This window comes from Euprymna scolopes, chromosome 6 (genome assembly GCF_053919585.1).
Source record: "Euprymna scolopes isolate OS-2025 chromosome 6, ASM5391958v1, whole genome shotgun sequence".
In the NCBI taxonomy this organism is placed as follows: Eukaryota; Metazoa; Mollusca; class Cephalopoda; order Sepiida; family Sepiolidae; genus Euprymna; species Euprymna scolopes.
In genome coordinates this window covers 31,247,957-31,317,754 of record NC_136487.1, presented here as the reverse complement: position 1 = coordinate 31,317,754, position 69,798 = coordinate 31,247,957, and the positions used below count along the sequence as shown (strand labels likewise).

At 35.9% G+C, this 69,798-nt stretch overlaps 3 protein-coding genes across 3 annotated transcripts; 1 reads left to right on the top strand and 2 right to left on the bottom strand.

Annotated features, from left to right (window-relative positions):
* The first annotated feature begins 15,484 nt into the window (after nt 1-15,484).
* On the top strand, nt 15,485-16,024 carry LOC145278141 (uncharacterized). The gene has a single exon (XM_080130421.1). The coding sequence runs from the start codon at nt 15,485-15,487 to the stop codon at nt 16,022-16,024; it is 540 nt and encodes a 179-aa protein (XP_079986547.1).
* A 3,309-nt stretch (nt 16,025-19,333) lies between these two features.
* LOC145278311 (uncharacterized) lies at nt 19,334-23,552 on the bottom strand. Its single transcript, XM_080130603.1, has 5 exons — nt 22,859-23,552; nt 21,149-21,179; nt 20,550-20,797; nt 20,258-20,288; nt 19,334-19,812 (listed from the first exon to the last, which is right to left on the bottom strand). Exons 1-3 carry the CDS (start codon nt 23,519-23,521, stop codon nt 20,616-20,618), a joined length of 876 nt encoding a protein of 291 aa, XP_079986729.1. The 5' UTR covers nt 23,522-23,552; the 3' UTR covers nt 19,334-19,812; nt 20,258-20,288; nt 20,550-20,615.
* A 258-nt stretch (nt 23,553-23,810) lies between these two features.
* LOC145278139 (uncharacterized) lies at nt 23,811-42,698 on the bottom strand. The gene is made up of 10 exons (XM_080130420.1): nt 42,438-42,698; nt 38,795-38,914; nt 38,534-38,578; nt 36,405-36,552; nt 35,900-35,961; nt 31,172-31,297; nt 29,760-29,807; nt 28,523-28,636; nt 25,203-27,247; nt 23,811-23,814 (listed from the first exon to the last, which is right to left on the bottom strand). The coding sequence occupies exons 1-10, from the start codon at nt 42,504-42,506 to the stop codon at nt 23,811-23,813; spliced, it is 2,781 nt and encodes a 926-aa protein (XP_079986546.1). The 5' UTR covers nt 42,507-42,698.
* Between the last annotated feature and the right edge of the window lie 27,100 nt (nt 42,699-69,798).

Below are 69,798 nucleotides of genomic sequence, written 5' to 3'. Positions count from 1 at the left end.
CTGCCGCTTGAGGTTGTCACTGCACCAACAACGGATCAGTTCAGGACGAAATTGGACAGTTGCTGGGCAATTGTATTTCCGACTGTCTAAATTCACAGTCTCCCTTCCTCCCTATTTATTCGCTTTCTTTTTTCTCTCGCTTACTTCCCGCGCATTTTTAATGGCCATGAAACATCAAATGTATTAACCCAAGGCAAACAAATATAAACAAAACTAAAATAAACCACGACACCTACATTCTGATAATTTATAGAACCACGACACCTACATTCTGATAATTTATAGAACTAACGATATTATCATTGAATTAAGCATTGCTTATTCAATATTTTCACACAAAAAAATTATAATTGCAAAACATATTTCCTGTTTTTTTAGGGTTACACTTTTAGCATAATTTTAATGAGTAAGATTTTAATATTTTCCTTGCATGAATGAAGGTGCAATCTTCAACGTAACATAATTTTTATATAATTTTGAAAAATCTCCCCTCCCCCAAATTTAAAAGTAGGAAACACACAAAAATAATTAAATTAAAAAATGGTAAAAATTATACATAAGTTCACGATAGGAATGTATGGATGCAGGGATGGGAAAAGAAAGAAAATCAGTCGGTTTTGCACCTCTTCCCTTCCTCTCTTCAACCACCTGACATCATATTCAGACAGCCTTTTGACTTTCTGACATTTTGGGCTTCCGTAGAACTTATGCTAAACGATTTTTCGTTTGTTCTATTTGTGCGAAGGCAGAATCTACTGCTTCTAAGGGACTAATTAAGTTCTTTTTTTGTACAAACAAGCTTATTTTTAAAAAATGTAATTCAATATCTTAGAACTTTACTAATTATCTTTGCGGGGCCGGTCGTCCGGGGACAATCGATCCAACAACTAACAAGGTAGATACAGGCAAAAAGTAAACAGCAAAAAGGCAAAGAAGAATGACAGACACAGGTTATTTGGTTAAAGAATAGGGTTTTATTTGCAAATGAAAGCGAAAAATCGTATGATCTGGATGCTGGTCGCCTGGAAGGTCGCACGTCACTGGAGGCTAAGGTCTGGAGGTCTGGAACAGGTATTCTGGACATAGCATTGTTCAGGATTGCTCGCTGGGTCTGGAATGATCGGCTGGACGTCAAGGCGATCCAGAATGGACGGTGGACACTGAGAACTGAGGTGGTCAGTGTTAAGGAATGGATGACCCTGTTAATGTAGGAGTCAGTGTTAAAGAATGGACGACACTGAGAACGGAGGATCAGTGTTAAGAAACGGACGACACTGAGAACAAAGGATCAGTGTTAAGGAACGGACAGTCGGTAGGGAGCCAGGTGCGAGCGAGGTTGCAGACCGGAGGAACTAGGTGCAAGTGAGGTAGCAGACCAGAGGTGCAAGGTGCATGAAAGGTTGTAGGCCGGAGAAGCGAGAAGCGAGGAGCAAGCAAGGTTGCAGACCGGAGGAGTGAGGTGCAAGTGAGGTTGCAGGCCGGAGGAGCGAGGTGCAAGCAAGGTTGCAGGCTGGAGGAGCGAGGTGCAGGAAAGCTGCACGAGGAAGCTGGAGGTGCTGGAACGAGCTGGAGGCACCAAGGGCTGGAAGGCTGTGGGAATGAGCAGGAACCCGCTGGAGTGAGCTGGAAGCGCTGGAGACTGGGAGTGAAGTTCACTGCTGGTGGGTCTCAGGAAGCAAGCAGTAGTGAATCACATTTGTTAAAAAACTTATTAGCCCTTATAAGGACTGGTTGTTTAGCCCTGATAAGGGCTGATTGAACTGCTGCTGAGACGGTTGCTGTCGCTGCTGCTGCTGCTGTTGGAATCCTTCGGCGCTGGTGGATTCGGTCGACATGACTGGTAACGTCAGTTATCACTTCAGGACCCTCCTGTTACTCCCCAGCGGAGTTAGCTTTATTTATCATGAAAATTATAATACATATTATTGGGTAAATAACCCTTGCCAGGCAGGTATTATACAATACAAATGTTACAATTTTATGATTAGGCATGAAACACAGAGGGAATCTGGGGGGAAGGGGTGTCGGGGGTCGTCCACTTGGTCTATTCCCTAAAACTAGTTGCAATCACCACAATAGCGCATTCATGCTATGAACTTAAGCTATTTAAAATTTACCCAGATGAGATGAAAATGACATATTTACTATATTTACAATGCTAATATATATATATATATATATATATATATATATATATATATATATATATATATATATATATATATATATATATATATATATCTTAGGGTTTTTTTTTTTTGAACATGAATTTTAATGAGATAATAAACGGGTGATTTGTATGAAATATGAAATAATGTAATTGTGATGTGTATGATATATGAGGATGATGGGGGAGGGAATGAAAGCCTTAAATACACGCCAAAATAAAGAAAAATAACAGTAATAAAAAACAAAGAAACCAAATAAAATGCTAATGGTGATGTGTTAGCGGGAACCCTCCTTTCCTAATCTAATTCTGAAAGTCTTCCTGTTTTCCGATTCTCGACCGAAAACAAGGGAGTCATTTCCTAAGTGGGAGTGGGCAGTCTACAGACAAAACAAATGGGTGGGGTTTTCGGGGCTGTTCGGTGACTTCCAAGATGTGTACCGTGGGAATGGATAGGGTCAAAAAATAAATTGTTGGGTGCGGCCTTCTTGGAGGTATTCTAACACCTTGAAAATAAATGGTGGGGACGTGAGATTTATTCATACCAACTAGCTAAGGGACTGATCCACCATGATCGGATTTTCTTGTTCTTGTAGTCAGCGTGTGCCATGTCTAGGCAGGAAACACGTACCTGAGCCTGTTTTGTGTGAACGCACACAAACTAGTAGTGTATATCCACCTACGACTAAACTCCGAGTGGGATAGCCTCCTTCTATCACATCTGATTTTGATTTTAAGTTGATGTTTAAAATGCGAAATCAGATAGTAATGAGCGATTAGATCCCCCCCTCGCCCTATCTCTAAGCGTGATGCCCACACAACTAGTCTAGCTACACCTAAGATCACTAGGAACACCATTCGTTCCTCCCTAAGCCACGGTGGATCTGCGTTGTAGACAACGGATGCTAAATCCAGGCACATCATCTGGTCAGGATGATGCGAGCTGTGACATCGCTGACATAAGTCCAGTATTCGCGGAGCTTGGAGCACTAAAAAAAAGCGTGTTCCACAGTTTCCTTGTGATCCTCCTCGCACCGAGGACAAGTAGGGTTGATTTCATTGTTGATACTGTGACGCCTGCCATTAAGGACAAGCACATTCCTAACCAGTCGCCAGGTCAGGGAAAAAGTAATTCCACAGAGAGGGCACCTCCCCATCCGACAGCCACAGCCACTCCCCTAGTGGGTCCGACGTGGTCCCTCCACTAGCTCCCTGTAAAATGCCCTTCTAGGCCGGGCGAGGTCACTGGACCCCGGCAACACTCTGAGCACCTCTTGAGATTCGTCATAGAACTGCGGTTGTTTTCTCGGTCTACGTCTGCCTTTGATTGTGAGATCGGGGATGAGGTCAGGAAATGCTCTACTGATCACAGAGCCCCATGCAGATTCTTCTACCAGAGTTCTGCTCAGGAACGCCAGTCTCTCGGCACGTTTGTGACTCATCAAATCTGACATCCCCAAGCCCCCATCAATCGGATGTTGAGTACAGACCTGTCTACAGATGAGCGGCTGCCTCCCGTTCCACAAAAGGGATAAGAGCAACTGGGTCAAAGCTGCAAGACGACCCGCAGGCAGGGAAGTACAGCCAGCTTGTAAGCTTGTAAAGGACGAGCGGAAAGACATATGAAGCACACGCCTCCGCTCTACCTTTAAGGGACAATCCCCTCCGAAGCCAAGTCCTCACAGATGCTCCAACCTTTGCCTGTACCTCTTTCCAGTTTTTGTTGAGCTGGAGGCCTGGTCCGAACCAAACTCTGAGTATGCGAACCGGTCCGTCTATCCAGACAAAAAAGCTCGGCAGTGTTAACGAGCCCTGCCTGGCGGCCAACCTCAGGCCAACGAACTTGCTGAGATTGACAACTGCCCCTGTGACTTGTTTGTACTGCTTGAGTGCCTTAATCACTGCATAAATGTCATAATGGCTCGAAACGCACACAGTGACATCATCGGCAAACGCAGAGACCATAGCTCGCGCACCACCAGGCAATTCGATTCCGTGTAGTCTCCCCAGTCCTCAACTTGCACAGGACAGGTTCTAACGCGAGGATGTATGACAGGGGAGACAGCGGGCACCCCTGGCTGACTGACCGGGAAACAGCGAATTAATTGGTGCGGCTTTGGTGTCGTCTTCTAAATTTTCTATGATCGTGCACATCAAGTGCAGATTGCAGATCACGAGTTAACTGTATATATTTGCTTCCCCACGAGAGCAAATTAGGCATGAAGCCGTTTTTTTATGTGGAGAGGGGGGGGAGGAGAAGAGGAATGGGGACCAGCTTCCGAGAGGTGGGAAATGGGAGCTGGATAGGGTTTCCCCTACATGGACCAGAAACTCATTGCTACAAGGGCAATGGTCTTTGCTTGCAGTATCTGCTAGAACGAAATTTATGCAATCAAAAGTAGGTTGTGAGTTTGTTGATTCCATTTAAATTAATTTTGTCTATCGCCTGTTTTATTGTTTTTTTGTTGATATATTTAAATTCCCACGTGCATAGCGACGTTGATGATGAAAAGAGAAAGGGTGGGTGTGGGGTATATGGTTAGAAAAGAAAAAAAAAAAAAGAAATGTACCGGGTGTATCTGCATCGCTCTTTGGGAAAGAAGAAGGAAAGGATGGGACAGCAGAGAGATAAGAGCCGTGAACTCTTGAAAAGAATTTCGTATTGCTGACGTTCGGATTGTGTGGTGTGACATTGGTGGCGAGAGGCCAGGTGTGGTCGATTGGAAAAGAAGAGGACAGAAACGTGCTGTTGTCGAGAGAGTGACTCACTCCTTCCCGACCCCCAGAACCGAATCTTGATTATAACGCTAGAAGCTATTTCGGCAAGTCAAGCAGGTTAACATGGCTGACTGGAGACTCTCAACTCAGATGTTGAGACCCTTCACTGGGGAGGGTGACCTAATTAAATGGCTGGAAAAATTAAAGATGGTGGCAAGGTTGCAAAAAATTGAAGACGTGGTCATCCTGCTGCCGCTCTACTTAGAGGGGAAGCACTCACTATTTACCAGCAGATGCACGATGAAGATAAGGGAGACCTTGCCTCAGTGGAGCAAAGACTGAAATTAGCTTTCACCGAGAGTTCATTTGAAGCACTCGGCAAGCTTGCAAGTTTGAGGTGGACCGGCGAGTCTGTTGACGTCTTTGCTGCGGAGATCAGAAGACTGGCAGGATTGGCTGGTTACATGGGGAGGAGTCTGGAGATGTCGGTTAGTGAATGGCTTCCCAGAAGAAATCTTTGCAAACATGTAGAGAATCACTAAGATCAATACGATGGAAGTGGACAATCTCTTGGTCAACGCCAGAGTCCTAGTCAAGAATGTCAAGGACCCAATCGTGGCTGCAGCTGTGAGTTGAAATAAGTTCATGAGGCCCCACTTGAATGATCAGAGACAGGCAGCGACGCGACAGGAGGGGAGGCCTGCCATCAAGTGCTTCCGGTGTCAGGGTCCTCATCTGCTCAAGGACTGCAAAGAGCCGAGAACGGGGGACATCTGCTACCGATGCGGACGAGTGGGGCACATTAGCCACTATTGCGTTGCTGCATGGGACCAGGGAAACGAGTGAAGGGAAGCTATTGCGCCAGTGGTTCCCCCTTCTATGTGGAAATGGCACACAATGAAACGTTGCGTCAGTTACCGGTAGTAGTCAATGGGAAAAGAGCCATGGCCCTTGTTGACTCAGGTTGCACCACAACGTTGGTAACAAAGAATGTCGCTAGATCATGGAGCAGAGCCAGGAGTATTAAGATCGTGGATGGCAGGGAGGTGAAATGCCTGGGAGAGACAACAGCGGAAGTACTGGTGCAAGGTGTTGGATCGTCTGGTTGGTGATGTTGATGTGGTTTTAGGTGTAAGTGCGATCAACCAACTGGGGGGTGCTATGTTGAGAGCGGGGGCCAAGTAACTTTTGGACACCTCGACACAGTAGGAATGGCAGGAGTGAAAGGAGATAGAAATATCAGAACACAAAAACCATAGGCATACTACATCGAGGACGAGGATTTCCTGGCGAAGTTCGATGGTGAGAGGTGGACAGTGGAATCGAAATGGATCTCCGGGCCTCAGGAACTACGAAACAAAGTAAGCTGCTACGAGAAAACACTACGAGGAGAAATAAGAAAAGGATTCGAGGAAGAAGTGGAGAGGTGGATAGAGGAGGGAATTCTGAAACCGTGGACAGGGGAAGAAAAAGGAGTGCTACAATTACTGGTGGTTGTTCAACCGACAAAAAATAAAGTTAGACCGGTACTGGATTTCAGAGAATTAAACAGATACGTAGCCTGCCAAACTGGAAAGGGGATTGATGTATACGAAGAGATGATGAGGAAATGGAGGAGGATGAAGCAGGCCACTAAGATTGTCGATCTGAAGTCGGCTTATCTCCAGATCTGTGTAGATGAAAAACTCTGGAAACATCAATTGGTCCGGTACAAGGGGAAGTTGTATTACCTGACGAGGTTAGACTTTGGGCTGACCTCAGCCCCCAAAATTATGAGTGCCATGCTGAAGACGGTGCTGAGTAAAGACTGTACAGTGGACAAGGCCACTAGTTCGTACATTGACGACATTCTTGTGGAGGAAGTAGAAGTGACAGCAGAGAAAGTGAGAGGCCATGTCGCGAGGTATGGGTTGACTGCAAAACCGGCGGAGTCCTTGGATGGAGGAGCAGCGTTGGGGTTGAAACTATGCCGAGATGGTGAAGGAAGCCTTGTCTTTAGACGAGAGAATGCAATACCCGAAATCGGAACCGACCTGAAAAAAATGAGAACTCTTCTCAGCTGGCTCAGGATAGTGTGCAGCTTTATTAAATGATAAATGGGCACTGATGGCTGGGAGGGTTGTGTGACGAAGGAGGTCACGAACATGCTACAAGAAATCATCGCGAGAGTGATGAAAGAAGACCCAGTAAAGGGGGAATGGTACGTCAGTGGTGGAGATGCAAGGGTGATTTGGTGTGATGCCAGCAGTCTGGCATTGGGCGTTGTATTAGAGATGGGAGGCGTAACTGTGGAAGATGCGGTGTGGTTAAGGAAGAAAAACGACTATTCCCATATCAACATAGCCGAACTGGAGGCCACTATGAAAGGAATCAATCTGGCCCTGAAGTGGGGATTGAAAACGATTGAAATCAAATCCGATTCGGCAACAGTAGTTTCATGGATCAGGTCAACAGTGACTTGCGATAAGAGAGTTAGGACCAGAGGTGCTGCAGAAATGCTGATCAAGTGTAGGCTTGGAGCACTTGCAGATTTGATAGCGGAATTCCAGTTGAAGGAATCTGTAGTGCTGACTCCATCAGAAAAGAACAAGGCGGATTCGATGACATGGGTAAAGAAGGCCTGGTTGCAAGAGAGAAAGGAGGTTTCTTCAGTATGCTGTGCAGGGGAGGAAGTTAAAAAGTTACATGAAATGCACCACTTTGGTCAAGAACGGATGTTATTCCTGGCAAGAGAGGTCTACCCGGAAACCACCGAGAAGGAGGTCAGGGAGGTAGTGGAGCACTGTCAGGAGTGCCAATCGATAGACCCCGAACCATCCAGACATGAAGCAGGAGAGTTACACATTGCAGAGGATTGGAAGCGATTGGCCATTGATGTGACCCATTATCGCCATAAGCTGTATCTGTCGATGGTTGACTGTGGACCGGGGAAGTTTGCCATATGGAGAGAGATAAGAGCAGAAGCTGCATGGGCGATCGGAGGGGTCATCGAAGAAATATTTTTGGAAAGAGGGCCGGTTGAGGAACTGTTAATGGACAATGGCCCCGCTTTCTGATCAGAAGCTTTTAAAGAGGTGTGTGATAGATGGGGAGTAAGGCAATTTTTTAGAGCAGTATATTGGCCGAGTGGCAATGGGATAGTGGAGAGGAATCATCTCACCATCAAGGCTGCTGCGGAAAAAAGCAACATTTCACCCATGGAGGCGGTGTTTTGGTACAACATCTCACCGAAAACCAGACAAAATGAGACAACTGTGCCTCATAGAGCCATCTTTGCATATGAGTGGCGGCATCCGTGCAACAAAACAGTAGGAATTGAGGGTAAAGAAGCTACCATTAAAGTGGGCGAGGAGGTGTGGGTAAAGCTCCCCAATGAAAAATATACCACTCACTGGGGGAGGGGGGTCGTAACAGGAACGCAGTCAAAGAACAACGTAATGGTGAATGGCGTTCCCCGGCATATCCTAGACCTGCATTGTGTAACCCTGCCGGTGTGCAGTGATGGCAGTGAAGAGGAGGAAGTCGATATCCACCAAGAAGCTAACGATGCACCACAATTCGCCTTAGCCCCACATTGTGGTTCTTTACAACTGGACGAGAATGTCTGTAGTTAACTTGAAAACGTTAACCCCCAGGAAGTTGTCCCCCAAAGGCCTCAACGTGAGAGGATGAAGGATTATGAAGCGTCTTATTGATCTCAAAGATCAGAGGAGCGTGTGTGGTATATGGTTAGAAAAGAAGAAAAAAAAAAGAAAAAAAAAAGAAAAAAGAAACGTACCGGGTGTATCTGCATCGCTCTTTGGGAAAGAAGAAGGAAAGGATGGCCAGCGCATTTGTAAACGCGAAGGGCATCTTGGGAACGCAGAGCATGATAGGAGAAGCTATGTTTTTCCTGTCTCTTCCTTTTTTTTCTAGATAGGACGATATAAAAGATGGGAAAAATTCCTTGGGGCAGCAGAAAAAAAAGAGTCGTGAATATCTTCTCTTGAAAAGAATTTCGTATTGCTGACGTTCGGATTGTGTGGTATGACATTGGTGGCGAGAGGCCAGGTGTGGTCGATTGGAAAAGAAGAGGGCAGAAACGTGCTGTTGTCGAGAGAGTGACTACTCAGCACTGACTCACTCCTTCCCAAACCCCAGAACCGAATCCTGATTATAACGCTAGAGTGGGTGAATGAATGAATTCACTAAGCCCAGATATGTTCAACGCGCTTCACTCGTAGTTAGCCGATGATCGCGTCCTTTGTTTAAGGCAAGGGAAGCAGCGAGGGCGAAGAGAAAAAGAAAAAGAAATGAAGGCGGTGATTTGAAACCGCGACAATAGTTCCAGAAAACTAATATTTATCTTTCAAGGGATTTTCCAACGAATTTATTTAACTTCAAAATTTAACTGAATTTGTCAGTTTCCGAATGACGCTGTAAAAACTATTTCCATTATAACTTTTTTTTTTTCACGTGTAAATGCTTTTTTTTTCTTCGATATCATAACAAATTGTTTTTTTTTCGCTGTAAAAAAATAAAAATAAAAATAACTACTGGATGAAATTAAGTGAATTTTTTTCTCGGAGAACTTCATTTTTTAATGTCTTGATTAAATTCTAGAAGGACCTTAAATGCCAGTTATCTCCTTTAGATAAAGACCAAATCCTGGATAAGCGCCGGAAATCGATCTTTGCGCTTTACTTTGTGCTGTTGAGAAAACAACAAAACAGGGACAAATTTCGGTTAATAAAAGTTAAAATACGCGAAAACATTATTCAATCAATTTTTAGAAATACTATCACAATATGTACTTCTCTAAGCTATTCGCCTTGCAAAAGTTAAAAAAATAAAGCTTAAATTATTATTTTTTTTATCGCTTTCAAGGGGAATAACTCTCATATTATTAGTAAAAGTTATTTCCCTTGAAATTTTCTGGATTTCTTACGTTATCTACACTTGGCAAATACATTTTTGTCCCTTTTGTATGAAAAGTAATCGATTAATGGGAAATAACTCTGGATAAATATGAAGAATTACTCCACCCTCGAAAATTCCTTTAAAATTACCACCTTTATAGGTTTTCGGGGTCGCTGAAAAGGAAAATAACGTTGAAAACTACGGCAAACGAGTAGTTTCCAAGATATGAAAAAATGTTAGTTTTAAAAAAAGTGGGAGGGGGGGGCGCTCACTTTTCTATAGATACCGCCAAAAATGGCCGAAAAATCAAGTTGTTTTTCAAAACGATATTACATTTATTAAAATCCATTATTTCTGAGTAACTTTTTTTTCCAAAAAGATAAAACGCTGAATTTTATCATATAGAAAACAGAATAATATAAAACTTTTTCTACTATTTTTAATTAAATTTTAAATGTTAAATTTTCCCAAAAAGTTAACAATTGACATTTTTTGTCTTGCACAAAAAACGTATATAAATGATTAAAAAAAAAAAAAAAAAGGTTTTTGAAATAATTAATTTATTTATTTGTTGTCTAACTAAGATTTAGGGTGATTTTCTATGAGAATATGCAAAAATATTATAATATAAGTACCTTGATTTCAAATAATTCCACTTATTCATAGAGGCAACCAGTTACTTCGCGTCGATCTAGACAATGTTTACGTTTGTACTATGGAAGCCCAAACAGGCAAAAAAGAACCTTATTTTTCAGTGACGAACATTTCAATGTATTATTAACGCTGAGGCTGGCCAGTACCAGATGGGTGACCATTTGTATGAGTTTGGTTTTTAATGTGTATGTGTGTGGGGGCCAGGCTCCCCAAAATGGGGGGGGGGCAATTTAAAGCAGAATAAAAAAATATTATTTCAGCGCGTTTGGTGCATCGTAATCGAAAGGCGGCAAACGTTTTCAAACGGGATTGAAAAAATGATGCTATTTTTAACACAAAGGGAACAATATTTATCGAATTTTTTTTGTATCGATTCTTCAAAGCATGCCCTGTTTAATAATGGTCATGAATTATTAGGCTCGGTAAAAAACATTGTTAATTTATTTATCAAAGATTTTAAAATGGCTTTTTTGTATAAATATTAAAAATTGTTTTTTTTTAATTTTGCTTAACTTAAATTAATTATTTTACTTAACATATTCACTGAATTTCACACTTCAAAACTCAAAAGCGGGATAATTAAACACAATCGAAGTTCTGATATTCAGACGTCAAAATAAGGTATGCAAACAATTTTTTTTAATTTTTTTAATCTATAATCCTGTCCCTTACAACAACACAATATGTTTTGTTCAGTTTCAGATGATTATTTCAAGCATATTTGGAACCCCCTCAAAACAAGGGGGGGTTGTAAGCAAAAAAAAAATATATATATATATAAATATCGTTTATGAAAAATAAGTACATTGTTATAAAGTTCATTCTTCTCTTAATAATCGCTGAAAATTTCGTATTGATTGGATAATTACCTGATGTTTTGTAGATTTTTAAAAAGACGGTCCATCAAAAAGTACTTACCTGCCCCCCACCCACCAGTTTTTGCGGTGCCTACTTTTCTATAATAATTTAACGTAAAATAAGCACCCACTTTGTTCATATCTTGGAAACTACTCGTTTGCCGTAATTTTAAATGTTATTTTCGTTTTCAGCGACTCCGAAAACCGTTAAGATTGGTAATTTTAAAGCAATTTTCGAAGGTGGAGTATACTTCTTCATATTTACTTAATTCTGACTAAGAGATTCATAATTTTTGTACCTAAGAGAACGTCGAATGATGAAACACGCTTTTATAAAAAAAAACAAAAAAAACAAAGAAAAATAGGTAATTATGCAAAAGAGAGGCCGTTCTGAAATAATCATTTTATCATTTAGAAATCCATTATTTACATTTTTGTTACTATTCTCTTCACAGTTTAATGAACAAAACATACCATAAAGATTGAATTTAATTTGAAAAAATAAAATAGTACGGTTTCTATTCTTTATAAATATCAAAACATGTCAAGATATTTGATGTAAAAGAAACAATTCAAGTGCGACGATAATTGGAAATTTTAATTAGCAAAATTGGAATGACTGTTTTTATAATATAATTCAATAACAAAGGCCCCATCAGATTTTTATCTATTTTATGAATGCACATGTGTGAATCGTTCACGTGACGGATTACTTATGTTAAGAATAAGTAGGTTTGAAAACAATTTTTAAATATCGTGTCAAACTGAGCTAAGGGTTATCGTGTCTTCAGATTTTGGTTTCGATTTTTTTTCTTTTACATGGGGGTCACCAATTATCAAGGCCCGAAGGCCATTCAGGGATAAGGGTTATTGCGTGTACAGTAATCAATGAGATAGTATTGTAGTAATCATTAGTATTGGGGTTTTTGATAGAGTGTCTTACTTAAGGGGGCGGTTTGTTAGGAGTTTGTTTATGTTGGATTTGAAGACGTCCAAATTGTAGTCAGGTGGGAAACAGGCAAGCGGCAGAGAGTTCCACTGGTGTGCAGTTCTAAGAAAGAAGCTTTGCTCATGGAATCTATGTTTGGATTTAGGCACAGATAAAGAGTGGGAGAAAATCATTGACAGTAGTTTCAGTCAGACGGGTTATCTATCCTTGACCCGAGCTCTCTACGAATGAAGGAAAGGAGTACAGCTGTCATAGCAGAGTACCTATTTACAATGCCTCCCCACGGGACAGAGTTAGACACCAGGGTCGTTTTTTAACGTGGAGAAAAGGTACAAAAATAAAAATTGTCTCAGTCGTGAAGGATTTCTCCTCCACTGAAAGAGAACGAGAAATAGAAGTGCCGCATCTGAAGCACAGATGGTATTTATTTGCTCCCCCACCGAGCAAATTAGGCACAAGGCCAATTTTTAATGTGAGGAGTGAAGGGAGGGGGAAGGGAAAGGGGGGACCAGCTCCCGAGAGGTGGGAAATGGGAGCTGGTTAAAGGTCAGGCATGTGGGGTTGCCCCCACATCTGGTCTTTGCTAGTCATAGCTAGTCATAGCCTACAGTATCTGCCGGAACAGATGGTATTTATTTGCTCCCCCACCGAGCAAATTAGGCACAAGGCCGATTTTTAATGTGAGGAGTGAAGGGAGGGGGAAGGGAAAAAGGGGACCAGCTCCCGAGAGGTGGGAAATGGGAGCTGGTTAAAGGTCAGGCATGTGGGGTTGCCCCCACATCTGGTCTTTGCTTGCAGTATCTGCCGGAACAGATACATCACTTTAATCTTGGCCAAAAGGCCAAGTAGCCTAGCAGAGTACTTATTTACTATGCCTCCCCACGGGACAGAGTTAGACACCAGGATCGTTTTTTAACGTGGAGAAAAGGTACAAAAATAAAAATTGTCTCAGTCGTGAAGGATTTCTCCTCCACTGAAAGAGAACAAGAAATGGAAGTGCCGCATCTGAAGCACAGATACTACACTTTACACTTTGATCTTGGCCAAATGCCAAGTAGCCTAGCAGAGTAAATGAAAGATGTTGTGTTCATCGTAGATGAATAACCAAATGTTTGTGTCCTGTTGTCATTCCCCGTTATGTAATATTTCTATATAATAACTATACAATTATAAACGTTGTTACATTAAAAAAAACAAAAAAACAGTTGTTGCTGCTTTATTAAAAATTACAACCTTCCACGCCATCATCCTCACCCAAAATCGTTTTCAAGGGGAATAACTCTCATATTATTAGTAAATGTTTTTTCGGTTATGGTTAACTTTCGCCACCCGTTGTTTACAAAGCCATTTGCCGGAAGTGACGTTTTATCTACGGATGATCAAAACCGTATAGAATGAACCTTTTTTTTTTTATATAAGTTTTATTCAAACAGGCTTTATTTGAACTTAATGGACTTTTTTTTGTATTTATTAACTGTTTTATTCTTTTTATCAAACAAAAATAGAATTTTTATATTGACATATTATGGACTGTTTTTCGAACATCGAAATTTTAAAATTAGTTTTATTTAAAAAAAAAAAAAAGAAAGGCGGTGTTTTTTTTTTAATTAAATTCTAAACTTTATTTGAATTTTTCAACAAACTTTTACAGACATAATGGACTAGGCACCGCAAAAACTGGGGGGGGGCAGGTCAGTACTTTTTGACGGACCGTCTTTTTAAAAATCTACCAAAAATCAGGTAATTATCCGATCAATACGAAATTTTCAGCGATTATTAGGAGAAGAATGAACTTTATAACAGTGTACTTATTTTTCATAAACGATATTTATATATATATTTTTGCTTACAAACCCCCCCTTGTTTTGAAGTGGGAACAAATATGCTTAAAATAATCATCTGAAACTGAAATCAACATATTGTGTTGTTGTAAGGGACAGAATTATAGATTCAAAAAAAAAAAAAAAAAAAATTGTTTGCATACCTTATTTTGACGTCTGAATATCAGAACTTCGATTGTGTTTAATTATCCCGCTTTTGAGTTTTGAAGTGTGAAATTCGGTGAATATGTTAAGTAAAATAATTAATTTAAGTTAAGCAAAACAAAAAAAAATTTTTTTTAATATTTATACGAAAAAAGCTATTTTAAAATTTTTGATAAATAAATTAACATTTTTTTTTTAGCGAGCCGAATAATGCATGACCATTATTAAACAGGGCATGCTTTGAAGAATCGATACCAAAAAAAAAAATTCGATAAATATTGTGCCCTTTGTGTTAAAAATAGCATCATTTTTTTCGATCCCGTTTGAAAACGTTTGCCGCCTTTCGACTACGGTGGACCAAACGCGCTGAAATAATTTTTTTTTATTCTGCTTTAAATTGCCCCCCCCCATTTTGGGGAGCCTGGCCCCCACACACATACACATTAAAAACCAAACGCATACAAATGGTCACCCATCTGGTACTGGCCAGCCTCAGCTTAATAATACATTGAAATTTTCGTCACTGAAAAATAAGTTTTTTTTGGCCTGTTTGGTCTTCCATAGTTTGCTTTTTATCAAACGAAAACGTAAACAGAGTCGATCTGAACTCTACGTCAACGCGAAATATCTGGTTACCTCTATGAATAAGGGGAATTATTTGAAATTCAGGTACTTATATTATAATATTTTTGCATATTCTCTTAGAAAATCATCCTAAATCTTAGTTAGACAATAAATAAATTAATTAATTATTTCAAAAACCCTTTTTTTTAAATATTTAAGTACGTTTTTTGTGCAAGACAAAAAATGTCAATTGTTAACTTTTTGGGAAAATTTAACATTTAAAATTGAATTAAAAATAGTAGAAAAAGTTTTACATTATTCTGTTTTCTATATGATAAAATTCAGGGGTTTATCTTTCTGGAAAAAAAAAAGTTACTCAGAAATAATGGATTTTAATAAATGTAATTTCGTTTTAAAAAACAACAACAACTTGATTTTGCGGCCATTTTTGGCGGTGCCTATAATGGACTGTTTTTCAAACATCGAAATTTTAAAATTAAAGTTTTATGACCCTTCTAGAGTTATCGAACTTACTTTCGAATTTGCAAGACTGCCAAATTGATTTCCAAATTGATTTCCAAATTATGAACATTTTAGCAAATACAGTAATGCCAGCGACAGAACTAGCAACAACAAATATAGTATTCAGTGATGTGATTAAAGAAACGTCCTCTGAAATACACTGAATATCATGAAATGGTTGGCACGACGTGGCCTAATTGCCAACCAACACATGTGTACAAAATGTACTGACCCATGTCGAAGTATGAATCTCCAACATAGAAATGGAAGGCGCGTTATTGACGGCTATTGTTGGTCTTGTTCCAAATGCAAAAAAACAATAAACATTAGAGCTGGTTCCTTCTTTGAAGGTAGCCATTTACGGCTACAAGACTTGATACAAATTTTGTATTGGTGGTCGTTGGGGGAACCAATAGTGACTGTTTGCAAAGAAACTGGCGTCTCTAAAAAATCTGTAATCGACTGGTATAATTTCATTCGCGATAGATGCGCGATGACGATGCTAGAAAATCCAATACAATTAGGTGGTCCTGAACGAACAGTAGAAATTGACGAAAGTAAGTTCATGCATCGAAAATATCACCGAGGAAGATTCCGTCCAGGTCAGTGGGTTCTTGGCATGGTAGAACGAGAAACGAACTTGACAATGATGGTGCCAGTCGAAACGAGAGATGCTGCCACCCTATTACCAATCATTTCCCATACGTGAGACCAGGCACACGGATTGTGACAGATGGTTGGCGCGCCTATAATACATTACCGAACCATGCTGTGGTAAACCACCGGTATAACTTTGTGGACCCAAATGATCCTACTATTCACACAAATCGTGTGGAAGGTAGCTGGAGTCTTTGCAAAAATAAATTCAGGTCCATGAGGGGGACTAGCGATGCAAATTTTAATAGTCATCTACAAGAATTCCTTTGGCGGCGGCGAATCAAAAGCAATTATTTTGGGAATATAATGTATTGGATACGATTTTTTTATGATGTATGAGTTAACTACATTAACAATGAAAAAAACAAAACATTTTCTTTAAAAATTTTTTAAATTTTATGTTATAAAAGATCTATAAAGTCTATTTTTTTATATGAATGAAAAAATTTGTTAAAGAGTTAAAATAAACAAAGACTTTTCATTAAATATATTTAAAATAAATTATAAAATATCTATAAAGTCTATTTTTTATGTCTGTAAAAATTTGTTAGAGTTAAAATAAACAAAGACTTTTCGTTAATATCTATAAAGTCTATTTTTTATCTCTGTAAAAGTTTGTTGAAAAATTCAAATAAAGTTTAGAATTTAATTTAAAAAAAAAAAACACCGTCTTTTTTTTTTTTTAAATAAAACTAATTTTAAAATTTCGATGTTTGAAAAACAGTCCATAATATGTCAATATAAAAATTCTATTTTTTTTTGATAAAAAGAATAAAACAGTTAATAAATACAAAAAAAAGTCCATAAAGCCTGTTTGAATAAAACTTATATAAAAAAAAGATTCATTCTATACGGTTTTGATCATCCGTAGATAAAACGTCACTTCCGGCAAATGGCTTTGTAAACAACGGGTGGCGAAAGTTAACCATAACCGTTTTTTCTTGTATAAAACTATTTCCTGGATTTCTTATGTGACTTGGTTGCAAGTACGTTTTTGGTGCTTTTGTATAAAAAGTCATCAATGCAAGGGAAATAACTCTGACTAAGAGATGCATATATTTTTACATAAGAAAATATGGAATGATGAAACCAACTTTGAGGAGTTTTACTTCTTATAAAAGACTAGCCTGGGTGCCCGGCATTGCCTGGGTGTTTGGAGGCGTGTGTTGAGAAAAAAAAAATGGTAGTAGGCAGGCTCGAACCTGTATTGTGAAGGAGGAAAAGAATGTGAAAACAAAAAAACGTGACATCCTTGCTGTTGTGTCCTTCACTAAACTGGAAGTGACATAGGTTTAAATTAAGGCTAGATATTCGAAAAGAGTGGTGACTTTCGAAAATATTGGCGAAAAAAGCGACCCCTCCCTGCAGAAAAGTGCCTTATTCAGGGTGAAGGAATTAATGTTTTTGACCAATTTTTTTATATTTGTCATCCGAAGGGTCAATCTTACAAATGATACTAATCTCGTGAAAATCAGTCGTTTCTGGCAAAAGTTTTAAGCAGATATACAAACATACATACATACATTTAAACAGACAGATAAGATTTATATTACAGATTATCATCCCATTAGCCTCCTCCCACTTTTCGCCAAAATATTTGAGTTCATAATTAATCAAGCTATAGTCCATCACCTTACAGTTGCTAAACTTCTATCCAACCATCAATATGGATTCAGACAAACCCATTTTACTGCAGATATTCTAACTGTAATCGCTGAATGTATATACCATGCAGTGGATAAGGCAGGTGAGGGGAGGGCAGTATCCCTATATATATCTAAGGATTTAGACAGGGTAGAAAGTTACTTACATCTGAAAGTATCCTGTATCTCTACAATACCACCATTCGCCCATGTATGGATTATTGTTGTCACATCTGGGCTGGTGCATTTGCTGCTGGTCTCTCCCACCTGGATAGGGTACAAAAAAGAGTCGCCAACCTGATAGGTCCTGAACTGTTATCTAAGCTTCAACCTCTGTCCAATCGACAAAATGTTGCATGTCTCTGCCTGTTTTACAAGTATTTTAATGGTGAATGCTCTGATGAACTTCAAGTCCTTGTGTCCCCTCGACAAGCAGAAAAATCCCACTCCTACACAGTAGAGATCCCTAGATGTAAGAACGTCTTCTACGCTAATAGTTTCTTCCCTAGAACTGCTAGACTTTAGAAACCACTTCTGGGCTCCTGTTTCCCTAACTGCATTGTCACGTAGAAGTTCAAGTGTAATGTAAACAAACATTTTGCTGCTCAACTCCCTACACAGTATCCCTGCAACTTATGTCCCTGATAGTAACACTCTACATAAAAGTGGCATTATGTCTTGCTTTAGATGAAAATGTAAAAAAAAAAAATGAATTTATGCAGAAAACAGATTGTTGTGAAATAATAATTTTATCATTTAGAAATCCATTCTTTATATTTTTGTAACTATTCTCTACTTTCAGCTTACAATTCAATGAACAAAACCAAAACTTAATGGAATTTAATTTGAAAGAAATAGTACGGCCTGTATTCTGCATGAATACAAAATAAAATGTTAAGATATTTAACATAAAACAATAAAATTCAAGTGCAACAATAGTTGGAAAGTAATTGGAATTTTTATTACCAAAATTGGGATGACTTTTTTTTTCCTCCAAGTTGTGTTGGTTTCAGCTACCAAAATTCTATTGTGAAAAATGAGTTACGTCCCTTTAATCGGTGACTTTTTACACAAAAATTGATTTCCAAGTCTAAAATTAAAATGTTTTAGTTTATTTGCTTAAGATTTAACATGTATCTTCCCCATCGTTGGTTTTTATTTTTTCATTTAGAAAAAAAGAAAGTAGGAATATTTGACTTTCCATGTATTTCCTCCTCCAGTACAGGATTTTGCCCCACTATCAATGCTCATACATTGGAGGTAAAATTCTTCATTCAAAAACCTTCGTCGCTTACAGTGGGCGATATAGATTTATAGTAACCTTCCCCTCCATTTCCTCATCCGAAAAATGTACAAAGGACAAAAAAAGAAAAAAAAAATGACAAATCGTTGAAAACTCTATTGTTTTTAGAGTTTTATTGTACACCTTCCATCATCATTGCTTTTTACCAAAATTTCTTCCTTGTTCAAAAAATATGTAAAGTATTTAATACAAATCGTTACATTTTGATCGATTTTTTATTTTTATAAGAAGTGAGACAATTTTGCTGTATGTTTTTTGGGGTGATCAGATTCTGTCAATTTCATTTCTTGTTAGTTAAATGTTTTTTTTTTGTTTATCATCCCCACTGAAAAAAATCCATACAAAAAAACAATTCTGGTTAAAAATCACAAGTATATTAAATATCTTGAGTAAATAAAAAAAGAACAAGATGAAATTTGTTTCGATGAGTTTATTTCTTTATTTTAACGTTTTTACAATAGAATCAGAAAAAATTAACTTTTTAACAATAGCAAGAGAATTTAAACTTTTTAACAAAAACATAATAAACTTTTAACTTATTTACAACAGCATAATAAAACTTTTCACTTATTTACAACAGCATAATAAAACTTTAACTTATTTACATAAAGAATTTTTAAATTAACTCCAAGATGTCTTTTGGGTCCTTTCTTAACAGAAGTTCAGAAAAAGTTTCGGTTGACTAATGTAGATGCCCGTTTTACAAATGAAAAATCAACGAATCCGAGTTACATGGAAAAGAAATAGGAAAGTTTGTGCTTATATTTTGACCAGACATTTTATGACTAGAATCTTTGGTGGCGGCAGATGTAGGCAATGTTTAAGGTTTCCTTGGAGACTTGAAAAATGGACGTGTCCACGAATTTGATGCTTGATGCGTTCCAGGCATTAGATCTGAAAGATTATAAGCAAAAGAAAAATTGGTATTTTTTAAGTAATATAATGAATAAACAGAATGGGAAAGTAGAGAAAGAAAAGGAAATAAAATATCTAAAAAGAAAGAAAGAAAGATAGATAGATAGATAGATAGATATAGAGAGAGCGCAGGAGAGAGAGAGAAAGAGAGCGAGAGAAAGAAAGAGAGAGAGAAAGACAGAGAGAAACCAAGAAAAACAAAAAGAGAAAGAAAAAGAAGATGGAACTAGAAAAGGAGAGAATAACTATGCAAAAAAAGAAAAAATAAAGAAACTAGTATGAAAGACAGAAAAGGCACACACAGGAGAGAGATATAAAGAAATTACCCGCAAGAGAGAAAATAGAAGATAAAATAACAGAAAAGAGAAACCGAGACAATTTCGAGAGCGTGATAGAAATTTGTGAAGAATGGATTGAATCTCACCTGTTGAAAAAGGAAATCTGGATGGGAAAATCTGTGATGAAAAATAGAAAGAGATTTCAGTTGAATTTTATGATGCATGAAATAAATACTCGTTTATTATAATTATAGAATGACAAATGGATCAAAACCCAGTACGAATTTGTGGGAAAAGCGGCATTTCTTTAATGAGTATAACTTGGCATGTCTTCTCATAATTTTTTTATAAATAAAAACAAGAAACAATAAGCAAAAGACACAAAAATTCATTTGTTTTTTTCAAATGTAAAAACTAAAAAAAAAAAAGAAAACTTACTGAACATGAAGATGGGTTTTCAGATGAAACGTTGACAGTGTTTTTACTTTGACCAAAGAAATTGAATTAACCAGGAGGTGTGGGATTGGCAGATGGTAATACTGTAGAATTTGTACTTTGACCAAACGTTGTATGACAAGGAAGTGTAGTAGTTTCAGATGTAGGAAATGTAGATGTTTTGCTTGAAGTTTTGAGAATTGAACGTGGCCACTTTTTTGACAGGTGAGTTCCAGGCGATTCCATTGCAACTGAAATAATTTTATCAAAAGAAAAATTGGCATTTCTTTAATGAGCATAACAAGAGTAAGAGTGAAATGAGCGAAAGAGTAAGATATAGATAGATAGATAGATAGATAGATAGAGAGAGAGATAAAGAGAGAGAGTGAGATAGATAGATAGATAGAGAGAGAGAGAGAGAGTGAGAAAGAGAGATAGATAGAGAGAGAGGGGGGAGAGGGAGAGAGATTGTCAAAAGAAAGAGAAACTAGCAGGAGAGAATAAAGAGAGAAAATATCGATATAAAGAGACAGAAACGATTAGAAAACATGAGAGAAACGGATGAAAGAGATAAATTGATTAGAGAAAGTTGTAAATCTCACCTGTTGAAGGAGACATTCTGGATTGGAACATCTGTGTTAAAAAATAGAAAGAGATTTCATTGTAAATTTTACAAATTGTAAAAAAATATGGATGGCGAGATTCATACTAATAACATTAAATCAACTTCTCAGCATCAATCGTTTATCCATCTATCTATCTATCTATCTATCTATCTATCTATATATATATATATATATATATATATATATATATATATATATATATACATCTCTCTCTCTTTCTCTCTCTCTCTCTCTATATATATATATATACATCTCTCTATCTCTCTCTTTCTCTCTCTCTCTCTCTCTCTCTCTCTCTCTCTCTCTCTCTCTATATATATATATATATATATATATATATATATATATATATATATATATATATATATACACACACAAACGAAGGGGCGTTCTAAAACAAATGCCTAATATTTTTTATTCTGCCCGAATGGTTTAGAAATGATTGCAAATCTCTCAAGTAATTTTTAAAAACTGTTTTCTCCCTGTGTTTTAAATTATTTAATGTTGTTGTTGAGTAAAATTCAAATGCATTTTTTTTATGCATTTAAAAACCATTTCTTCAGCGATTATTCAAAGGATTTAGTTTTGTCTGATTATTAATAAATTATTAATTGGCTGGTTATTAATTAACTATTAATTGGCTGGTTATTAATTAACTATTAATTGGCTGGTTATTAATTATTTATTAATTGGCTGGTTATGAATTACTTATTAATCGTGCCTGTTTATTAATTAATTATTAATTGTCTGTTTATTAATTAATTATTAGTTGTCTGCTTATTCATTAATTATGAATTGTCAGCTTATTAATTAATTATTAATTGGCTGGTTATTAATTAATTATGTATTGGCTGCTTATTAATTAATTATTACTTGGCTGCTCATTAATTAATTATTAATTGTCTGCTTATTAATTAATTATTAATTGTCAGCTTATTAATTAATTATTAATTGGCTGGTTATTGATTAATTATGAATTGGCTGCTTATTAATTAATTATTACTTGGCTGGTTATCAATTAATTATGAATTGGCTGGTTAATGATTATTTATTAATTGTCTGCTGTTTTATTAATTATTAATTATCTGCTTATTAATTAATTATTAATTGTTTGCTGTTTTATTAATTATTAATTGTCTTCTTATTAATTATTAATTGTCTGCTGTTTTATTAATTATTAATTGTCTGCTTATTAATTAATTATTAATTGACTGCTTATTAATTAGTTATTAATTGGCTGGTTATTAATTAATTATTAATTGGCTGCTTATTAATTAGTTATTAATTGGCTGCTTATTAATTAGTTATTAATTGGCTGCTTATTAATTAATTATTAATTGGCTGCTTATTAATTATTTATTAATTGGCTGGTTATTAATTAATTATTAGTTGTTTGCTTATTCATTAAGTATTAAGTGGGTGGTTATTAATTAATTATTAATTGTCTGCTGTTTTATTAATTATTAATTGTCTGCTCATTAATTAATTATTTATTGTCTGCTCATTAATTGATTATTAATTGGCTAGTTATTAATTAAGTAAGAAGGTTACTGTGTTACTGATGTCTACACAGAATGTAGTCAATAAAATGCAGATTCCTATGCAAAACAAATCAAATTAGCAAAACTAATATCCATAAGGAAATCATACAAGCAAAAATGTGTTTAGAAAAAGAGGAAAACTTACCAAAGTTGAACTTGGAGATGCAACATGATGAGTGTTTGTAATCGGGAAGTTCAACAGATTATGAGATGCAGTGGCTAAAGCTGGCACTCCTGTATCAGTTTGATTTGAAGAACTGGAAGGTAAACATGTGAACGATGTTGTTGTTGGAGACATGTCAGTGTATTCCTCGGGAAAAATAGAATTTAAATTAAAGCTAACTGATTTTTTCTTGGACTTCTTTGACACATTAGAAATTTTCTTTTGTACAAGTGCCTTTTTCTTAGGCTTCTCTGGCAAAGTAGAATTTGTCTTTACTTGAACTGATTCTTCCTTAACCATCTCCGACAAAACGGGTTTTGTCTCATATTGAACTGACATTTTCTTTGGCATTTCTGACAAAATCGCTGTTTTCTCAAGTTGAATAGACTTTTTCTTGGGACTCTCTGACAAAATAGACTTAATATCAGTTTGAGATAACGTATTCTCATGCATATTTGGCAAAATAATTTGTTTCTTCTTTCGAATTGCTTTTTTTATTGTTCTCACAGGGGAAATAGAAGTTTTCTCGATATTAGTTGACGTTTCCTGTAGCTTCTCTGGTCCAAAAGAGTTTGCCTCAAGTTGAGCTGTCTCTTCAATGGGCTTCTCTGACAAAGTAGCTTTTGTCTCAAGCTGAGCTGCCATTTTCTTTGGCACCTCTGACAAAATAGATTTTGTCTCAGTTTGAGATAACGTTTTCTCAGATATTTTTGGCAATATAATTTTTTTCTTCTTTCGAATTGCTTTTTTTATTGTTCTCACAGGGGAAATAGAAGTTTTCTCGATATTAGTTGACGTTTCCTGTAGCTTCTCTGGTCCAAAAGAGTTTGACTCAAGTTGAGCTGGCTCTTCAATGGGCTTCTCTGACAAAGTAGCTTTTGTCTCAAGCTGAGCTGCCATTTTCTTTGGCACCTCTGACAAAATAGATTTTGTCTCAGCTTGAGGAAACGTTTTCTCAGATATTTTTGGCAATATAATTTTGTTCTTCTTTCGAATTGCTTTTTTTATTGTTCTCACAGGGGAAATAGAAGTTTTCTCGATATTAGTTGACGTTTCCTGTAGCTTCTCTGGTCCAAAAGAGTTTGACTCAAGTTGAGCTGGCTCTTCAATGGGCTTCTCTGACAAAGTAGCTTTTGTCTCAAGCTGAGCTGCCATTTTCTTTGGCACCTCTGACAAAATAGATTTTGTCTCAGTTTGAGATAACGTTTTCTCAGATATTTTTGGCAATATAATTTTTTTCTTCTTTCGAATTGCTTTTTTTATTGTTCTCACAGGGGAAATAGAAGTTTTCTCGATATTAGTTGACGTTTCCTGTAGCTTCTCTGGTCCAAAAGAGTTTGCCTCAAGTTGAGCTGTCTCTTCAATGGGCTTCTCTGACAAAGTAGCTTTTGTCTCAAGCTGAGCTGCCATTTTCTTTGGCACCTCTGACAAAATAGATTTTGTCTCAGCTTGAGGAAACGTTTTCTCAGATATTTTTGGCAATATAATTTTTTTCTTCTTTCGAATTGCTTTTTTTATTGTTCTCACAGGGGAAATAGAAGTTTTCTCGATATTAGTTGACGTTTCCTGTAGCTTCTCTGGTCCAAAAGAGTTTGCCTCAAGTTGAGCTGTCTCTTCAATGGGCTTCTCTGACAAAGTAGCTTTTGTCTCAAGCTGAGCTGCCATTTTCTTTGGCACCTCTGACAAAATAGATTTTGTCTCAGCTTGAGGAAACGTTTTCTCAGATATTTTTGGCAATATAATTTTTTTCTTCTTTCGAATTGCTTTTTTTATTGTTCTCACAGGGGAAATAGAAGTTTTCTCGATATTAGTTGACGTTTCCTGTAGCTTCTCTGGTCCAAAAGAGTTTGCCTCAAGTTGAGCTGTCTCTTCAATGGGCTTCTCTGACAAAGTAGCTTTTGTCTCAAGCTGAGCTGCCATTTTCTTTGGCACCTCTGACAAAATAGATTTTGTCTCAGCTTGAGGAAACGTTTTCTCAGATATTTTTGGCAATATAATTTTTTTCTTCTTTCGAATTGCTTTTTTTATTGTTCTCACAGGGGAAATAGAAGTTTTCTCGATATTAGTTGACGTTTCCTGTAGCTTCTCTGGTCCAAAAGAGTTTGCCTCAAGTTGAGCTGGCTCTTCAATGGGCTTCTCTGACAAAGTAGCTTTTGTCTCAAGCTGAGCTGCCATTTTCTTTGGCACCTCTGACAAAATAGATTTTGTCTCAGTTTGAGATAACGTTTTCTCAGATATTTTTGGCAATATAATTTTTTTCTTCTTTCGAATTGCTTTTTTTATTGTTCTCACAGGGGAAATAGAAGTTTTCTCGATATTAGTTGACGTTTCCTGTAGCTTCTCTGGTCCAAAAGAGTTTGCCTCAAGTTGAGCTGGCTCTTCAATGGGCTTCTCTGACAAAGTAGCTTTTGTCTCAAGCTGAGCTGCCATTTTCTTTGGCACCTCTGACAAAATAGATTTTGTCTCAGCTTGAGGAAACGTTTTCTCAGATATTTTTGGCAATATAATTTTTTTCTTCTTTCGAATTGCTTTTTTTATTGTTCTCACAGGGGAAATAGAAGTTTTCTCGATATTAGTTGACGTTTCCTGTAGCTTCTCTGGTCCAAAAGAGTTTGCCTCAAGTTGAGCTGGCTCTTCAATGGGCTTCTCTGACAAAGTAGCTTTTGTCTCAAGCTGAGCTGCCATTTTCTTTGGCACCTCTGACAAAATAGATTTTGTCTCAGCTTGAGGAAACGTTTTCTCAGATATTTTTGGCAATATAATTTTTTTCTTCTTTCGAATTGCTTTTTTTATTGTTCTCACAGGGGAAATAGAAGTTTTCTCGATATTAGTTGACGTTTCCTGTAGCTTCTCTGGTCCAAAAGAGTTTGCCTCAAGTTGAGCTGGCTCTTCAATGGGCTTCTCTGACAAAGTAGCTTTTGTCTCAAGCTGAGCTGCCATTTTCTTTGGCACCTCTGACAAAATAGATTTTGTCTCAGTTTGAGATAACGTTTTCTCAGATATTTTTGGCAAAATAATTTTTTTCTTCTTTCGAATTGCTTTTTTTATTGTTCTCACAGGGGAAATAGAAGTTTTCTCGATATTAGTTGACGTTTCCTGTAGCTTCTCTGGTCCAAAAGAGTTTGACTCAAGTTGAGCTGGCTCTTCAATGGGCTTCTCTGACAAAGTAGCTTTTGTCTCAAGCTGAGCTGCCATTTTCTTTGGCACCTCTGACAAAATAGATTTTGTCTCAGTTTGAGATAACGTTTTCTCAGATATTTTTGGCAATATAATTTTTTTCTTCTTTCGAATTGCTTTTTTTATTGTTCTCACAGGGGAAATAGAAGTTTTCTCGATATTAGTTGACGTTTCCTGTAGCTTCTCTGGTCCAAAAGAGTTTGCCTCAAGTTGAGCTGGCTCTTCAATGGGCTTCTCTGACAAAGTAGCTTTTGTCTCAAGCTGAGCTGCCATTTTCTTTGGCACCTCTGACAAAATAGATTTTGTCTCAGCTTGAGATAACGTTTTCTCAGGTACTTTTGGCAATATAATTTTTTTCTTCTTTCGAATTGCTTTTTTTATTGTTTTTTCAGGCGAAATAGAAGTTTTCTCGATATTATGTGACGTTTCCTGTAGCTTCTCTGGTCCAAAAGAGTTTTCATCAAGTTGAGCTGGCTCTTCAATGGGCTTCTCTGACAAAGTAGCTTTTGTCTCAAGCTGAACTGCCATTTTCTTTGGCACCTCTGACAAAATAGATTTTGTCTCAGTTTGAGATAACGTTTTCTCGGGTACTTTTGGCAATATAATTTTTTTCTTTTTTCGAATCGCTTTTTTTATTGTTTTCTCAGGGGAAATAGAAGTTTTCTCGATATTAATTGACGTTTTCTGTTGCTTCTCTGGCACAAAAGAGTTTAACTCACGTTGAGCTGACCTTTTCCTATGCTTTTCTGACAAAATAGCTTTTGTCTCAATCTTAACCGACAATTTCTTTGGTAGCTCTGATGAAATAGATTTTGCCTCGGTTTGAGACGACATTTTCTCTGGCACTTTAGGCAAAGTAAAATTTTTATTTTTTCGAACAGCCTTTTTAATGGTTCTCTTCGAGAAAATAGAATTTTCCTCAATTTCTACCGACTTTTTCTTTGGCTTCTCTAGCAACAGAAAGTTTTTCTTGAGTTGAGTTGAATTTTTCTTGGGCATCTCTGGTAAGGTAGAATTTGTCTCAACTTCAACTGACTCGGTCCGTGGCATCTTTGAATGAAAAGAATATGTCTCACGTTGAACTGACTCTTCCTGTGTCATCCTGAGTAAATGATAGTTTGTATCAAGATGAACTGAATTTTTCTTGTGCCTCCTTGGAAAGGTATACTTTGTCTTGAGTTTAAGTGACTCCTGCTGAAAAGTAATATCAAACATTAATAAGAACTATTAATGAAATAAATTATAATCATTTATTCGGAGGATATTTAATGAAATTTGCTTATTATTGACATGTATTTATATAGATAAATATAGATATATTTTACTGATAAATCATTTTAATCCAATTAAGATTAAACTAAGTGTAATGATTTGGGAATTTTTCATGCGGCATGAAAAATATACATTCATTTTTTGTAATTAAGAGTCAAAAATTTTATTTGACAAATTGTTCAGAAATTGTAGATAAATGTGAAATAGAAATGTTGTTCAAATAAAATAAGAACAATTTACAAAATAAGTTGAAATAATAAATAGAAAAAAAAACTAAAAATTTAATTTTTATTTATAATTATTTAATTTTTTATTTAATCTAAAAAGTTTATAAAATCAATAAAGTATTTAACAAATTAATCAGTGAGAAATTTACAAAACTTTACAAAAAGACAAACGATCAAAAAGATTGAATCATAAACAAAGAAACAAAAATTATCAAACTTAAAGTTATTTAATTATCGGAAAATAAAACCCTTTATAGCTTGATAGTTTGTAAATGAAAATTATATATATATGGGGTTTTAAATGATATATATATATATATATATATATATATATATATATATATATATATATATATATATATATATATATATATATATATATTATATATATATATATATATATGGGGAAGTGGTATTATCTACTGGAGAGCCATGTATTTAACAGCTGTCCTGTTTTTAAATCTCCGAAACAGCTAAATAGTAAGCAGCTGATGATCCCCGTTTTCCATTTACAAAATCTGAGTTAATGTTTTCTCTTTTCATCCGTATGTAATTAAATTCTGTTTTAAAATTGAAGACTTTTGCGAAATCGGCTTATGCAATTGCTAAGTCTATTTCTATTTAACAACTGTAGTTAATGATCTTTTTTTTTGCATCCTTATATAAATGAATTCTCTTTTGTCATTATAATCTTTTTAAAAGTCGGATTATGTAGGTGCTTAGTCTGCGATAGGTTAATGTTAATTTCTTTTCTCCTTCCAGGAATTTAAACTGTACTCTTTATTTTTATTTTTGCATTTTTTTTATTCAAAGCTTTTATGTAATGCTTTAAAAAGTATAGGAATCGATTATTTATGAAGGTAATTACAAACCTGACACATTATGCAAAGGTGTTTTGATTGAACAAAAAATAATGAAGTTTGATAAAAGGTCACGTGTGAAAACAGTGATAATATGATTAATTACTTACAGATATTTTTTCACATCCATTCTTTGCCGACAATCCAAAGACAGTATCTGCGAATTTTCGCTTCATCTCAAATGCAATAAGATAGTCATATATGGTCTCCTTTGAAGGTGGAAGCTGACAAACGAGAGAAAAAAATTCATTGCATTTCGTTCATTTCTAAAATGCTGGTCTTTTCAAAGATATAATCTTTTAAACTGTTTACAATTCTATCGATTTTCTTAAAAATGAACTGGAGGAAAATAAGAAGACACATTCCTGCGATACTTTTTAATCTATGTTGTTAAATCACAGAATTTTAAGAACCAGTTATTCTTCTCATCTCCTTATCTCGTTATGAAAACAATTACTTGATTTAATTTCAATGATTTTTTCTTACACGTAATATACATAATAAATGCTATTTGTGTCTAATGTTCAGTAATGGTAGATTAAAATATACTGTGATAAAGATATGCTCAATATTCGATCCCACAGCCAAGGAAAGTTCTTCCAAGAATAAAACTGTTTGTGAAATTTAAGCTTCCTAAAAATACAAGTTGATTTTGGATTCCAGAATTGTATTTTATTTTCTGTTAAATTTATCCATTATTTAAAAATATTCATAAAATGTAAATAATGATCAGGATGTAGAGTTTCAAAAACCAATAATCTTTACCTTGCTTTTGTTACAATGAATGATGTTTTTTTTTTTTTAATGGTTAAAAAGAAATAATATTTCTGAAGATTACATATGCTATTAAACCTCATCTTGTATATTAATTAATTTATACTGGCCTCGCCCTTATTCGGGTGGTATTAAATGAAAGTTTAGTTTTCCTATTATTCTGATGACATAAAATACAAAGCAACATAGAAATACAAAATATGCAAACTAATGCAAAATTAAATAAAAATACGACTTTTTAGTTGAATATCTTTATCATTATAGTTTTTGTATGAAGCGAACAATACGATTGACAGATTTTCAATACGAGCATTTTTTTAAATACATTACCAGTGAAACATATCACTGTAATTGGAAACAAAATTAAATCTAATGAATATTTCAAATGTATTTCTGGATTTATTATTTCAATGCAACTAAAAAACTTAAGATTTCATGAAGAATTGAAAAATAATTTTTTTATTTTTTTACTTAAAAACCATGAATTTTATTACATGACAAATTGAACAGAAATTATAGATTCATGAGTAATAGAAATGTTGTTCAAATCAAAAGAGAATTTATTGAACTTACTGTGAATTGTAGAAGGGTATTGGTGAAATCTCTGAAAACTGAATATTTCTGAAAAAAAAGTTGAAAAAAATAATTGGTTTCTTGAATAAATTGAATAATAACTGTGCATATATATATATATATATATATATATATATATATATATATATATATATATATATATATATATATATATATATGTATATATATTCCAAGTTGAAAATATTTGAAATATTAGAAAGATTAGAATCATTGAATTTCAGCAAGGGTCGTTGATAGTGCTCAATCAAAAAAGAGCAAATTTGTAATTTTTATTTTCTTTATGTAAATACAGTCATATCTTGCTATGATGTGCAGACCGTTTTGATTATTATTGATCTCATCAGGCCAGAAAAAAATTTGAAAATTTAAAAAAATTGAAAAACTTTTTTTTAAAGACATGGCAAAATATTTCCTCCTTTAAAATTAAAAAAAAGTTTTTCTTGCTTGATGAGATCAGTAATGATTGAAACGATCTGCAAATTGTAACATGATATGACTATATTTACATAAAGAAAACAGAAATTAAATCTATATAGTCGCTGTATCACAACTCACCAATGCGGCTAGACAAGCAACTACCTGAAGCCAAGAACGAAACTCGACCGCCCAAACAACAGTCGGTGCTTCAAACTATTATGATATTTCGCTACTGCTATGAGGGTAGTGAATTGACAATGTTTTGACATTGTCCAAATGCTTAAGCGAATTAGCAGTGTTTAAAATTGGACTTATTTTATAACTTAGAAATATAAAGAACAATTTACAAAATAAGTTGGAATAATAAAACTGGAAAAACTAATAAATTATTCATGAAAGCTAATAAATCTAAAAAGTTATAAAATCAATTATTTAACAAATTATCAGTGAGGAATTTACAAAATTTGACAAAAAGACAAACAATCAGATAGATTGAATCATAAACAAAGAAACAAAAATGATAAAACATAAAGACAATCACACACACACACACACACACACACACACACACACACACACACACACACACACACACATATTTATCTGAAAATGAAACTTGGATAATATTTATTAATTTACGTCTCCTATCTATTAATGTATTTCACAAAAATCAGATCATTTGAATCCTGACAAAGGCTTCTATCCCCATTTTATCTCCTTTGCATAAAAACAAATATAACCCATATTAGACTCATTATGCCCCGCCCTTGTGTTTCAAATTTCATAATGATCAGTTAATTATTTTAAAAATAAATAAGGTACATGTAAATATATAAACATATCCACACACACCTAATTTTATGCATGTGTGTAAATACTATTGAAAGATATCTTGTTTTAATAGAACATGGTGGTGTGACAAAAGGTTAAGTTAATCTACTCGAAAAAAGATGATGATGTGATCAGTTACTTACATGCGTTTGAGGACGTTCTTCCTTTGTCACAAAACGAACACATTCTTGTGGAGATCGGCGGTTATTACTAATTCCGGAAAAATGATCATATATAGGCATCACTGACATTGGATCACTTGACTCATCCTGGAAAATGGAAGAAATAATCATTGCAATTATTTCAATTTTTACCGGATTTTTATGTAGATAATTATTGAAAATATATTTTTAGTTAATAATAAAGACAATGAAAAGAAGTCTCATTTAAACATTTAATAAACAACTTTGTTTGTATTAATTTATTTTTATTTCGGACTATTATTCTCATCTTTATTAGTTGTTGTTTTTGATCTTTTATTGGTTTTTGTTTATTCACAACGTTTCGGCCAACTAGTCCTCTGGCCTTCGTCAAAATGTGGTGAGACAACAACAACTACGGATGGCAGTGATGGCTGAGAATGCAGTTAGGGGATTCGAAGTTCCTATCCGTCGCGGTTAACACCTGACGAAGGCCAGAGCAATAGTTGGCCGAAACGTGAATAAACAAAAACCAATAAAAGATCAAAAAACAACAACTAATAAAGATGAGAATAATAGTCCGAAATAAAAATAAATTAATATAAAATGCTCATCTCAAAAATGAATTCCAATTAAGGAATATTATATATATAAACTTTATTTGTCACGTACATCAAGTCTGTTGCCAAGGTCACTGGAAAGATGGTGGGATCCTTCTACCGCTCCAGAAGATATCTCACTACTGATGCAATTCTCTATCTATATAAAAGTCAAGTACGTCCAAGGATGGAATACTGTTGCCATATCTGGGCAGGAGCTGCTAAAAACAGCCTATCCTGCCTTGACAGAGTACAAAATAGACTTCGTGGCTTAGTGGGGGATGCCCTTTTCTCTACCCTGCAACCTCTCTCCCACAGAAGAGACGTTGCGAGTCTATCCTTGTTTTATCATTATTTCCATGGCAGGTGCTCGTCTGAACTCCAATCTCTGGTCCCCCGTCGCCAATCTTTCACGAAAAACACCCGTCTAGCTGAATCCACTGTGAAAAATTTCCCCCACTCTATATCTGTGCCTAAATCAAAACGCGGATTCCATGAGCAAAGCTACTTTCTTAGAACTGCACGCCTGTGGAAATCTGTTCCGTCTGCCTGCTTCCCACTGGACTACAACTTGGATGTCTCCAAGTCCAATGTTAACAAATTCCTAATGAACCGCCCCCTTAAGTAAACACTCCATCAAATCTCCACACTAATGTAATGTACTTGCAATAACCCTTATCCCTGAGTGGCTTCCGGGCCTTGATAAGTGGTGATCACTGTGTAAAAAAAAAAAAATAAGAGAGTTCATTATTCGTGCTCGCTTGTAGTAGTCATGAAAAGAGAGTTCGTTGAAAAAGAGAGAAAAGTGTTCAATGTGTTTAAAGATAGAATTAATATCATGCCGGCTGGTTGAAGAAGAGAACAGTTCAGTTCCGTTTACATGTGTAAAGGAAGCCTATTAAAAGAGAAAGAAAGGGCAACGTCTTCAGAGTGTTGCCGTGTTGCCGTGCGTGAGTGTGAGTTCTTTAGCATGACAAAGAATGTTCGTTTGGGTAGTCCTGTAGAATGATGCAGTTCGTGTGGGTACAGCACGTGGAAAGAAATGGTAGTTAGGAGAGAGTCATAGCTAGCTTGTAGTACTCACGTTCAGCCTGGGGCCGAAGCCCCAGTCGATGTGTGCTTTTGGGCAAAGCAGCGAGAAAGAGAATTAATGGTTACAGATTTTGCCTTTTATATACTCTGTCACGTGATCGAGAGCTGACTTGTGATTAAACAAGCCAGGGAGAAATGGATTTCAAATCTCAAAGTCATGAGAAGTAGTCTCTGCCTGTGATGTAGTGGGTGTCAGCTGCTACATGTTCATCTATCTTAATCCCTTCCCCATCTAATTGAAACAAAACTGCATGTTTGTATTGAAGTGAGTTTAGGGTTTTAGAATTAGTCTAGACTACCTGTGACCCGTTGGGTCAGTATGTTATATTAGCTATGGAATTCATGTATGAGCGTGACATGTTTGACGTAAAGAAAATAGTTTCTTTTTGACATAACAGAAACATTTCTATGAAAGTATATTAAAATAAAAACTCATGGCCGGATCACTCAAACATGAAAAAAAAAAGTCCTCACTATTCGTGTAGTTACCTATTTTTCCGAATAATCGCTCAAAAATCGAAAATTAAACAGGATTTTCCTACGAATCGAATGCAGACGAAAGTCATTTAGCAGCAAAAACGCACATGAACGTACCGATGATAAATATAAAAATGAAAAACCCATATTGGAATCCTTCAACCAAGTTATACAAACTTAAAATATAAAAAAAAAAAATAATTAATAAAACCTGAAACAAAAAAATAAAACCTAAATAAATAAAATAAAAAAAAACTAATATTGAAACAGATTATTAAATGTGTCAAAAAATCACCGTTCTCACACAACTATTTTGTATGTAGAAATGTAAACAAAAAATAAAAACAGAAGGAAGGAAGGAAGGAAGGAAAAGAGATGGATAGAGAGTAGTAGTAGTAGTAGTAGTAGTAGTCTTGCTTTACTACAATTGTTTTTATGTTTGTCAACGGGTTAAAGTTGTTTAGTAGTAAGAAAGTAACGACAGTATAGTTGTAATAAAGAATAGTTGCAAAACACCCCCACTCTTCCCATGTTAAATAATAATTTCGAAATAATAACGTTAATATTTCAGTGCACAGGTCAAAATCTGCAAAAGAAGCGATTTGTGTTTATTTGTTTATGTTGTTATAGGTTAATGTTTATGCGCGCATGCGCAACCAGATGTCATAAACCAGAAAGTGGGTTTCATCCCTCGTTACAAGCTTATTTAAGTTTATAATTATATAGATTAGTTACCAACACAATATATGTTTAATTAGTATAAAAAAACACAGGAGATTAAAAATAGATAAATTTTGAAAATTAATTTCATTGACTTATATCTTTAAATATTACATGACATTAACTCATAAAATTCTAATTATTTTTAATATCATTTAGTTGTCTACGCGTTGTAAAAAGAATATTACATAGAAAAGAGTTAAATAACGTATCTAAAAATTTAAATTATATTTGCAAAATATTTTCACAGAGCAAAAGAAATGGTTGATCTATTGACTGCTATGAATAAAATCATTTTCTTTCATTCATTTTTTTTTTTTCGTTTTTTCTTTCTTTCTTTCTTAGTATCATCATTTTACATTAGTTCTTCATTTGAATTTCAAGGTGATAATAATATTCAAATAAAGATATTTTACTTAATAACATTTTATGATTATAATAATATTCAAATAAAGATATTTTATTTAATAACATTTTATGATTATAATAATATTCAAATAAAGATATTTTACTTAATAACATTTTATGATTATAATAATATTCAAATAAAGATATTTTACTTAATAACATTTTATGATTATAATAATATTCAAATAAAGATATTTTACTTAATAACATTTTATGATTATAATAATATTCAAATAAAGATATTTTACTTAATAACATTTTATGATTATAATAATATTCAAATAAAGATATTTTACTTAATAACATTTTATGATTATAATAATATTCAAATAAAGATATTTTACTTAATAACATTTTATGATTATAATAATATTCAAATAAAGATATTTTACTTAATAACATTTTATGATTATAATAATATTCAAATAAAGATATTTTACTTAATAACATTTTATGATTATAATAATATTCAAATAAAGATATTTTACTTAATAACATTTTATGATTATAATAATATTCAAATAAAGATATTTTACTTAATAACATTTTATGATTATAATAATATTCAAATAAAGATATTTTACTTAATAACATTTTATGATTATAATAATATTCAAATAAAGATATTTTACGTAATAACATTTTATGATTATAATAATATTCAAATAAAGATATTTTACTTAATAACATTTTATGATTATAATAATATTCAAATAAAGATATTTTACTTAATAACATTTTATGATTATGATAATATTCAAATAAAGATATTTTACTTAATATTTAATATTTATAATAATGAATACTTGTATTTTATGAACAAGGGAGACAATTTAAATAGATAATTACATAGAAGAATGCTATATTCTCTTATTTTTATAAACATTATAAATGTCTATTTAATCAAAATCTTTTATAATGTAATAAATTAAAAAAGTGGGGGTTTATCCGGTTAAAGATTAAATGGAAATCTACAATAAAACTTAATAACATCGTATTTCTGAACTTGTCTATTTGAATCAAGAAAAAGAAAATGTATGAAAATCTGTCAATATTACAAAACATCTTATACCACAGAGTTATCCCGCTTGTTTTCTTTCTAATACTGCGTAAAACACAATTTCTATTTACAAACGAAGGATTTCATTAAATGTTTGTCTCGTGTTTTAGTTAACTGACTTAGAAAACAAAGATTGTGTTCCTTCTTTTCTATATTCTTTTTTATGGCCAACTGACATTATACAAAAACTTTAAGCCTTGTACTAAATATATTTTTGTCAGTTATGTTAATAAGGAATTTTGCTAAAAGAGAACTAATTTAACTGCTTAAATGAATCGATTATTTATGGGAAAAACTTATTGCAGTTAATAGATACTCCCTCATTCCAACTTATCAAGTGGGAATTCATCAAAAAGAACGAGTAAATCTGCTTACCATGAAATATTTCACAAGTAAATCATTCTTTCTGTTCATTGATTCAGATTGATGAAATTCAGCTGAAAATTTAAAACAAACATTTCTTTATTTAAAACAGAAAATAATGAAGGAGAAAAGCTTCATATGTACATTTTGAATAATAGGGCTGGAGTTATCACATATACAAAAAACGATATTGAAATGGATCCACAATGATAATTAAATTATAATAAAATATATTAATAAAAAAGAATATTGTAACCGTCATTCATTGATAGTTACATGAGATGACATCATTCAATTTACACCCAGTGAAATATTAAATGTTATAAATTATCAATATATATATTTAGATATATGTGTTTTTTTCTTCAGTCAAAAGCAAGTTTATATTCATATTATCATAAAATATTATTTATTGGAAAGAATGCAGACTGCTTTAAATGAAAGATAAAAACACAAGAACGGAGAATACATATTGAATATTTTGTATGAAAATTAAAATAAAAGAAAAATTATTTACCATTATTCATAGAAACGTTGGGATCAACAGATAATCCTGATTCAGCTGCGTCCGGGTTGTCCTGCACTTCATGAGTAAGTAAGACATGATCAGTGTTTGCAGGATGCGGATGTACTGATTCACCATCACTTGCATTGGATTCAGGGTTCTAAGAAAATGAAACAAGATCATATTTTTATAAAAAGATCAAAGTGAATGTAGAAAAGAAACAACTTGGCGTTGGTGTACTAATCAGATGTGAGGAATCTAATGGACCTAACACCTCCCACCACCACCATCCGAACTGAATTGTTTTATATCTGTTTCTTCTTCCTTACATTATTATTATTTATTATTTATTATTATTATTATTATTATTATTTTTTTTTTTTTTTTTTTTTTTTTTTTTTTTTATTATTATTATTATTATTATTATTATTATTTATTATTATTATTATTATTATTATTATTATTATTATTATTATTATTATTATTATTATTATTATTATTATTATTATTATTATTATTATTATTATTATTATTATTATTATTATTATTATTATTATTATTATTATTATTATTATTATTATTATTATTATTATTATTATTATTATTATTATTATTATTATTATTATTATTATTATTATTATTATTATTATTATTATTATTATTATTATTATTATTATTATTATTATTATTATTATTATTATTATTATTATTATTATTATTATTATTATTATTATTATTATTATTATTATTATTATTATTATTATTATTATTATTATTATTATTATTATTATTATTATTATTATTATTATTATTATTATTATTATTATTATTATTATTATTATTATTATTATTATTATTATTATTATTATTATTATTATTATTATTATTATTATTATTATTATTATTATTATTATTATTATTATTATTATTATTATTATTATTATTATTATTATTATTATTATTATTATTATTATTATTATTATTATTATTATTATTATTATTATTATTATTATTATTATTATTATTATTATTATTATTATTATTATTATTATTATTATTATTATTATTATTATTATTATTATTATTATTATTATTATTATTATTATTATTATTATTATTATTATTATTATTATTATTATTATTATTATTATTATTATTATTATTATTATTATTATTATTATTATTATTATTATTATTATTATTATTATTATTATTATTATTATTATTATTATTATTATTATTATTATTATTATTATTATTATTATTATTATTATTATTATTATTATTATTATTATTATTATTATTATTATTATTATTATTATTATTATTATTATTATTATTATTATTATTATTATTATTATTATTATTATTATTATTATTATTATTATTATTATTATTATTATTATTATTATTATTATTATTATTATTATTATTATTATTATTATTATTATTATTATTATTATTATTATTATTATTATTATTATTATTATTATTATTATTATTATTATTATTATTATTATTATTATTATTATTATTATTATTATTATTATTATTATTATTATTATTATTATTATTATTATTATTATTATTATTATTATTATTATTATTATTATTATTATTATTATTATTATTATTATTATTATTATTATTATTATTATTATTATTATTATTATTATTATTATTATTATTATTATTATTATTATTATTATTATTATTATTATTATTATTATTATTATTATTATTATTATTATTATTATTATTATTATTATTATTATTATTATTATTTCAGAGTTGACTCAACTTTTGGATGATTTTAGTTGAATTTTTTTCTTGAACATCAGGTCTATTCCTTTTGACAAGACATTGAAAGTATACCTTAACACTCTCATTGTTCCTAACAGGCAAGCCTTTTGCAAAATTGGAAAAGAAATTGACTCATTGACATGATTAAATAATTTATGGTGACTTTTTGTTATCATCCCAAATGTTACAATCAAACTTGCGATAATATTTCAATAGTTTTTATAAATATCAAAGTTATAGAAGATTATGTGTTGTAGTAGTAGTAGTAGTAGTAGTAGTTATGGAACTCCAAAAAAGGGGAGGGGACGAGGAAGAAACTTAGCAAACATGATACTTACAACTATCTGGAAGTTTTTGAACCAGACGCCATCACATGAACAGAACTGAAAGAGACGATTGGAAAACAATTTGTGAGAAAAATAAGAAAAAAACAAACAAATAAAAGTGTATTTGTTATACATCAGATGTAAGGTAGGGGATGTGCTGGAAAATTGAAGCAGTCTCTTGGGGTTCATCTCTACAAATGGTTAGCTTCTACCCAATATATTAAACACAAAAACAAATAAAAGAAATGAATATAAATTTTGTAAATGTCTTACCAAAGAATTCGCATCTTCTTGAACACAATTCTCTCCTGTCGGCTGGCTTTCCATGAAATCTACCCACCATGTTGAAACAAAGAAGGCTTTTAGTGCATCAGTAAATTTCTTTAGAATTGTCTGGAGGAAAAAAAAATAAATGCCAAGTTTGAATTTATTGAACTGGGAAAATATGCTTCCCACGGAAATAATAAAAGTCCTTTTTGATGAGATGATGATGATCATGATGATGATCATCATCATAATTACCATTGTTGTCGGCGGCGGCGTCATCGTCCACCTCCTTCTCCTCCGCCTCCTCCTCCGTCTCCTCCTCCTCATCCGTCTCCTCCTCCTCCGTCTCCTCCTCCTCATCCGTCTCCTCCTCCTTCTTCTCCTCCTCCTCCTCCTCCTCCTCCTCCTCATCATCATCATCATCATCATCATCATCATCATCATCATCATCATCAACCACAACAACAACAGTAGCAGCAACACGTGCCCTAAATTCTGACTCTTCTTCATCATGGTAGGGCCAGTGTCAATGTGGTAGCGTAAGATTTAAACAACACCAAACCTACAACCTGGCTAATAGGACTCTGGTTAAAATCCAGGAGGAGTCGACATTAGAACCTGTCTTCCTCTAGTTGTGTCAATAATGATGCTGCAAATCATTAGAGAAAATGTCTTCATTGATTCTACACCATTCCTGTGCTTTTTTCTGAGCAAAATCTTCCACGACATACAACTGCTACGTTTGGCCAAGATCAAAGTGTACTATCTGTTCTTCAGATGCTGCACTTCCATTTCGTGTTCTCTTTTGGTGGAGAAGTAGTCCTTCACGACTGAGACGATTTTTTATTTTTGTACCTTTTCTCCATGTTAAAAAACGATCCTGGTGTCTAACTCTGTCCCGTGGGGAGGCATTGTAAATAGGTACAACTGCTACGCCCTGCTTCTCTATGTGTCATGCAATTCTGGTGTTATGCGAACAAGAGTTCCTTCCAAATGTTAGACCATCGTTGGGAGTTTTATATGTTTCAAAGGATTTTTTAATAAACCTGCAATATTGCAGATTAATGAATAAGTTGTGACTAACGAGAATACCTTCATTTAAATGAGATAATCCTGGGACAAAATCTTCATAGAAATTTATGCAGGAGTTTAACTAAATTATCTACAACAGCAACAGCATAAAAATTGATTGAAAAATTTATTATGATGATGATGATGATGATGATGATGATCATCATCATCATCACCATCACCATCACCACCACCACCACCACCACCACCACCACCACCACCACCATCATCATGAATTTAGAAAGATTCCTTTTCATTTCAATCGATTGAAAAATTTATTAAATTAATTTTGCACTTTGAACAATTATAATAGTGTTAAATATGATGTTCTCACGTTTTGAACGGTTTTCCAGTATTATGTTCAAAATATAAGAATAATGTAAGAAAGTTCGATTTTGTTTCATTTTTTGATGAACAAATAAAACAACTCGTAATGATCTCCCTTCTCTCAAGTTCCTAAATTTCTTGCACAAATGTTTAGAAAAAATGATGCTTATGTCCCATCAACTCCCTCTATCCCAGAAAAAAGGTAAAAAAAAAAAATAATTTTCTGCTTCATTGACCTTTGCAAGAAACACAGACACAAAAAAATCGAAGATGAAATTAAACAGGTGATGGAGCATTGTATCCGCTTTTTTTATTTTTTTACTTTGTCCATTGAATCCGTGTTTAGATTTGGGCACAAATAGAGAGTGGGGGGGATCGTATATAGTAGTTATAGTTAGTCGAGTGTATTTTTTGAAAGTTTGGTAAGAAGGATACCATAGATTGGAGTTCAATCGAGCACTTGCCATGAAAATAATGATAGAACAGAGACAGGCTTACAATGTCTCTTCTATGAGAAAACGGTTGCAGGGAAGAGAAAAGGGCATCACTTACTAGGTTTCAAAGCCAGTTTTGAATTCTATCAAGGCTGGATAGGGCACGCCGAGCGGCTTCTGTCCAGATGTGGCTTCTGTGCAAAATTTTATTCTCCTTTCTTGATATTGCGACTGAATCAATCTTGTTTTTATTTTTTGTCTAATTGAATTTAACTTTTATTTCCTTTTTTGCCATCATCTAATAACATTTTGTAAATATGCCTTCTCCCAATATATCGACATCCATCCTCCATTTGCAAGCTTCTTTCCGCACACAAAAAATATGTTAACTAAATTTATTCACCACTAACTCTAAATCTCAATGACAAAATGTCATGTACCACTTGGACTTAGGGTTTGTGAAAAAAATATTTGATAAACCTTAATTGATATGTATTTTTCAGTGTAAAGTAAAAAAGGACCCACTGCCTTTCAATAGTCTCCTTTGTGCAAACAAGAAAATAATATCACACTTTGTGTTAAATAAAAGAATGAAACAAAACCAATTCCTTTTTAAATACCAATAAGAAAAAACAACCAAAAAGGAATAATAAAAAACACTTATATTTTAAAATAATGCTTTCTTTCTGGGTAAACAAGAAAAAAGAAAAAAATTTTCATTAAATAACTTTTGGAAAAACAAACAAAACAAAACATAACTGAAAGGTAGTTCCCTATTCAAGCTTTTGTGTCAATTTTTGCAATTGTTTCAGAAGTGTCGATTGAAATTCAGAATTGTTTACGTAAATATTAAATTCTCTGGGTATCTTTTCAATACTTTCATCACTAAAGAGAATGGGATGTTTCAGCATGGCTGATTCGACGTGGTCGATTCAACAATGTGGCTGATTTGATGGAAGGACTATTTGGCGTCGACCATAATAGTCACATTTTTATAAAGATTTTATAACTTTTTTTTTTTTTTAAGTTAAGAAAAACAATATGAAAGGATATCACTTTAAAAAAAAAATCGTGTTTTTATAAAACTCTTCTGGCAATTAAAAAACTAATAATTGAGTATAACTTAGCACTTGTATCCGTTGTGCCATGATACATCCAAAAATGAGAACAGTAATTTGATTAATTCAAAATAAAGCACATTACCAATGCTCATCTCAAAATTCCAAAACATAATAACCCCCCAAAAAACAAAAACCAACAAAAAGACAAGAATCAAACTTGTTTCTTTGTATCTGTAATACAAACTACGTTTCAAGTATTAAGGAGACAATTTGTTATTAGATAAAATATTAAATATGGTGTTTATATTGATCAGCTCTCATGGCTGCCAATATTTGCTCAGTGAAATCCAAAAGACAAAATGAAACCGAGTTCCTGAAACCGAAAAAAAAAAAAAAATTTAAAAAAACAAAGAAACATTTTTTTTTACTAATATATATATTTATTTACCAATGTATTTTTTTAAATAATTTGTTAATTTAATGTTTTGGTTTGTTTTTTTTACTTTGTCTTTTAACACAAAACATAATCTTTTGTATATTTTTAAAAAAGCAATGAATTTAACACCTTCTAACAAAGTGACTGATAAAATATAACATAGAAAATAATCTCATCAGAAAATTATGCAATCTCAATTTGATAATAAAATTATTTTACTGCAAATAAGTAAATTTATTTGATTTAGAAAATTCAAGTTACATAATTGTAAAAAAAAGAAAATATAAGAAAAGAATGTAACTCTTCTTGGGTTTGCTTACCTTTAGTCTCTCATAGGGTTTCGACGAAGTAAGAGTTCGCCTGGAATTGATTTTTCCTGTGTTGGCCATTTCAAAACGACCACGGACACTTCGGATAAATCTGCCTAACAAAATTAAAAAAAAACAACTACTAATCTGCAAGTTTTAAGCCACTAAATATTGCGATAATAAAACCTTTATATATATATAGGCATGTACATCTATGATTATATATCCTTAGTATATACTTTGTGGATCTTGCTTATTTTCGTGCACACTGGATGACAGATGAACGATAAATGGGCAGAACCAATAAAAAAACAAATGGATGACGTCATAAAGAGGACATCTCCAAAACCAGTATCTCCGTTTATGACGAAAGTTAACCTCTATGACGTCATAAGGCATCTTTGCCATCATTAGTAGAAAGGATGACGTCGAAAAGGGAAACTACCCCTTCTGTTAAAATGGTATAAAGGCGATTTATTGCAGATTGCCTGAGGTGCCCCTATCAAGGAAAGGCGATGGGTCTGTTCATGACTCTCAGAACTTGTTTATACAAGTGTCCATCATCCGTTTAATGTCTTGAATAATCGTGAAGTATTAAGACCAAGATATTCGTGAATATTGAATAATCGTGAAGTATTAAGACCAAGATATTCAAGATATTCTTCAAATAAATAACAACAAAAATGGGAAATCAAAGGGGTATAATTCTTAATAACAGCAACAAATTACAGAGTAACTTTCCTTATACTGTCTTTTGCTTTAAATCAAATATATTCTTTTAATAAACAACGGGCACGGAGACCCGAAATTGCCTGGAATTGATCAATGAATGTTTTACACTCCTATATTTTTAGTGCCATCAAAATCAGTGAAATCGTTCATTTTACAATCAAATCGATTGATTGCCTGCTCTAGTTGCAGGCCCATCGTCGTGCACAAGAAAGAAGCTTCACATGCCTCTTCGCAGTGACTTAGTCCACAAGACATTGTAGTCTACATTGCACTGTAGAGAACCTACTGTTGATTTTATATGCCAGCCCTTTCTGCATGTGTGATGATAAAACTTCTCAAATGCACTTGCAATGTTAGGCTGTATAAAGTGTTAACTTTGATCCAAATCGCCTGTTCCTTCTTTCATCGGATTATTTCGATTATCGATATTTATCAAAGATATTCCGATACAAAACCTATCTAAGAAAACTGCCAGATAGATAAAGTACATTAATGTGAAATTTCATAAAAACCAGCACAGCCGTTGCGGAATCTATGGGGAAAGAACACACACACACACACACACACACACACACACACACACACACACACACACACACACACACACACAGAAATTGCTAAATTTGGAAAGGAATGATCTTGCACTCAATACTCTCATTTAGACAAAAAAAAAACGAAAAAACTTACGATTAATGGTAACAAAAAATTCCTAACATTAATTGCTACATATATCTTATTTATTATTGGGAAACTTTAAAAATGGCGTGTGGTAGAAGGGAGTAGTTGCTCTGTTGTTGTTGTTGTTGTTGTTGTTGTTGTTGTTGTTGTTGTTGTTTGTTTGTTTGTTTGTTTGTTTGTTTTTTTGTTTTTTTGTTTTTTTTCTTTCTTTTGTTTCTTCTATTATTATTATTATTATTATGGTAAATTTTTACCACATCCCCCACTGTAAACATCCCAACCCCGCTATGTTAAGAACGGCTTCCCAGGTTGGGGTGTGTGTGTTTATTATGAAAGCCGTTCTTAACATGTATTGGTTGAGGGTTTTTATGCTACGCTGACGCAGATCGTAAAAAGTACCGTTATAATTATTATTATTATTATTATTATTATTATTATTATTATTATTGATTGTGTTCTCATTGGCCTTTTCAGAACAGTTTGCTTAAAACACTGGAAGATACAAAAGTGTCATGATATTTTTCTTTTTTTTTTTCTTTTTGCACAAATGTTGGTCTATTGTATCAGTGAAAATTATATTATTTCTATTATTACGAAGATAATTTAATGAAAAAGTAATTGAAAAATTAAAACAATATTAGATAATTTTATGAAACTTTAAGAAAATGAACATTCAAATCAAGAAAAAAGAATACTCATTGTAAAGTAAGTTTCATGAATAAATATTTTTTGATTAACAAACAACTGATAGCAAACACATTTTAAAAACATTTTTTTTCTGTGATTTTTTTAGTATTATATACATAATTTATTAACTTTGATATTGGTTGCTGAAGCAGTAGCAGTGTCAGAAACCGATCTTAACAATACGTGGAAAAATTAAATAATTCGACCTCCTATCTTTACAAGCTTATAATTACTTGAAAAATGTAATTCAAACCCTAATTTTTTTTCATTAAAGGAGCAAAGGACAAATTAAAAACAATAATAGGTTTAATAGCAAATTATGCAATATTTTTGTTTTTAAATCGGGTTTCTTTAAAAAAGATTTAAAGAAAATCAACGAAAATTTATATACTTCGGTTATAAAAAATCGATATAAAGTCGAAAAAATCACTTACCTATAAATATACTATTGAATTTTTAGTTCCATTCTTCATTGTTCAGAATTATCCATATTTATATTTTAAATTCCATTATTTTTTAAATAAAATAATTTTTTAAACGACTGTTTGAAAAAAGCGTGATTACGCAAGCATTTTTATGTCTTTATCAAAAAACCGGTAGTAGCCATTTGTCCTTGTTTAGAACTACGGATGGACAGACAGTAGTAAAAACCACAAGTTCGCGTTAACCATATAGCCTTTTACCTGAAGAAATATGTGTTCCCATTGTTTAAAAATAGTCAAATTTTTCTCATAAGTTTTTGCCTTAAAAAAAATACTCAAAGAATTTTTTTTCTTTTCTCAAAGAAATGCATAAATTTTCGATATATTATATTCTCATTCTTCTTTATCGAGTGAGTTTTTTTAATATCTAAAAAAGAAAACATTGAATGAAATAGAAAGAATTGTCGTCAGCATCCATTACTTACTGGACAATATAAGCAGAACATAGGCTTCCAATAAAAAAAAAATAGACGTGATATCGAAAACTTTGGTACGTAAATATATTATTAAAATTTTAATAGACATTTGAAAATGGGTGGGCTGAATTTTAAAAATAAAACTTTTCTCTAAAATATTTTATTCGGTTTATTGGAAAGAGCATAAAATTTCACATTGACCCTGAAAATATCTTAAAAATTTAACCAATAGAAAAATTTCGAAAGATTTTTAAATTTTAAAAATTGAAAAAGAATTTACTCGTCAAATTCAATTGATTTCATTACGTTTAAAAAAACAAAACTGGCTTCATGAAGGCGCGCTGCACTTTGTAAACACTGATTAAAAATATATATATATATTTCCATTATTTTTTAAACAACTTTAATAATTTATCTTGGAAGTATATTCCATAAAGAAAATAAACAACCCACTTTTAAAAGAGAAGTTAGGAGTTGTTATATTTTATTTGCAGTTTCGTGTTAGGGGTGTCAAAAATTTCCCCCAAAATTCAAGCACTGAAGCACTGAAGCAGCAACATATTTTCGTCTGCTGCTGCTTTCAAACAAACATTCACAGCTTTTAACAACTAAAATTCATCGAAATATTTTTAAAATAAGACTATCGATTACAAAGTTTAAGACGTAAAATAAACTAACGAATTTATTTGTTGGTGTTTGTGTAAGAGGGCAGGAAACATACAACTAAGATTTAAATAATAAAGAGAACAAATCTAAGAGGCACAACTCTTAATAGCAACTATTAATTCTAAAGTTACTTCCCTTGAACTGTTATTAATTTTTCATCGAATACCTTTTTCAATTTGTCATAGAAACAATTCTGAAGTAAAACACCAAGTAATAGAATATAAATATACAAAATAAAACAACTTTGAAAATTAAGCATTTCTTAAAAAGTGTATTGTTGTCTTATGCTTTTAATAATTCGTAGAAATGCGTGTCCTTTCTCACGCCGTCTCCACAACTCTTCCATTAGATGGGAATCTAACAAATTTTCATTAGTCGCTACCATCCTCATATTCCTTTTCACATGTGACCAGAATCCCTCCACAGTTTATTAAATATTAATTAGATATTTTTTAATTTTAAAACTTTAATAATTTTTATTTTTATTTTAAAACTAATAATTCGTAATATTCGTGATTTGACAGCGTAAAATACTCATGTGACCCTTCTAGAGTTGTCGAACTTTGTCGGGACTTAACTGCAAGACTGCCAAATTGTCATACTAAGGGAAATAACAGATGATTATAGAATGTCGAAACCCATTTCGGAACTCCTTACTCTTTTAACTCCCAAAGTTTCGTCTGCTAAAATTTTAATCACGTGATTACGGTGTAGCATCAATAAAATAAACCATTAATTCAAGTGCCGCTTGTTATGGATTTAGCTGAATACGATATTAAAAATCACTTTATTGGTACTTATGCACTTATGTTCTCAGGCTGGCGGGTGTTTTGTAACTATTCTGTACTTTCACCTAGCAATTTAATAAGCAAAAAGACATCGTAAAATTTGAAGGACCGTTTGGATACATTGATTTAAATTTAAAGTGGTGTGTAATTATTAAAAAAGAAATTCAGTTGCTGTAGTGAAGTAGAAAAAATTTTTTTTTTTTAAATATATAAGACGCAGCTGTTCCTTCCAAAATGTCGAGCTCTTCAACGTCCAAAAATAATTCACTGTCACAAAAAGAATTCGCCGTCACTTCTTCCAACCGTCGTTTCACTCTCTGCACTTTTCGCACCTGCTTTAAAAAAGTACCGTTTATATGCTGCCCATTTCTCCACTTATGTAAATTGACTATCAACCAGAGCCATCTAGTTTTCCATATCTCCAAACAGCCAATTTGCAAAGGGGGACAACTCAAACCACACAGAGCCATCTAGTTTTCCATTTCTCCAAACAGCCAATTTGCAAAGGGGACAACTCAAATCACACGCCCCCTTGATCTACACGATCATCACATGTCAACCCATCACGTAGGCGCTCGACCAACATGGCGGCCGTCTCTCTCGCTGCGATCTCTGCGGAGCCTCTTTGTGAACGTCGCTACTTGGCTCGACGTCGCTGTCTTCCTCTGATGACACCACTACCGGCCGCCATCAAGGATGTGTCGAGGGATGCCGTCGATAGATACATTGTTCGGGGACTGGACACTTGTACCAATGCCCCTCCCCCAGCGTGTGGTACAGCGAGCATCAGGCGGTTTGATCCACACTTCCTCTCCCACTCGCACAGTCGCTCGCTTCTCGCCTTCCTCCGCGGGTACCTGTGCAGTTCGGGGACGCCGCCACTCGTACATGAAGACTGCCCTCTGTGGCACTGAATCCACTTTTTGCCCTGACTTTGGAGCCATATTATACCAGAAGACAGCTTCTGGCAGCGAAATCTGGCCCCTTTCACCTATAGCCTTAATGGTCCTGTGATGCCGCTCCACAATTCCGTTTCTGCCTGGTCTATATGCAGCCCTGAAATAGCGCCGCACTCCCCACTATTCCAACACATTCTCCATGGCAGCTGAGCGAAAGGCAGTCCATTAGCACTTCCGTCACTGGATCCCTCTCCAAAAACACCTCTTCCAAGACCTTTGCAATTTCACCTGCATTTTCCTCCTTGATTTCCCTCCACATGGCTACTCTTCCTGGTCCACAGTCGACCATTGACAGATACGGTCTCTGTCGATAGTGCGTTACATCTATTGGCAACCTGCTCCAGTTCTCTGCCACCTGAACCTCACCAGCTTCGTGTCTACTCGGCACAGGGTCGATTGACTGACACCGGCTGCATCTCTCAACCACTGTCCTAACGGCCTCCTTTGTGATTCTGGAGTCCACCTTCCTGGCCAAGAACAAGGTTCTATCCACTCCAAAATGTTCTTCGCTGAAGGAACGATAGTGACCCTAAGTTGAAGATCAAATTCCCTAATCAGCTCCCTTAACATCATCAATCGACGCTTTACTAGCATCTCGGCAGTGCCTTTCGTCTTCACCCTACTTTTTCCTGTAGCTTCGGACTGGATCCAAGAGAACACAGTGGCTGAGTCGGTCCTCACCTCAACATTCTGTAACCCCCATTTCAAGGCTAAGTTGATGTCCTTCATAACCGCATTCAGTTCCGCCACATTTCTGTGAGCCACGTCGTCCTTCTTCCGCAACCAAGCAACATCTTCTGTAGTAACATCACCTATCTCCAAGGTGACCGCCACTGCTATACAGCTTGCATCACACCACACAACACCTTCTGCACTGTTGGGTACATGCCAAACACCTCTCACTGGATCCTCCCTCTTCACCTCTTCAATAATCTCTCTCATAATGTCCACAGACTCTTTATCAACTCCATCCTCCCACTTCGCTCCACTAGCTAGCCTTTTGATATAACTACATGCAGTCCGTAGCCATCCTGCAATAGGGTAATGGCCCACCAGTCTTCTGCATATTGAGAAGAGTTCTCGCCTGCTCAATTTTTCCGACATCTCCGGGATCTCATTTCCCCTCCGGAACACTAACCGTCCTACCTGGTCCTTTCTTAGTTGGAGCCCTAACACAGCTCCTCCCTTCAACGATTCCGGGCGTTTTGCAATTAGCCCAAAGCTGCTGAGGTGTTTTACTACGTCCTCCGCAGTTGTTACCGTCTCATCCACCAAAATATCATCAATGTAGGAACTGGTGACTCTTCTGACTACGTCCTCCTTGCTTAGCACCGTTTTGAGGATCGCTGCCATGATTTCTGGTGCAGAATTCAGGCCAAAACCCAACCTAGTCAGGCAGTATGTTTGGCCCTTGTATCTGACCAGCTGGTATTTCCAGAATTCCTGTGAAATGTGGATCTGTAGGTATGCAGATTTTAAATCCACAATCGTCGCAGCCTTCTGAATCTGCCTCCACTCTCGCATGGTCTCTCCGCACACGTCCATCACATCGCCTCCCGTGTGACATGCAACGTGTACGTTCAGCTCCCTGAAGTCCAGTACTGGCCGAACTTTTTGTTTTGTGGGCTGAACAACCGCCATTAACAGCAGCACACCTTTCACCTTCTCCGTCCATGGTCTTAAAATCCCCTCTGAGATCCATCGGTCCACCTCCTTCTCAAATTCAACTCTTGTGCCTCCTCGCAACGTATGCTCGTAGCATTTCACTGTTGTTCAGTATGGGAGGTTCTCCCTTCCATGCCCACTTGACTGTCCAATTCTTTCCATCAAAGTGTACAGAGAAATCTTGGTCCTCTATCGTGCAACGTTTGTCTAACCCGGCCGTTCCTGTGTCACCTTTTTCGAATTGCACACCTGCAGCCCCTTGATGTCCTCCAAATATCACGGAGTTCCTATATACCGTAACGCCCCCTAGTTGAGCAATTGCGTCCATCCCTAGCACCACATCGACACCCGTGACAATTTTGTTAATAACAATCGCCTGGATTGTTAGTGACATCCCACGTACCATCAACCGAACGATACTTGTGCCATTGCACTTCACCTCTCTGCCGTCAACTGCCGTAATGCTGCTGGTTTCATTGCATGTGTCAACCATGTCTTTGGTGACAATTGTTGAAGTACAGCCCGTGTCGACAAGGGCTTTTGCACTTCGTCCATTTAGGGTCACCTCTACTTGTGGTGACATACCCTGAAGCGCCTTCATCGAATAAGTGGGGTAGCCACCGGCGCAGTGGCTTCCCCCTGTTCGTTTCCCTGGGGGCAGAATCTGCTGATGTGGCCGACTTCCCCACAGCGGTAACACGTGACTTTGGCTTTGGCTCCCTGCACTCCCTCGCCATATGGGGGCCTTGGCATCGGTAGCATCTGCCAGAGAACCTGGGTCTCTGCCACAGTCCTCTCTGCTTTTCGTCCTTCACAATTTCCTGCTGCAGTTTGCTTCGTTAAGTGACAGCTACGATTCCCTGCTCACTCTCTTTTTTCCTGACCAGCACCCTACCCTGTGTAATCAACTCTGCCACCTCCATAGTATTTACACCGGGCAGTTGCTGCAGAGCTATAGAAATATGGTCCAGGAAGCCATTGATAAAGGCCATCTTAACCATCTGTCGACGGCCTCCTTCATTGAATCCTGCTAGTCCCATCAACCTCCTGATATTGTTGGCGTAAACATCGACAGGCTCTCCGGTCCTCACCATACGGCTTAGTCTGCCATATGCCACAAACGGTCCTTCGGTAAATGCTTCCTTCAACTTTTCCTCAATCGCGTCAACAGACAGTCGATCCTCCTCCCGCATCTCAAGATATAAGGCCAGAGCATCACCATCAAGATACAGCAGTCTCAAGCTGGCTACATCCGCGATGTCCCTCAACTTAGCGACAAGTTTAACCTTGGTCAGCCAGGTTATAACATCTCCCTCTCCAGAGAACGTCTTAAGCATTTCACTGCTGATCCTCTTTGCTTCCATAGTTCCCACCGAAATAGCTTGTAGTGAAGTAGAAAAAAAGAAATTTAAAAAATATATATAAGACACAGCTGTTCCTTCCAAAAAGTCGAGCTCTTCAACGTCCAAAAATAATTCACCGTCACAAGAAGAATTCGCCGTCACTTCTTCCAACCGTCGTTTCACTCTCTGCGCTCTTCACACCTGCTAAAAACAAAAAAATAAGTACCGTTTATATACTGCCCATTTCTCCACTTATGTAAATTGACTATCAACCAGAGCCATCTAGTTTTCCATTTCTCCAAACAGCCAATTTGCAAAGAGGGACAACTCAAACCACACAGAGCCATCTAGTTTTCCATTTCTCCAAACAGCCAATTTGCAAAGGGGGACAACTCAAACCACAGTTGCACTTGTGTTTTATTTCTTCAATTTGAATAATTTCACAATTATGAATGAATTCGCGTGTACTTTTAATAAATTTAAATCATAAGTACCAATAAAGTGATTTTTAGTATCGTATTCAGCTAAATCCAAAACAAGCGGCACTTTAATTAATGGTTTATTTTATTGATGCTACACCGTAATCACGTGATTAAAATTTTAGCAGACGAAACTTAGGAGTCAAAAGCGTAAGGGGAATCAGGAAGCTTTGATTCAACAAGAAAACGAAAGGAAAATAAATACATATTTTTTTTTTTTTTTTTTTGTGTGTGTGTGTGTGTGTGTGTGTGTGTGTGTGTGTGTGTGTGTGTGTGTGTGTTTTTAGTACAGTTTTTTTTGTGTGTGTGTACGGTTTTTTTGTGTGGAAAAAAAACAAAAGGTAAACAAAGCATGAGATTTTTGTGATTTAAGTAAATGAGAAACTTTTATTCAAAAAGAAAAACAGAAAACGATTGAATTATAAAAATAAATATGATGTTTTCTTTGTGTACGTACACTTATTTTTATTTTTGAATAACAAAAACGAACAATGAGACTATTTTCGTGTTTTTTTCGTTTTTGTTTTTTTGTTTTTTGTTCTTTTTTTTGGCCATAGACTATAATTATATTAATGAGACATTTGTTTCCGTAAATTTTTTTGGTCACCAGAAGTGTTTCTTTTTTGTGAACATACTATGCAGCCTTTTTTTTTTTTTTTTTTGCTTTTTTTGCTTTTTTCGAGGATGGTAAGTGTTGTGGTTGCAAGGTTGAACCATAATTAGTAAGGAAATACAATGAAGACGCAACAACAAGATAACGCAATAATAAGTGTATTAAAGAAAAGGTATATTTACAATATGTACAAATGACGGTGTCGAGTCAGAGAGTCTTGGTGGGAGGACATGTACGCTCTTCGGCGTCACTTCTGGTGGCATTTGAGTAAGACACACCAAGGCCAACCTAGGCTTGCCATTTATAGTGTTATGTTATTCGCATATGCAAATAAGTGGTTGCCACCACAACACCCCCCTCCCAAGATTTGAAGTCACACAGATTTCAATATCTTTTTCTTTTTGGGTTTACCATTAATGGTTCATTCACTTTTCTTTTCCTACCTGATCTTCGGGGTTCAGGTGCATTTTGAGGCGGTTCCAAATTAAAAGATTCGTATATGATATCTATGGTGTCCTCCTCTTCGACTGTTGTCGTATCATCATCATCTTGGATATGACGCTTTTTTATCTGATTTAGGTGCCTTTTATGTATATTCTGTGGACCTTTAATCATATATGTACAATCACCAATGCGTTTATCCACTACTCCACATTCCCAGTAAGATGTGTTATTTCTGTAGCACTTAAAATATACTCGATCTCCCGAGTTATATTTCTTTCTTCTCGTGTGTGTAGTGTTTCGGATAATTGCCTGCCTTGGCAATAGTTTGTCAAACGCTGATTTTACCTTTCTGGCAAACATTAGATCAGCTGGTGATATGTTTGATGGTGTACTAGGATGTGGTGTAATCCTATATACTTGCAAGAATTGTTGCAAAGCTTTTTCTGTTGGTGTTCCAATGGATTTCTTTAACGCTCGTTTTAGCGTGTCCACGAACCTTTCCGCGAGGCCGTTCGACCTTGGATGATACGGCGGAGTCGTGATGTGCTTCACTCGGAACGTGTCGCAAAATTCCTTAAACTCTGCGGATGTGAACTGCGTTCCGTTGTCAGTGACCAGTGTGTCTGGTACACCGAATCTTGCAAACAACTCGTGTAGGAACCCTATTGAGTTGTTCGTTGTTGGATTCCTGCAACGCATTACCTCCGGCCATTTTGTGAAACTATCCACTACAATTAAATAATAGTTTTCACCTACTGGACCAGCGAAGTCCATGTGGATTCTCGACCATGGTTGGTCGGTTTTCGGCCAAGGTTTGTGTACTATAGGTGGAAATTTTACCGCTAACTGGCATCCTTTACATTTATCAATTGTTGTCGCTATGTCAGTGTCCATGTTACGCCAGTACACGTAGCTTCTCATTAACGACTTCATTCGATTTATCCCCGGATGTCCTGTGTGGAAATCTCTTAACATCCTATTCTGCAATGTTTTGGGTATTACCACTCTCTCGCTGTACAGTAACACATCGTCACATATGGAGAAAACTTCCTGCACCTTTGTGTCCGTTATAATTTTCTCTTTTATGTCCTTTATATATTCATCTTTCTCGGCTTCCCTTTTAATGTCCGACAAAGTTACGGGTAGTTCCTTAATGATGTTTGCTACCATATTTTTTACTTCAACATTTGTCCGAATTGCTGCAATGACTGATTCTTCCAGATTGTGTTTCTGTGGTATCAGTCTTGACAGTCCATCCGTATGGCAAATCTTTTTTGATGCTAGATGTTGTAGCTGGAAATCGTAATTAAGTAGTATTGTACCCCAGCGCAGCAATCTATTTGCGGTGTATACCGGCAATCCTTTTTTTGATCCATAGATCGTGACTAACGGTTTAGGGTCGGTTTCAAGTATGAATTGTCTACCATATAAATATCGGTGAAATTTAGTCACGGCAAAGATTATGCTCAACGCTTCTTTTTCGATTTGTGAATATGCCCTTTCGGCTGGTATCAGCGTTCTCGAAGCGTGCACTATTGGTTTTCTAGACCCATCCGGCATAATATGTTGAATGCATGCTCCTAAGCCGTAGGAGCTAGCATCACTAGCGACGACTATTTTTAAGTTTGTGTCAAAGTGCGTTAAGAATAATTCGGATGTTAGTGCGCTCTTTATTTTGTCAAAAGCGGTTTGACATTCTTGCGTCCAGTTCCACGGTGTATCCTTTTTAAGCAGATTATTTAAGGGGGCTCGCAAATTATGCATTCCTTCAATAAAAGATTGGTAATAATTTGCGAGTCCTAAGAAACTCTGCAAGGTTGTTACATTATCGGGTACTGGCATATTTTTTATTGCCGCAGATCTGTCTGGATCTGGACGTCGTCCATGTTTGTTTATTATGTGTCCAAGATACTTAATCTCGCTCATACAAAAGTCACATTTACTTTCTTTTACTTTAAAGCTGAATTCTTGTATTCGAGTAAATACTTGTTTCAAATGTTCCTTATGTTCTTCTAGGGATTTGCTCCTGACAACAATGTCGTCCAGGTATGCACATGTGCACTCAATACCACTTAGCATGGTGTCCATCGCTTGCTGAAAGATGGCAGGCGCTACTTTGATGCCAAAAGGCAATCGGTTGTATTTGTATAATCCCTTATGCGTATTAATGCATAGTATTTTTGAGCAATTCTCCTCGACCGGTATTTGCAAATACGCGTCGCTCAAGTCTATCTTGGAAAAGATATTACCCCCATTCAACTTCGTGAATATTTCCTCTGGGCTTGGTAGGGGGTAATGGTAATCTTTTAATAGGGAGTTGACCCCGGTCGAAAAGTCTGCGCACACTCTAACTTCGTCATTCTTTTTCTTTACGTATACGGTGGGGGCTGCCCACTCGCTGTGTTCTATTTTTGATAGAATTCCCGTCTGTTCCAATCTCTTTAATTCTTTATCAATCTTTTCCAACCCAGCGAACGGAACATTTCGCTTTTTTCTAAAAATTGGGCTGGCGTTTTCTTTAAGTTCAAACGAGGCCTTGAATTTATTGCAGCGACCTAAGTTAGTCGTGAATGCCTCAGGAAATAATTCTTTTAAATCGTCTTTTATATTTACTGTTGTTGGAGAAGAACATTCTAATTTTTTACAGAATGTATTGATTGGCTTATCCCATAGTCCGAATTTCTCAATTAAATCTATTCCAAACAGATTTTCACTATTTTTTAGTACGAATATTTTTAATTTCTTCGAAATCCCTTTCAATTTTATCGGGAGGACAACTTCTCCTTCAAATTTTATACCACCACCAGTTACCGTCCGGGCTGCTTTACTAGTTTTCATCATGGCCGGTTTTCCCAACTTTTTCCACGTATTCAGGTTTATTATAGAAACATCGGAGCCGGAGTCGAGTTGTAACTTTATTGATGTTTTAAATATTTCCACTTTTACGTATTTTCGCCGATCTTTGTCTAATTTTGTATTTGATTTTGTTTGCTGTACTCTCTTTCTGGTGTAATCTTTATATCTGCAGCAATCGCTTTTGTGTCCCACCTCCTTACAAATCTGCACATCTCTTACAGTTATATCTAGGAAGAGGCTTGTTATATTCTGTACTATATTTATGGTTTTTATCTTTGGAATATCCCGTTCCATTGCTTTTCTTTGTAAAGTTCTTGGTTGGTGCGTATGGTTTTCTAACTTTTCTTACATATGCCACTCCGGATTCTTCTATATTTTTTTAATCCTTTTTTAGTGTAATGGCCCTTTCACAGTCCTCTGCTAGTTTCTGGAGGGTTAAATCTTGCTCAGATTCCAGCTTAGACAACACTCGTCTGCGTATTTCTGCATTTTTCGTGGAAACTAACCCTTGAGCGAAGATTAGACATTTAAAATCTTCTACCGTTAGTTCTGCAAGTTTAAAATTATCGCAGTTTTTATTGACAACTGATGCATATGTCAAATAATCTTGGTTGTCCATCTTTCTTAGATTCATGCACAGCCATCTTTTATGAAAAAGAGATATATTTGGATTAAATAATTCTTTTAGTAATTTTACAGCTTCCATGAACTCTAATTCCGCAGTTTTTTTAGGTAATATGTAATCTACGAATTTGCTGTGTTCTGATGTACCCAATTTTCTGAGTAAGAGGCTCACTTTCTGACTATTTGGCCAATTTTTACAGTTCAGTTGAAAAACATCCTCGTATCTTGTGTAGTATGCTTCAAAATTCTTCTCTTCCTCAGGCACATAATGAAATGTGTCCATGCTATTAAAAATAGTTGCATGGGAGAAATTAACACTATCAACATTTTCTCGATTACTCTTTAGTAGTTCCAGTGTTTTAGCAAAACGTTCCTCTTGTCTTTCTTCATATTCCAATTGTAGTTTCTATGCCTTTCTTTCTGTTCCAATTGCAGTTTTTTCTGCTTTAACTGTGCCATTTTCTGCTTTTCTTCTTGTTCCTGCTGCCATTTCAATAATCTGTCCTCTCTCTTTTCCTCGCGGTCAGCCTGTGCCTGTATTTGTGTTTGCAAAAGCTCGTTTTGTGTAGCTTGTCTGCGTTCATCCCGCTCAGCCTGTGCTTGTAAAAATTGCATGAACATTTTTGATAAGTCTTCCATGTTTTTTTTTTTTGTTTTTTTGTTTTTTTTTAGTGTGTAGTTAAAAAAAATATTGTACCATGTACCATATACACCGGTTTGGGTTACAACAAAAAAGCAAATTGCTGTAAGCTCCTGTTTTCAATAATAATATCGCTGCTTGCAATAATATATTCTTTTTGCGAGTCACGCTGCAAAAAAAAAAAAAAATAAAACAGGTTTATCTGGAATCACGAAATGGAATTGACTTTCCGTTTTTAGGCACTTACTAATAAGTAACTCTTTCCACAAAATAAAAGTTTGGGTTTTTTTGTTTTTTTTTTTAATCGAGTCACAATTGAATAAATGTATGCAGTACATCTAGTTCTTTGAGTTTTTTTTCTCTAGTATTTTAGTAATTAAAATACCTCTTACATTGAGATTACCTTTTTTTTTCCGTGACGTTTTACTGTATTATCCGTTATTCAGTGACAACTTCAAGAAAAAAAATCCTTTCCTTGAATTTTAATTTTAGCTGTGGTATTTCCTTTTAGTACCGACGTCAACCAAAACATTAATTAAAAAGTCCTTTAGTTGTTGTTTTGTTTACGGAGAACAGTAATTAGAATCCACTGGTGAACTTTTTTCGTAGGTTACTTCCTTGCTTTTCGTAATACGGGTCTGACCTGTCGTTTTTGCGACAGAACAAAGTTTGCTTTTCGTTTGCAAGTTGGTCCTTTAGTAAGATTTGTCGTGTAGCGACAAACAAAAGTTCACTTTTACATTCGTTTGCAAGTCGGATTCCCAGAAAACGGCGTAAATTGTCGCTTTTGCCACGTTAGAGTTTTTTTTTTTTTTCACTTGAGTTGAAACTTCTCTTTAGCGTAAAATCCGCTTGCTCGTCAACACTTTGCATTCCTTAAAAAAAATGGTCAACCTTTGCGTTGTACTTTAAAAAATTTTTTTTTTAAATAGTTCTTCGTCAAACTGTTATATTTGACGCTTCATATCTCGTCACCAACTGTTGTGGTTGCAAGGTTGAACAATAATTAGTAAGGAAATACAATGAAGACACAACAACAAGATAACGCAATAATAAGTGTATTAAAGAAAAGGTATATTTACAATATGTACAAATGACGGTGTCGAGTCAGAGAGTCTTGGTGGGAGGACATGTACGCTCTTCGGCGTCACTTCTGGTGGCATTTGAGTAAGACACACCAAGGCCAACCTAGGCTTGCCATTTATAGTGTTATGTTATTCGCATATGCAAATAAGTGGTTGCCACCACAACAGTAAGGTGGTAGATAGTAGGTATATTTTCTATAGGCTTAAGAGCAGCAGACGATAACAGCGGAGGTGGAGAAGAGGCGTTAGAGAAAGTGGAAGGAATCTGAGGGTACAAGTTTTCTTCCTGGTCCAATATGAGACGAAGTGATCTTCTTTGAGTTTCTGTCTCCACATGAACTCTGTCAGATAGCTTTCTAGTAGTTCTCACTTGGTCCCATACTCCACTTTAAAGCCGGCCTAATGGTTATCGTACTTGACTTACTGTCTTTAGATTTTGGTTTCGTTCTCAGCTTGATATGCTTTTACTTACAAGTCTCCTATATAATAATTTGACTGCAGAAATCTCCCTCTGGATCAAAGTGTCGTAGGTTTGCAATAACAGATGCCACATACTAATTCATTATGTCTAAGCTGTTAGCCACTATCTTACGTAATTTTCGAACATAATTATAGACACATTAAGTAGGGTTGTGTAGTCGGATGATAAAAGTCTGACTCCGACCCCGACTCCTAGAATTCCTATGATGCCGACTCCAACTCCTGACTCCTTAACCCCTATATGGAAATCTATTCTGCAGGTCCATATACCAGCAAGGATTTTATAAATACTTTTCATGTATATTATTTTTTACGTTTAACATTCACTAGTATGATAAATATACTTACATATACACTCAAGCAGCTTTATAGAATAAGTTAAGATAACAAAGGGACAAAAAATTTACAATGAATTTTTATTATGCTATCAGTTCAAAAGGGAAACCAATATTTAGGAATAGAGAAACATCTTCAGGCCATGGTATTTCGAAACCAAACGCTTCTCATCATAAGAGGGATGTAAAAAGACATATTATATAGAGAATAACTTTCTTAAAAGATGATACTGCCTTTATGGTAAGAGGATCAAAGGAAAAACAGGAAACTGTCCGTTAAGTACAAAGTAGCTGAGAAGTTGCTTGGTTCCATATATATATATATATATATATATATATATATATATATATATATATATATATATATTGACATATATAATTATCCTCTGTATTCAAGGGATTTCCTTAATATTTTAGCCGTTTTCATTATTGTTATCCATTGTATCTTCTCAGCCATCCTTCTGATTCCAATCTCTCCCATTCCTTTTCCAAAGTTTCCTAGCCCTCATACTATTAGTGGTTTTATCTTGCTTTTCTTCATTTGGCTAACACACAATTGAGCCATCTTTGATTTTGTTGCACGGAAAGCTGCAACGAAAATTCTACCACGAACAATAAGCTTCGAGTTATTTCAATTGTTGTTTCCATCTTGGAAATGTTGAACGCTGATACAGTCCTGTCTACATCTAAATTATCGGCCTTGCCTTTGCTGGGTGGTATTCCGTCTGTCGACCGTCTCTCTCAGCCGCCCGTTACAGACTGCATGCTAACTAACTATCGAAGGTGTCTCTAAACCCGTATATATAGTATATCGGCTCCCTGGAATAAACTGCCGCTTGAGGTTGTCACTGCACCAACAACGGATCAGTTCAGGACGAAGTTGGACAGTTGCTGGGCAATTGTATTTCCGACTGTCTAAATTCACAGTCTCCCTTCCTCCCTATTTATTCGCTTTCTTTTTTCTCTCGCTTACTTCCCGCGCATTTTTAATGGCCATGAAACATCAAATGTATTAACCCAAGGCAAACAAATATAAACAAAACTAAAATAAACCACGACACCTACATTCTGATAATTTATAGAACCACGACACCTACATTCTGATAATTTATAGAACTAACGATATTATCATTGAATTAAGCATTGCTTATTCAATATTTTCACACAAAAAAATTATAATTGCAAAACATATTTCCTGTTTTTTTAGGGTTACACTTTTAGCATAATTTTAATGAGTAAGATTTTAATATTTTCCTTGCATGAATGAAGGTGCAATCTTCAACGTAACATAATTTTTATATAATTTTGAAAAATCTCCCCTCCCCCAAATTTAAAAGTAGGAAACACACAAAAATAATTAAATTAAAAAATGGTAAAAATTATACATAAGTTCACGATAGGAATGTATGGATGCAGGGATGGGAAAAGAAAGAAAATCAGTCGGTTTTGCACCTCTTCCCTTCCTCTCTTCAACCACCGTACATCATTTTCAGACAGCCTTTTGACTTTCTGACATTTTGGGCTTCCGTAGAACTTATGCTAAACGATTTTTCGTTTGTTCTATTTGTGCGAAGGCAGAATCTACTGCTTCTAAGGGACTAATTAAGTTCTTTTTTTGTACAAACAAGCTTATTTTTAAAAAATGTAATTCAATATCTTAGAACTTTACTAATTATCTTTGCGGGGCCGGTCGTCCGGGGACAATCGATCCAACAACTAACAAGGTAGATACAGGCATAAAGTAAACAGCAAAAAGGCAAAGAAGAATGACAGACACAGGTTATTTGGTTAAAGAATAGGGTTTTATTTGCAAATGAAAGCGAAAAATCGTATGATCTGGATGCTGGTCGCCTGGAAGGTCGCACGTCACTGGAGGCTAAGGTCTGGAGGTCTGGAACAGGTATTCTGGACATAGCATTGTTCAGGATTGCTCGCTGGGTCTGGAATGATCGGCTGGACGTCAAGGCGATCCAGAATGGACGGTGGACACTGAGAACTGAGGTGGTCAGTGTTAAGGAATGGATGACCCTGTTAATGTAGGAGTCAGTGTTAAAGAATGGACGACACTGAGAACGGAGGATCAGTGTTAAGAAACGGACGACACTGAGAACAAAGGATCAGTGTTAAGGAACGGACAGTCGGTAGGGAGCCAGGTGCGAGCGAGGTTGCAGACCGGAGGAACTAGGTGCAAGTGAGGTAGCAGACCAGAGGTGCAAGGTGCATGAAAGGTTGTAGGCCGGAGAAGCGAGAAGCGAGGAGCAAGCAAGGTTGCAGACCGGAGGAGTGAGGTGCAAGTGAGGTTGCAGGCCGGAGGAGCGAGGTGCAAGCAAGGTTGCAGGCTGGAGGAGCGAGGTGCAGGAAAGCTGCACGAGGAAGCTGGAGGTGCTGGAACGAGCTGGAGGCACCAAGGGCTGGAAGGCTGTGGGAATGAGCAGGAACCCGCTGGAGTGAGCTGGAAGCGCTGGAGACTGGGAGTGAAGTTCACTGCTGGTGGGTCTCAGGAAGCAAGCAGTAGTGAATCACATTTGTTAAAAAACTTATTAGCCCTTATAAGGACTGGTTGTTTAGCCCTGATAAGGGCTGATTGAACTGCTGCTGAGACGGTTGCTGTCGCTGCTGCTGCTGCTGTTGGAATCCTTCGGCGCTGGTGGATTCGGTCGACATGACTGGTAACGTCAGTTATCACTTCAGGACCCTCCTGTTACTCCCCAGCGGAGTTAGCTTTATTTATCATGAAAATTATAATACATATTATTGGGTAAATAACCCTTGCCAGGCAGGTATTATACAATACAAATGTTACAATTTTATGATTAGGCATGAAACACAGAGGGAATCTGGGGGGAAGGGGTGTCGGGGGTCGTCCACTTGGTCTATTCCCTAAAACTAGTTGCAATCACCACAATAGCGCATTCATGCTATGAACTTAAGCTATTTAAAATTTACCCAGATGAGATGAAAATGACATATTTACTATATTTACAATGCTAATATATATATATATATATATATATATATATATATATATATATATATATCTTAGGGTTTTTTTTTTTTGAACATGAATTTTAATGAGATAATAAACGGGTGATTTGTATGAAATATGAAATAATGTAATTGTGATGTGTATGATATATGAGGATGATGGGGGAGGGAATGAAAGCCTTAAATACACGCCAAAATAAAGAAAAATAACAGTAATAAAAAACAAAGAAACCAAATAAAATGCTAATGGTGATGTGTTAGCGGGAACCCTCCTTTCCTAATCTAATTCTGAAAGTCTTCCTGTTTTCCGATTCTCGACCGAAAACAAGGGAGTCATTTCCTAAGTGGGAGTGGGCAGTCTACAGACAAAACAAATGGGTGGGGTTTTCGGGGCTGTTCGGTGACTTCCAAGATGTGTACCGTGGGAATGGATAGGGTCAAAAAATAAATTGTTGGGTGCGGCCTTCTTGGAGGTATTCTAACACCTTGAAAATAAATGGTGGGGACGTGAGATTTATTCATACCAACTAGCTAAGGAACTGATCCACTATGATCGGATTTTCTTGTTCTTGTAGTCAGCGTGTGCCATGTCTAGGCAGGAAACACGTACCTGAGCCTGTTTTGTGTGAACGCACACAAACTAGTAGTGTATATCCACCTACGACTAAACTCCGAGTGGGATAGCCTCCTTCTATCACATCTGATTTTGATTTTAAGTTGATGTTTAAAATGCGAAATCAGATAGTAATGAGCGATTAGATCCCCCCTCGCCCTATCTCTAAGCGTGATGCCCACACAACTAGTCTAGCTACACCTAAGATCACTAGGAACACCATTCGTTCCTCCCTAAGCCACGGTGGATCTGCGTTGTAGACAACGGATGCTAAATCCAGGCACATCATCTGGTCAGGATGATGCGAGCTGTGACATCGCTGACATAAGTCCAGTATTCACGGAGCTTGGAGCACTAAAAAAAAGCGTGTTCCACAGTTTCCTTGTGATCCTCCTCGCACCGAGGACAAGTAGGGTTGATTTCATTGTTGATACTGTGACGCCTGCCATTAAGGACAAGCACATTCCTAACCAGTCGCCAGGTCAGGGAAAAAGTAATTCCACAGAGAGGGCACCTCCCCATCCGACAGCCACAGCCACTCCCCTAGTGGGTCCGACGTGGTCCCTCCACTAGCTCCCTGTAAAATGCCCTTCTAGGCCGGGCGAGGTCACTGGACCCCGGCAACACTCTGAGCACCTCTTGGGATTCGTCATAGAACTGCGGTTGTTTTCTCGGTCTACGTCTGCCTTTGATTGTGAGATCGGGGATGAGGTCAGGAAATGCTCTACTGATCACAGAGCCCCATGCAGATTCTTCTACCAGAGTTCTGCTCAGGAACGCCAGTCTCTCGGCACGTTTGTGACTCATCAAATCTGACATCCCCAAGCCCCCATCAATCGGATGTTGAGTACAGACCTGTCTACAGATGAGCGGCTGCCTCCCGTTCCACAAAAGGGATAAGAGCAACTGGGTCAAAGCTGCAAGACGACCCGCAGGCAGGGAAGTACAGCCAGCTTGTAAGCTTGTAAAGGACGAGCGGAAAGACATATGAAGCACACGCCTCCGCTCTACCTTTAAGGGACAATCCCCTCCGAAGCCAAGTCCTCACAGATGCTCCAACCTTTGCCTGTACCTCTTTCCAGTTTTTGTTGAGCTGGAGGCCTGGTCCGAACCAAACTCTGAGTATGCGAACCGGTCCGTCTATCCAGACAAAAAAGCTCGGCAGTGTTAACGAGCCCTGCCTGGCGGCCAACCTCAGGCCGACGAACTTGCTGAGATTGACAACTGCCCCTGTGACTTGTTTGTACTGCTTGAGTGCCTTAATCACTGCATAAATGTCATAATGGCTCGAAACGCACACAGTGACATCATCGGCAAACGCAGAGACCATAGCTCGCGCACCACCAGGCAATTCGATTCCGTGTAGTCTCCCCAGTCCTCAACTTGCACAGGACAGGTTCTAACGCGAGGATGTATGACAGGGGAGACAGCGGGCACCCCTGGCTGACTGACCGGGAAACAGCGAATTGATTGGTGCGGCTTTGGTGTCGTCTTCTAAATTTTCTATGATCGTGCACATCAAGTGCAGATTGCAGATCACGAGTTAACTGTATATATTTGCTTCCCCACGAGAGCAAATTAGGCATGAAGCCGTTTTTTTATGTGGAGAGGGGGGGAGGAGAAGAGGAATGGGGACCAGCTTCCGAGAGGTGGGAAATGGGAGCTGGATAGGGTTTCCCCTACATGGACCAGAAACTCATTGCTACAAGGGCAATGGTCTTTGCTTGCAGTATCTGCTAGAACGAAATTTATGCAATCAAAAGTAGGTTGTGAGTTTGTTGATTCCATTTAAATTAATTTTGTCTAAAGGGTAAAAAGTCTATCGCCTGTTTTATTGTTTTTTTGTTGATATATTTAAATTCCCACGTGCATAGCGACGTTGATGATGAAAAGAGAAAGGGTGGGTGTGGGGTATATGGTTAGAAAAGAAAAAAAAAAAAAGAAATGTACCGGGTGTATCTGCATCGCTCTTTGGGAAAGAAGAAGGAAAGGATGGGACAGCAGAGAGATAAGAGCCGTGAACATCTACTCTTGAAAAGAATTTCGTATTGCTGACGTTCGGATTGTGTGGTGTGACATTGGTGGCGAGAGGCCAGGTGTGGTCGATTGGAAAAGAAGAGGACAGAAACGTGCTGTTGTCGAGAGAGTGACTCACTCCTTCCCGACCCCCAGAACCGAATCTTGATTATAACGCTAGAAGCTATTTCGGCAAGTCAAGCAGGTTAACATGGCTGACTGGAGACTCTCAACTCAGATGTTGAGACCCTTCACTGGGGAGGGTGACCTAATTAAATGGCTGGAAAAATTTAAGATGGTGGCAAGGTTGCAAAAAATTGAAGACGTGGTCATCCTGCTGCCGCTCTACTTAGAGGGGAAGCACTCACTATTTACCAGCAGATGCACGATGAAGATAAGGGAGACCTTGCCTCAGTGGAGCAAAGACTGAAATTAGCTTTCACCGAGAGTTCATTTGAAGCACTCGGCAAGCTTGCAAGTTTGAGGTGGACCGGCGAGTCTGTTGACGTCTTTGCTGCGGAGATCAGAAGACTGGCAGGATTGGCTGGTTACATGGGGAGGAGTCTGGAGATGTCGGTTAGTGAATGGCTTCCCAGAAGAAATCTTTGCAAACATGTAGAGAATCACTAAGATCAATACGATGGAAGTGGACGATCTCTTGGTCAACGCCAGAGTCCTAGTCAAGAATGTCAAGGACCCAATCGTGGCTGCAGCTGTGAGTTGAAATAAGTTCATGAGGCCCCACTTGAATGATCAGAGACAGGCAGCGACGCGACAGGAGGGGAGGCCTGCCATCAAGTGCTTCCGGTGTCAGGGTCCTCATCTGCTCAAGGACTGCAAAGAGCCGAGAACGGGGGACATCTGCTACCGATGCGGACGAGTGGGGCACATTATCCACTATTGCGTTGCTGCATGGGACCAGGGAAACGAGTGAAGGGAAGCTATTGCGCCAGTGGTTCCCCCTTCTATGTGGAAATGGCACACAATGAAACGTTGCGTCAGTTACCGGTAGTAGTCAATGGGAAAAGAGCCATGGCCCTTGTTGACTCAGGTTGCACCACAACGTTGGTAACAAAGAATGTCGCTAGATCATGGAGCAGAGCCAGGAGTATTAAGATCGTGGATGGCAGGGAGGTGAAATGCCTGGGAGAGACAACAGCGGAAGTACTGGTGCAAGGTGTTGGATCGTCTGGTTGGTGATGTTGATGTGGTTTTAGGTGTAAGTGCGATCAACCAACTGGGGGGTGCTATGTTGAGAGCGGGGGCCAAGTAACTTTTGGACACCTCGACACAGTAGGAATGGCAGGAGTGAAAGGAGATAGAAATATCAGAACACAAAAACCATAGGCATACTACATCGAGGATGAGGATTTCCTGGCGAAGTTCGATGGTGAGAGGTGGACAGTGGAATCGAAATGGATCTCCGGGCCTCAGGAACTACGAAACAAAGTAAGCTGCTACGAGAAAACACTACGAGGAGAAATAAGAAAAGGATTCGAGGAAGAAGTGGAGAGGTGGATAGAGGAGGGAATTCTGAAACCGTGGACAGGGGAAGAAAAAGGAGTGCTACAATTACTGGTGGTTGTTCAACCGACAAAAAATTAAAGTTAGACCGGTACTGGATTTCAGAGAATTAAACAGATACGTAGCCTGCCAAACTGGAAAGGGGATTGATGTATACGAAGAGATGATGAGGAAATGGAGGAGGATGAAGCAGGCCACTAAGATTGTCGATCTGAAGTCGGCTTATCTCCAGATCTGTGTAGATGAAAAACTCTGGAAACATCAATTGGTCCGGTACAAGGGGAAGTTGTATTACCTGACGAGGTTAGACTTTGGGCTGACCTCAGCCCCCAAAATTATGAGTGCCATGCTGAAGACGGTGCTGAGTAAAGACTGTACAGTGGACAAGGCCACTAGTTCGTACATTGACGACATTCTTGTGGAGGAAGTAGAAGTGACAGCAGAGAAAGTGAGAGGCCATGTCGCGAGGTATGGGTTGACTGCAAAACCGGCGGAGTCCTTGGATGGAGGAGCAGCGTTGGGGTTGAAACTATGCCGAGATGGTGAAGGAAGCCTTGTCTTTAGACGAGAGAATGCAATACCCGAAATCGGAACCGACCTGAAAAAAATGAGAACTCTTCTCAGCTGGCTCAGGATAGTGTGCAGCTTTATTAAATGATAAATGGGCACTGATGGCTGGGAGGGTTGTGTGACGAAGGAGGTCACGAACATGCTACAAGAAATCATCGCGAGAGTGATGAAAGAAGACCCAGTAAAGGGGGAATGGTACGTCAGTGGTGGAGATGCAAGGGTGATTTGGTGTGATGCCAGCAGTCTGGCATTGGGCGTTGTATTAGAGATGGGAGGCGTAACTGTGGAAGATGCGGTGTGGTTAAGGAAGAAAAACGACTATTCCCATATCAACATAGCCGAACTGGAGGCCACTATGAAAGGAATCAATCTGGCCCTGAAGTGGGGATTGAAAACGATTGAAATCAAATCCGATTCGGCAACAGTAGTTTCATGGATCAGGTCAACAGTGACTTGCGATAAGAGAGTTAGGACCAGAGGTGCTGCAGAAATGCTGATCAAGTGTAGGCTTGGAGCACTTGCAGATTTGATAGCGGAATTCCAGTTGAAGGAATCTGTAGTGCTGACTCCATCAGAAAAGAACAAGGCGGATTCGATGACATGGGTAAAGAAGGCCTGGTTGCAAGAGAGAAGGAGGTTTCTTCAGTATGCTGTGCAGGGGAGGAAGTTAAAAAGTTACATGAAATGCACCACTTTGGTCAAGAACGGATGTTATTCCTGGCAAGAGAGGTCTACCCGGAAACCACCGAGAAGGAGGTCAAGGAGGTAGTGGAGCACTGTCAGGAGTGCCAATCGATAGACCCCGAACCATCCAGACACGAAGCAGGAGAGTTACACATTGCAGAGGATTGGAAGCGATTGGCCATTGATGTGACCCATTATCGCCATAAGCTGTATCTGTCGATGGTTGACTGTGGACCGGGGAAGTTTGCCATATGGAGAGAGATAAGAGCAGAAGCTGCATGGGCGATCGGAGGGGTCATCGAAGAAATATTTTTGGAAAGAGGGCCGGTTGAGGAACTGTTAATGGACAATGGCCCCGCTTTCTGATCAGAAGCTTTTAAAGAGGTGTGTGATAGATGGGGAGTAAGGCAATTTTTTAGAGCAGTATATCGGCCGAGTGGCAATGGGATAGTGGAGAGGAATCATCTCACCATCAAGGCTGCTGCGGAAAAAAGCAACATTTCACCCATGGAGGCGGTGTTTTGGTACAACATCTCACCGAAAACCAGACAAAATGAGACAACTGTGCCTCATAGAGCCATCTTTGCATATGAGTGGCGGCATCCGTGCAACAAAACAGTAGGAATTGAGGGTAAAGAAGCTACCATTAAAGTGGGCGAGGAGGTGTGGGTAAAGCTCCCCAATGAAAAATATACCACTCACTGGGGGAGGGGGGTCGTAACAGGAACGCAGTCAAAGAACAACGTAATGGTGAATGGCGTTCCCCGGCATATCCTAGACCTGCATTGTGTAACCCTGCCGGTGTGCAGTGATGGCAGTGAAGAGGAGGAAGTCGATATCCACCAAGAAGCTAACGATGCACCACAATTCGCCTTAGCCCCACATTGTGGTTCTTTACAACTGGACGAGAATGTCTGTAGTTAACTTGAAAACGTTAACCCCCAGGAAGTTGTCCCCCAGAGGCCTCAACGTGAGAGGATGAAGGATTATGAAGCGTCTTATTGATCTCAAAGATCAGAGGAGCGTGTGTGGTATATGGTTAGAAAAGAAGAAAAAAAAAAGAAAAAAAAAGAAAAAAGAAACGTACCGGGTGTATCTGCATCGCTCTTTGGGAAAGAAGTAGGAAAGGATGGCCAGCGCATTTGTAAACGCGAAGGGCATCTTGGGAACGCAGAGCATGATAGGAGAAGCTATGTTTTTCCTGTCTCTTCCTTTTTTTTCTAGATAGGACGATATAAAAGATGGGAAAAATTCCTTGGGGCAGCAGAAAGAAAAGAGTCGTGAATATCTTCTCTTGAAAAGAATTTCGTATTGCTGACGTTCGGATTGTGTGGTATGACATTGGTGGCGAGAGGCCAGGTGTGGTCGATTGGAAAAGAAGAGGGCAGAAACGTGCTGTTGTCGAGAGAGTGACTACTCAGCACTGACTCACTCCTTCCCAAACCCCAGAACCGAATCCTGATTATAACGCTAGAGTGGGTGAATGAATGAATTCACTAAGCCCAGATATGTTCAACGCGCTTCACTCGTAGTTAGCCGATGATCGCGTCCTTTGTTTAAGGCAAGGGAAGCAGCGAGGGCGAAGAGAAAAAGAAAAAGAAATGAAGGCGGTGATTTGAAACCGCAACAATAGTTCCAGAAAACTAATATTTATCTTTCAAGGGATTTTCCAACGAATTTATTTAACTTCAAAATTTAACTGAATTTGTCAGTTTCCGAATGACGCTGTAAAAACTATTTCCATTATAACTTTTTTTTTCACGTGTAAATGCTTTTTTTTTCTTCGATATCATAACAAATTGTTTTTTTTTCGCTGTAAAAAAATAAAAATAAAAATAACTACTGGATGAAATTAAGTGAATTTTTTTCTCGGAGAACTTCATTCCGTAACGGATGCGTAAAATAAAAACTTGTTCGATATTTTCATTTTTTTAATGTCTTGATTAAATTCTAGAAGGACCTTAAATGCCAGTTATCTCCTTTAGATAAAGACCAAATCCTGGATAAGCGCCGGAAATCGATCTTTGCGCTTTACTTTGTGCTGTTGAGAAAACAACAAAACAGGGACAAATTTCGGTTAATAAAAGTTAAAATACGCGAAAACATTATTCAATCAATTTTTAGAAATACTATCACAATATGTATTTCTCTAAGCTATTCGCCTTGCAAAAGTTAAAAAAATAAAGCTTAAATTATTATTTTTTTTATCGCTTTCAAGGGGAATAACTCTCATATTATTAGTAAAAGTTATTTCCCTTGAAATTTTCTGGATTTCTTACGTTATTTACACTTGACAAATACATTTTTGTCACTTTTGTATGAAAAGTAATCGATTAATGGGAAATAACTCTGGATAAATATGAAGAATTACTCCACCCTCGAAAATTCCTTTAAAATTACCACCTTTATAGGTTTTCGGGGTCGCTGAAAAGGAAAATAACGTTGAAAACTACGGCAAACGAGTAGTTTCCAAGATATGAAAAAATGTTAGTTTTAAAAAAGTGGGAGGGGGGGGCGCTCACTTTTCTATAGATACCGCCAAAAATGGCCGAAAAATCAAGTTGTTTTTCAAAACGATATTACATTTATTAAAATCCATTATTTCTGAGTAACTTTTTTTTCCAAAAAGATAAAACGCTGAATTTTATCATATAGAAAACAGAATAATATAAAACTTTTTCTACTATTTTTAATTAAATTTTAAATGTTAAATTTTCCCAAAAAGTTAACAATTGACATTTTTTGTCTTGCACAAAAAACGTATATAAATGATTAAAAAAAAGAAAAAAAAAAGGTTTTTGAAATAATTAATTTATTTATTTGTTGTCTAACTAAGATTTAGGGTGATTTTCTATGAGAATATGCAAAAATATTATAATATAAGTACCTTGATTTCAAATAATTCCACTTATTCATAGAGGCAACCAGTTACTTCGCGTCGATCTAGACAATGTTTACGTTTGTACTATGGAAGCCCAAACAGGCAAAAAAGAACCTTATTTTTCAGTG

Coding starts and splice junctions, on each gene's coding strand:
- LOC145278141 (XM_080130421.1), top strand. CDS start 15,485: ATGAAATGGTTGGCACGACGTGGCCTAATTGCCAACCAACACATGTGT.
- LOC145278311 (XM_080130603.1), bottom strand. CDS start 23,521: ATGGCAGCTCAGCTTGAGACAAAAGCTACTTTGTCAGAGAAGCCCATT. Junction 21,180..22,858: donor CATCTCCAAGTTCAACTTTG/GTAAGTTTTCCT, acceptor TTTTTAACACAG/ATGTTCCAATCCAGAATGTC. Junction 20,798..21,148: donor CAGAATGTCTCCTTCAACAG/GTGAGATTTACA, acceptor AAATTATTTCAG/TTGCAATGGAATCGCCTGGA.
- LOC145278139 (XM_080130420.1), bottom strand. CDS start 42,506: ATGGCCAACACAGGAAAAATCAATTCCAGGCGAACTCTTACTTCGTCG. Junction 38,579..38,794: donor AAGAAGATGCGAATTCTTTG/GTAAGACATTTA, acceptor CGTCTCTTTCAG/TTCTGTTCATGTGATGGCGT. Junction 28,637..29,759: donor ATACCCTTCTACAATTCACA/GTAAGTTCAATA, acceptor CTCGTTTGTCAG/CTTCCACCTTCAAAGGAGAC.